Raw genomic sequence first — 65,600 nt, forward strand, 5'->3', positions numbered from 1 at the left:
CACAACACTTTCACCCAGTTCTCCTCTGAATCATTCAGATGTTCATTGGCAAACTTCAGACGGCCATGTATATGTGCTTTCTTGAGCAGGGGGACCTTGCGGGCGCTGCAGGATTTCAGTCCTTCACGGCGTAGTGTGTTACCAATTGTTTTCTTGGTGATCATTGACAAGATCCTCCCGTGTAGTTCTGGGCTGATTCCTCACTGTTCTCATGATCATTGCAACTCCACGAGGTGAGATCTTGCATGGAGCCCCAGGCCAAGGGAGATTGACAGTTATTTTGTGTTTCTTCCATTTGCGAATAATTGCACCAACTGTTGTCACCTTCTCACCAAGCTGCTTGGCGATGGTCTTGTAGCCCATTCCAGCCTTGTGTAGGTCTACAATCTTGTCCCTGACATCCTTGGAGAGCTCTTTGGTCTTGGCCATGGTGGAGAGTTTGGAATGTGGTTGATTGATTGCTTCTGTGGACAGGTGTCTTTTATACAGGTAACAAGCTGAGATTAGGAGCACTCACTTTAAGAGTGTGCTCATAATCTCAGCTCGTTACCTGTATAAAAGACACCTGGGAGCCAGAAATCTTTCTGATTGAGAGGGGGTCAAATACTTATTTCCCTCATTAAAATGCAAATCAATTTATAACATTTTTGACATGCGTTTTTCTGGATTTTGTTGTTGTTATTCTGTCTCTCACTGTTCAAATAAACCTACCATTAAAATTATAGACTGACCATTTCTTTGTCAGTGGGCAAATGTACAAAATCAGCAGGGGATCAAATACTTTTTTCCCTCACTGTATAAGCTACAATATGAGGTCCTAAACCTAGCATGAAAGTGAATCCTTGTAGATGTGTGGGCTAATAGAGTCAAAATGTTTGCCTTGGGTTAAGTTGAGCCAATGGCCGCCATACCCAATACAAATTATGATTATAATTTTGTCCGTTTTATGCATAGTATTTTTGCAGTGTCATGCGTATAAACTCAAGATGTTACAGAGCAGACATCCTCATGCCTTGTGTATACAAACATAAAACAAGCAGGGGTCTAGCCCCCCTTGAGGTTCTTGAGAGAGCAGCCAAGGAAGTGAGAGAAGGGAAGAGGTCCATTTGAGCACCAGCAAGGGATGAAAAAATAGACCATGACACAAGAGGTACATTGACACAAAAAAAAAAAAAAACATGTACTGGTGCGAAAGATAGGCCATAATAGAGTAGCAGAGGCACACAAGGTCTTATCTGATGACATTGGGTCTGAGCTTGCTAAACATATCAAGAATCTTACAGACCAGTTTCATGCTACTTTTTTCCATCTTTACTAACGACATGCCACTGGCTTTGAGTAAAGCCAGTGTGTCTATGAATGCGGATGACTCAACACTATACACGTCAGTTACTACAGCGACTGAAATGACTGCAACACTTAACAGTTAGTTTCAGAATGGGTGGCAAGGAATAAGTGAGTCCTAAATATTTCTAAAACTTAAAGCATTGTATTTGGGACAAATCATTCACTAAACCCTCAACCTCAACTAAATCTTGTAATGAATAATGTGGAAATTGAGCAAGTTGAGGTGACTAAAATGCTTGGAGTAACCCTGGATTGTAGACTGTCATGGTCAAAACATACTGATACAACAGTAGCTAAGATTGGGAGAAGTCTGTTCATAATAAAGCGTCACTCTGCCTAAGGCACTGCTGTGCAGTGCTAGCTGTGCCACTAGAGATCCTGGTTCGAATCCAGGCTCTGTCGTAGCCGGCCGCGACCGGGAGACCCATGGGGCGGCGCACCATTGGCCCAGCGTCGTCCAGGGTAGGGGAGGGAATGGCCGGCAGGGATTTAGCTCAGTTGGTAGAGCATGGCGTTTGCAACGCCAGGGTTATTGGTTCGATTCCCACGGGGGGCCAGTATGAAAACAATTAAAATAATAATGTATGCACTCACTAACTGTAAGTCGCTCTGGATAAGAGCTTCTGCTAAATAACTAAAATGTTAAAATGTTAAAAGCACTATCAACAAGGCAGGTCCTACAGGCCCTAGTTGTGTTGCACCTGGACTACTCTTCAGTCGTGTGGTCAGGTGCCACAAAGAGAGACTTAGGAAAATTGCAATTGGCTCAGAACAAGGCAGCACGGCTGGCCCTTGGATGTACACAGAGAGCTAAAATAAAAAATATGCATGTCAATCTCTCCTGGCTCAAAGTATAGGAGAGATTGACTTTATCACTACTTGTATTTGTTAGAGGTACTGACATGTTGAATGCACCGAGCTGTCTGTTTGAACTACTGGCACACAGCTCAGACACCCATGTATACCCCACAAGACATGCCAGCAGAGGTCTCTTCACAGTCCCCAAGTCCAGAAAATACTATGGGAGGCGCACAGTACTACATAGAGCCATGACTACATGAAACTCTATTCCACATCAAGTAACTCATGCAAGCAGTAAAATTAGATTTAGAAAATTGATAAAAATACACCTTATGGAACAGCGGGGACTGTGAAGAGACACAAACACAGGCACAGACACACGCATACACACACATGATAACATACGCACAATATACACACGTAGACATGGATTTTGTGTTGTAGATATGTGGTAGTAGAGTAGTGGCCTGAGGGCACACACTAAATGTGTTGTGAAATATGTTGTGAATGTATTTGAACTGTTTTACATTTTTTATAACTGCCTTAATTTTGCTGGACCCCAGGAAGACTAGCTACTGCCTTGGCAGGAACTAATGGGGATCCATAATAAATACAACAATTCAAAATACCAATGGGCTTAGTAGCCTCAAATGCAGAGAACTTGCCTACGAATTGGCACATCAGAACATCATTCATGTCCCAAACAACTGGTCAAGAAATGGAAGGGTAAGTGATATTGAACAGAGAGATCTACACTGAGTATACCAAACAATAGGAACAACTTCATTAGGAACACATTCCTAATATTTTGCCCTCGGAACAGCCTCAATTTGTATGGGCATGGACTGACTCTACAAGGTGTCTAAGCATTCCATAGGGATGCTGGCACATGTTGACTCCAATGCTTCCCACAGTTGTGTCAAATTGGCTGGATGTCCTTTGATGGTGGACCATTCTTGATACACACGGGAAACTGTTGAGCATGAAAAATCCAGCAGCGATGCAGTTCTTGACACAAACCAATTCGCCTGGCACTTACTATCATATCCCGTTCAAAGGCACTTAAATATTTTGTCTTGCCCATTCACCCTCTGAATGGCACACATACACAATCCATGTCTCACTTGTCTCAAGGCTTAAAAATCCTTCTTTAACCTGTCTCCTCCCCTTCATCTACACTGATTGAAATGCACTGATTGAAATTGATTTAACAAGTGACATCAATAAGGGATCATAGCTTTCATCTAGATTCACCTGGTCAGTCTATGTCATTGAAAGAGCAGGTGTCCTTAATGTTTTGTGCCAAGAGACCCCTTTTATTGGACAAGCTATGTTTTCAAAACTGTTGTGTTTACATTAATTCTGATTATTTCCAGGCGTACACAACATCCTGAAATATATGTATACTGAACAAAAATATAAACGCAACATGTAAAGTGTTGGTCCCATGTTTCATGAGCTGAAACAAAATAAAATGTCCATATAAACAAAAGCTTATTTCTCTCAAATTTTGTGCACAAATGCATTTACATCCCTGTTAGTGAGCATTTCTCATTTGCTAAGATAATCCATCCACCTGGCAGGTGTAGCATATCAAGAAGCTGATTAAACAGCATGATCATTAAACAGGTGCAACTTGTGCTGGGGACAATAAAAGGCCACTCTAAAAACGTGCCACAGAGGTCTAAGGATTTGAGGGAGCGTGCAGTTGGCATGCTGACTGCAGGAATGTCCACCAGAGCTGTTGCCAAAGAATTTAATGTTCATTTCTCTACCATAAGCCGCCTCCATCGTTTTAGAGAATTTGGCAGTACGTCCAACCGGCCTCACAACTGCAGACCACGTGTAACCACTCCAGCCCAGGACCTCCACATCCGACTTCTTCACCAGCAGGATCATCTGAGACCAGCCACCTGGACAGCTGATGAAACTGTGGGTTTGCACAACCGAATAATTTCTGCACAAACTGTCAGAAACCGTCTCAGGGAAGCTCATCTGCATGCTTGTCGTCCTCACAAGGGTCTTGACCAGTTCGGCGTCGTAAACGACTTCAGTGGACAAATGCTCACCTGCGATGGCCACTGGCACGCTGGAGAAGTGTGCTCTTCATGGCATAAGCTACGGATACCCGGTTCCAACTGTACTGGGCAGATGGCAGATGGCGTCGTGTGGGCGAGCGGTTTGCTGATGTCAACTTTGTGAACAGAGTGCCCTATGGTGGCGGTGGGGTTATGTTATGGGCAGGCAGAAGCTACGGACAACGAACACAATTGCATTTTATCAATGGCGATTTGAATGCACAGAGTTACCATGGCGAGATCCTGAGGCCCGTTGTCGTGTCATTCATCCGCCACCATCACCTCATGTTTCAGCATGATAATGCACGGCCCCATGTTGCAAGGATCTGTTCACAATTTCTGGAAGCTGAAAATGTCCCAGTTCTTCCATGGCCTGAATACTCACCAGACATGTCACCCATTGAGCATGTCTGGGATGCTCTGGATTGATGTGTACGACAGCGTGTTCCAGTTCTCGCCAATATCCAGCAACTTTCCACAGCCATTGAAGAGCAGTGGGACAAGATTCTACAGGCCACAATCAACCGCCTGATTAACTCTATGCAAAAGAGATGTGTCGCGCTGCATGAGGCAAATGGTGGTCACACCAGATACTGACTAGTTTTCTGATCCACACCCCTACCTTTTTTTTAAAGGTATCTGTGACCAACAGATGCATATCTGTTTTCCCAGTCATGTGAAATCCATAGATTAGGGCCTAATTTATTTATTTAAATTGACTGATTTCCTTATATGAACTGTAACTCAGTAAAATCTTTGAAATTGTTGCATGTTGCGTTAATATTTTTGTTCAGTGTGGATATCTTTGTTAGAAAGAATACTGTATTTCCCTTGACGTAGTGATGCTGAATGTAAAAAAATGATAATACTTAACCCACTCTCCCCTATGACAATGCACATTTCACGAGTGATAGTGACACACACACACACACACACACACACACACAGGTTCCACCCACCACACAGATACATTTGGTTGCCAGAGAGAACCTCAGGTATACACTAACCTGTGCTCACCTGAGATATCATTAGCTGTGTGTCGACCCATCCATCGACGTGAATTGGATTCTGTGTATCCAACCTTGTTTTCTGCATCTCCACCCCTCCGAGACACGGCGTAGACCTGACCATCACCATCACCTCCAGAAGCAGGTAGGCTGAGATGTATTTTGTGGTTCTTCGATGATAAGTATTTTTTTTACGATAAGTCAAATGTTATTTTTATGTCATAACTGAAAACAGACAATTACAATGTTTATGTACAATGTGAGGAATCGTTCAAGCAATTAGGAATGAAAAATGAGTGGGTTAAAAGCAATATCATTACCATTAATGTGGTTATATCATAATCAATATAGTATATCCGGTAATTTGTATGTGAAATAAATTATGGATGGCGTGTCTGCTTTTGAAATAATTACTTTATATTCAGCTCTAGAGCTGATGATAAGTTCTTAATAAGAGACTGAACACTGTCAAAGTAACTGCTAAAGTTATCATAGCAGAGAATGTAACTGTGACATGAATTTCCTACGTCATTTGCAATAGATCAGAACACGAACCCTAGAGTTGACCCATTCTGTGAGTACCTAAACCAGTTTACCAACCAAACCACAATTGAACCACAACTTCAGATGTTTTGATTGCTCTGATAGACCAGTTCCCTAGTCTCTGAAATCCCAGACCTAGGGCAACGCATAAGAAACATCACTAGTGCATGCTGGAACATTGTTAATGTGGGAGGCAACTCGTCTGACTAGGTAGACTACCAATTCCTTAGAGATGAATTGAAGGGGAGGAGACGTGCTTCTGTTATTCTGTTTACTGTGAAAAGACCAGACCCACCCCTCTGAGCCGAGTAGACACATACTTCCTGACAACCAGCCTGCTACTAGAGTTGTAGCTCGTCATACCAACCAATAAACACCATTGTATTAGCTACTGACCTAATCCCTTTGGCAGTAGTGAAAGGAGATGTATTCTTTGTGACCTCAGAAGTTTAAAGTCCAGTAGTGATGATGTTGAATCGGTGTTATCTTAGCTGAATAACCTGATAACAAAAAGACAATGTAATAATTGTATATTGAATCAGCATGACTCATGTATACAGTGGGGAAAAAAAGTATTTAGTCAGCCACCAATTGTGCAAGTTCTCCCACTTAAAAAGATGAGAGAGGCCTGCAATTTTCATCATAGATACACGTCAACTATGACAGACAAAATGAGAAAAATCCAGAAAATCACATTGTAGGATTTTTAATGAATTTATTTGCAAATTATGATGGAAAATAAGTATTTGGTCAATAACAAAAGTTTCTCAATACTTTGTTATATACCCTTTGTTGGCAATGACACAGGTCAAACGTTTTCTGTAAGTCTTCACAAGGTTTTCACACACTGTTGCTGGTATTTTGGCCCATTCCTCCATGCAGATCTCATTTAGAGCAGTGATGTTTTGGGGCTGTCGCTGGGCAACACGGACTTTCAACTCCCTCCAAAGATTTTCTTTGGGGTTGAGATCTGGAGACTGGCTAGGCCACTCCAGGACCTTGAAATGCTTCTTACGAAGCCACTCCTTCGTTGCCCGGGCAGTGTGTTTGGGATCATTGTCATGCTGAAAGACCCAGCCACGTTTCATCTTCAATGCCCTTGCTGATGGAAGGAGGTTTTCACTCAAAATCTCACGATACATGGCCCCATTCATTCTTTCCTTTACACGGATCAGTCGTCCTGGTCCCTTTGCAGAAAAACAGCCCCAAAGCATGATGTTTCCACCCCACATGCTTCACAGTAGGTATGGTGTTCTTTGGATGCAACTCAGGATTCTTTGTCCTCCAAACACGATGAGTTGAGTTTTTACCAAAAAGTTATATTTTGGTTCCATCTGACCATATGACATTCTCTTCTGGATCATCCAAATGCACTCTAGCAAACTTCAGACGGGCCTGGACATGTACTGGCTTAAGCAGGGGGACACGTCTTGCACTGCAGGATTTGAGTCCCTGGCGGCGTAGTGTGTTACTGATGGTAGGCTTTGTTACTTTGGTCCCAGCTCTCTGCAGGTCATTCACTAGGTTCCCCCGTGTGGTTCTGGGATTTTTGCTCACCGTTCTTGTGATCATTTTGACCCCACGGGGTGAGATCTTGCGTGGAGCCCCAGATCGAGGGAGATTATCAGTGGTCTTGTATGTCTTCCATTTCCTAATAATTGCTCCCACAGTTGATTTCTTCAAACCAAGCTGCTTACCTATTGCAGATTCAGTCTTCCCAGCCTGGTGCAGGTCTACAATTTTGTTTTGGGTGTCCTTTGACAGCTCTTTGGTCTTGGCCATAGTGGAGTTTGGAGTGTGACTGTTTGAGGTTGTGGACAGGTGTCTTTTATACTGATAACAAGTTCAAACAGGTGCCATTAATACAGGTAATGAGTGGAGGACAGAGGAGCCTCTTAAAGAAGAAGTTACAGGTCTGTGAGAGCCAGAAATCTTGCTTGTTTGTAGGTGACCAAATACTTATTTTCCACCATAATTTGCAAATAAATTCATTAAAAATCCTACAATGTGATTTTCTGGATTTTTTTTCTCTCAATTTGTCTGTCATAGTTGACGTGTACCTATGATGAAAATTACAGGCCTCTCTCATCTTTTTATGTGGGAGAACTTGCACAATTTTTCCCCCACTGTATATATTTATGTATATAATTTTTCAGTTCCTCATTTAACTCAAATCCATATTACCTGGGCAGATCTCTGGCAGTCCCTTTGCATTGTCCTCTGTATATCCATAGTGATGGCAGTCCAGCCCCAGCTGATGCCTGTAGTGAACATACAGCCAGGGATGTTTCGGTCCCCTGCTGACCTAAAGACTGAGGTGTGGAGCAGCAGCATCTTTGACTGTTGTGACGACATGAAGATCTGTGAGTGTATTTAGTGTGTGTCTGTGTGTATCCGTGTGTGTTTGTGTGTGCGTGTGTGTGCATACGTGTGTGAGTAACTTTGTCTGTCTGTCTCTCCTGTCAGGTTGCTTGGGGTTCTGGTGCCCCTGCTGTCTGCGATGTCAGATCAGTACAGACTTTGGGGAGTGTTTCTGTCTCCCCCTGCTGGAAATTTTGTCCTGCTGGTTCCCAACTGCTTCTCTGGCCCTCCGGAGCACCATGAGGGAGAGATAACGCATCCAGGTAGAGTGAAACACCCCTGACATAACTCTTTGCTGATAAGGTGAATGCACCAATTTGTAAGTCGCTCTGGATAAGAGCGTCTGCTAAATGACGTAAATGTAATATCGTAACATCTCCTATAATACAATTAACCAGTGCCTCATACACACAGAGCTGTCAGGTGATGCTAGACAAGATCAATAAACACACAATCATAATGACTGCCATAATAGGGCCAATGACCTATACTGTATCATTGAATAGGGCCAATAGAAGAGATGTGATCATGGGAATGAAAGCCACTGTATTCACATGATCTTACAAACAATAATCTGTTTAATTAATATCAGTCTCATATCCTCCCCACCACCGCCACCGCCTGTAGGGGACCATATGCAACGACTGCCTCATGGTCAACTGCTGCACCCCCTTTGCCTGGTGCCAGATGGCCCGCGAGCTGAAGTTACGTCAGCGCCCTCTCCTCCTCGTCAATGTCCCATCTGTCCAGATCAACATGCATCCCCCTCAATCCTTTTCTCACCCCTCTCACCCCTCTATGCCTCTACAGCCTATGCCTGTAGAAGTCTACTCCTCCGCACCACAATATAGCCAGCAGAAGCAATAAATAAATTAGGGGGTTGTGGATGTCGAGTGCTATCCTAGAATGTGAAACAGGCAGCACAGCCAGCCAACAGTGCATCACATAGATCTGTTTAAAAAAATTATAGGAAAGCAGACACTATTAGACAAATCATAACATTATCAGGAAATCATAACATTATCAGAATGATATTGATTACAATGAATGAATCAAAATATAAAAATCATTTGTGTTTTGTATAGGCTTGTTAGATGCTACCACTTGAAATTACACGATTAACACAACCATGCAACTATAGTATCTGATTCATGTACTGTACCAATTTTGTATTTTAGAGAATATTAATGTAAATAATAAAATATTTTAACTTCAATTGTCTGAAAATGAATTATTTAGGTGTAGGTATACTGGGATGTGTTAGCACTTATTTGCATTGTTTAGCACTGAGCAACACATGGGTTGAAAAAATAAGAGCAAAGTTAAGTCCATTTCCCGGAAGATTCATTTGAAAATCAAATTGTTGTGATCGGGCTAGTTCGTTTTGCATGGGCCGGTACCCCAGGTAGGTAGAGATTTCACTTAAGAACCAATGGAATGTTCTAAAATATGGATACTCCGCCTACCCGGAGCACCGGGCCACGCAAAATGATCTAGCCCACTTTTTTTCTCCTCTGTAAATTCATATATATTTTTTGCCAGTTTGTCCAATCAAACTGCGCATTTGACGGTGAATAATTTACGGGCAAGGCCATTCACCAATCAAACCTATCAGTGGGCGGGACATGTCGCATTTGTTCAGAAAACGGACGTGAGGTATTAAATCGGCGGCAGGCACCTCAAACGTTTGTTTGTGGACCGCCATTATACGCATAGAAGTAGGGTTGATATACGTTATCGTGTGTCGTCGTCCTAGTAGCAGTGAGGTGAGTTTGTGGAATCTTACTACGGCAATGTATTCGTTATTTCGAATTGTTTTATGCCAAATTAACTAGCTCAACTTGCTTTACGATAATTGTATTACATTAATTTTCCATTCTTATTTTGGTCGTTATATTGAACTAGCTATCTATCATAGCTAACGTAGTTAGCTAGCTAACGTTAGCTAAGTTGGCTTGCTAACGTCGTTAGCCACCCAGTCAGTCGACGCTGAGATGGAGGAAGTCTTACCTACTTTCGATATTCCATAGCTAACTAGCTAACCACTCCGCTTTCCACCTTTGCTTACTAGACAACAGCTTGCCAGACTTTAGAAATGTGAACTTTGACATTGAACAAAGTTTGCTGCCTAACTAACATTCAGTAATTGCTGGGCCAGTTTAAATTACATTTCACTAGTTAGCTAGCTAACATTAGCTATATAACATTAACCAGTGCATTTCCTGTCAATGCCGCCCACTCACTTAGCGTCACGACTTCATTTGCAGCCAAACTGGTATATTGACATGCCTATCCTCTGTCACAGGCTCTGAGTTGACATAAAGATGGTGAAAATCTTTATTGGAAACCTCCCTAACGAGGTTGAAAAGGATGAGATCGAGGCTCTGTTTACTCAACATGGCACAGTGACAGAATGTGCAAAGTTCAAAAACTATGCCTTTGTCCACATGGATGACCGCAAGTCTGCCACCAAAGCCATCCGCAGCCTGCACCTCTTCAAGCTTCATGGCAGGCCAATCAATGTGGAGCCGAGCAGGGGGAAGAATCAGGGTCCAGTGAAACTTCACGTGGCCAATGTGGAGAAAGGCAGCGACGATGAGCTCCGCACTCTGTTTGAGGAGTATGGAACAGTGACAGAATGCGCCATCATAAAAAATTTCGCATTCATCCACATGTCCAACTCAGATGAGGCCAAGGATGCCATAAAAGGATTAGACAACACCGACTTCCAAGGTAAGAAAAATACCCTCATTAAGATTTACGATTGAACCATTGGAAAGTCCTGAAGTTAAATATGGACTTTAGTTTTGCATGTCACTGTCTGAGTGTTAATCAAGGTTTTCCTTTTTAGGCAAACGGATTCACGTTCAGATGTCAAAAAGCCGTCCCAGGGGGGAGGAAGAGGATTACGGCCCCCCACCAGATAGGGGTGGATACTGGCCTCCACCCCGTGGCTACCCCGGGGACAGGGGGCTGCCTGAGCCCCCTCATTACAGAGGTCGCATGTCAGGGGGATACCCCGGCCCCCCTCCACCACCACCTCCCCCTAGACGAGCCCCTTACCCCCCAGAGCGTTCTTATGAGCGCGAGAGAGAAAGCTATGGGGTGGTGGATTACTATGAGAAGTACAGAGCTCGGCCTGCCCCTTACGGTGGCCTTTCAGGCTATGGAGATGAAAGGCGCGTTGGCTCCATACCCCCTCCACCACCCCCTTCTGTCATGGTTAGGGAGCGCCTTACGGCCTCCTCCCTCAACCCGTACGAGCGTCGCCCCCTCCCCCCTCCGTCCTCCTACTATGCCCGTGATCGCAGTCCCATCAGAAGACCCCCTCCTCCCCCCATGCCCCCCGCGGGTAACGGCTACTCCTATGAGCGCTCTCGGCTCTCTCCTCTGTCCAGGCCAGCGATGTACAACCTACCACGTACCAGAGACCCCTATGCTGACAGGGTGCCTCTGCCGCCTCCTGCCCGCTACTCTTACTGAACCCACACTGGTGCTTGACTCAAGGTGAGATATCAGAAACAGGGTAGTACACTATGCAATTACACTCCATATCTAGCTCACTTAAAACAATGGGGAGGGGAAGGTTTGAATTAGGAGTTAATCCTCATTGACGTTCAGTGTCTCGCTTAAAATACCAGACTAGAAAAGCTTCAAATGCATTGTTTCACCATATCATTAGCTTTTTACAAACTCTCCAAATCTGCTTCAACTGAACAATGTGAAATCGTAATATGCCTTTAAAGAATGCTGGAAGTTTTTACTGAACCTCAGCGCGTTCCTCCATGAGTAAAATGCGCTTGACTTGTGTGGTTTGCTCTCTTTCCAGGGTTAAATTATCCGACAAGATCGTCGTCTCCTGATGCACGTGGCACTATACCCCCCCCCCCCCTTCGTCTGTGGCGGATTGCGTTGCGTTCACCTGCGACTTACTGGAAGATACTCTATTGATTGCGGGCACCCATACAAAAAAAACGCTTTTATGTCTACGGTTTCGTCCTCTTGCTTGAACTGTTTTACATTTGTTCTGCTTGATTTTATTGTTCGAGGTTCATAAACTGTTTGGGGCATAGGAGGAAGGCACTGTATTTTTGAGGTGTTATTCTATTTTGAAATGACGCAGTACTGCTAAGGGCTCTATATAGGCCTAAGACCTAACGTTAAATTTCTTCCTTTATAACGTCATGTTCATGGATAAAAACCCTCTAAACTGTGATTCATGAAGGGACTATTTGAATGTTAATTAAATAGCAATCTATGTAATTTTGGTAAACATGAATGTTACGAAGATTCTGGAGATGTCTTTTAGATACTTAGAGCTGTATCTAGCTTAAGTTTGATTAATAAACAACACTCATTTGCATAATCAGTCCAACAACGTGTTAGTGTAACATCGCTTTAATTGGTGATCTTGGTTGTGGGTGGTACTTACCAGTATACAAGACGTTTTGCGACGCAACTGTTAGCGTAGTGATTTAACTTAACTACCTATGCAAATTTGATTTGTTAAGACATTGTGTTAAATTATATGCCGATTTACATACCTAGATACCCCAAAGCTGCGTTTATGTATGATTTTCTTTTCTTTACAGATGACATTTTGATTTCAAAGCTTTTTAATAAACAGATTTGAACTATATCGTCACTTTGAACTTCCCCATCTTTCCTCGTTATTATAGGCGCTTCATGACAATGCTCATTGCAGTCAGTGAAAGCCAATATGCACCAGCACTGTAACTTAATCTATGGCATTTCGGTCCATTCTCCTGAAAAATACGCTTTTCAATGTTAACTTATATTTAAAGTAGTGGGGAATTTACCCTCTTTCCATCTTTTTACTTTGCGATGGCAAATGTATATTGTCTTACGATCTCTGAAAGCGCTTAATTTCACAATGTCACAGTTCCTATCTTTCAACCACTGCATACCCTACCATGTTCTTTACAATCATTCTCTCAAATATATGTAATGTTTTGGCTTAATGATCTAACTATGCCCTCTCCCATAATACATAGGACAATAACCCCAGGTATTCTTAGCACTTCTGCTTTTTGTAGGTTGTTAGAACCATGATCTGTGGATAGGTGTTGTGGACACAATCTAGGAGATGGCCGTGCTGTCTTATGCTGTGTCCTACAATGAGGACATGTGGAGGTAATGTTAAATTAAGGTCATTTATACAGAAGTATGATTTATCATACTTTAAAGACGCTACACAGGATTCTGGCATTGTAATTTCAGAATTTCCATAATATCTGCAGTAATAGTGGAATGTTTCACTATTACTTACCCGCCAGTGTTGTGATTGGCTGTGCTATTCGCCTATTGATTTCTCCAGCTGAAGCGGCATCTGTTGTCAAAATGGGAAAGCTGTTCTGACTTTGGCAGTTTACCTAGTGGAAATCGCTCTGTCATTTGATGGTTGCTAAAATTCTACACGTCGCTCAATTTCGGTTTATGTGAGAAAACAAGCACTGAATAGTTAAGCGAATCATTGTACCATCTAAATTGCTGTGAAATATATTTTCAGAAACAAATGTAGTTTTGTTTGAAGCTGGTCTACCAGCTTCAAACAGCTGTAAAAACTATAACTTTTTGTTATTGAAAATATATTTCACAGCCATTTTAGATGGTACAAGTCAAACAGCTTTCCCATTTTGACAACTGATGCCGCTCCGGCAGGAGAAATCGATAGGCGAATGTCACAGCCAATCCTAACACTAGCGGGTAAGTAATACTCTGAAACACTATCATTTCACTATTAGCGCCAGATATATTATGGACATTTTCTGAAATTACAATGCAAAAATTTAAAACAACTAATCCTATGTTTATCACCTTTTAGCACCATTGGATGACATACTTTTCCCATGCTTAGTATCTTTTGAATCCTTTTGTATCCAACTGATCCCCATCTTATTGCTCCCATCCCCCACGTCTAGGCCTCTTATGTTCTTTCCTTGCACAAGAGGTTGGTATGGAAGTGGAATTCTGCTAGAGAAGTATTGCGTTTATTATTTTAGCAGAATAGGGAAACCATGTAGGTGCCAGTAATGAAATGAGAAATGTTGGAATAAGTGTAATGTCGTTCATACTAAATATATAATTTATTTTTGTAATTGAATGGATGACAGACTTTCCCAATGCTTAGCATGTCCTTTTTAATTATACTTGCCTTCTATTCAACTTATCTTCATCCTATTTCTCCCATCTCTTCCCCTCTAGGCCACTGTCTTCTTTCCAGAGGTTGGTACAGAAGTGGACTTCTGCTCCTCTTGATATCCTGACACTTCTCTCCAGGGTTATGGGTGCCACCGCTGCCAGATCAGTCCTTATGCAGGAGCTGCAATGGCCCATCATGGTCAGACATCTCTGTGCCATTTTGTGTGTCTTAGGTTTTATATTTCAATGGGAAAAAGTGAGCATTTTTTTGAAAGAAGTATGTCTTCTTTCTTCAGGAAGGACTTGGGCAGGCCCAGCTTGAAGAAAGAAGACTGTCTGACTGCTGCATAGTCATTTGCATTACTCTTCTTGAGTTGAGTGGCATCAGCGAACTGTCTTCCTCAATGCTCATCATTTCTATGTACTGTCACCATTAAAAAAACATGTCATAAATTGTGTATGACCATTTTTACTGGCACCATCAGTGTTTGATTTTGCTTGTATGCTCAACTGCAAAATGATTACCACTTAAAAGCACTGTATTTCATTTACCAATCCAACTGAAGTAATTATTTTTATGAACAAGTGATTTCCTTATTTCCTTTATAATGATTGAGTATGGACAAAATATCCTCTGTGTCCTTTGAGGCAGAGTTCACAAGATGATTTATATCCCAGCTGTTTGATGAGATCATGGGATGGGAAAGGGCTTCCAAATAGAGCACTGGGAAACTACAGAGGCATTGAAATGCAGAAGATGCCTGAGCAGTAATTTCCAGACATAAAAATACTCCATGCTTGCCCTGGGGGACCATGGATTGTGTTACTGTGAGCTTATTGGTCATGCTCCTGTCTGGGGTGTGGCCTAGTGTCTTGCTGAAGCCCCATTGATTGTGTGGCACTGGGAAGACCTGCACTGTGGCCCTACTCAGCCTCAACCCTGCCACTGGTTTGCCCTGGTGCCTCCCTACACCCTTTGAGACCCGGGTTCATGACTCTGGAATCTATACCTGTCAGGCGGCTGATGTAACCCTGGCTTGTTTGGAGGTGCAGGGAGAACTTGACAGTGAGGTTGGGGAAGGTGTTAGTGGAGGTGTTGCAATCGCTGTTGGGAACTTGGAGAGAGGATTGAGTGAGTCGGTGTATAGTTACATAGATGCTGGTAAGAAAGAAGATGCTATGATATTGATAGTACTTTGTTTCGATTTTGCTAGTCTCCCTGTGACAGAACGAGTTGTAGTGTCATGTTACATCCACTGAGAAGTGCTATTTCCTAGCTTCCTCTATCCTTTACCAAGGTTGTGCTATGCACACTGTGAGCACAGGAGAGGGGAAGCTCTTCCACGTGGGATGGTTCAGAGACATCTAGAGAGGAGGTTGCAAGGTTTCTCCATTGTCCGGTGCCCAGAGCTCATAATGACATATTGGCAGGACTGCCCGACCTCTCGTCGGCATGACGACGATGACATTCCCACTCTACTGCGGATGCTTCATCTGTCACTCCTGAAGCCTGTTGACTTCACTGCCTCCTTGGACATTGCTCATGTGTCCCTCTGTCTCTGTGTACAGGTGAGCTGATGGCCCTTTCCACTTCAGGGGCTCTTTAGTAAGGTCACATTAAGGGAGTGCTGTCAACACACCAATCAATCACAACACATCTATAATGGCTTATTCGAGAACATTATAATGTATAACTGGATATTTCAGAGCCCAGTAGCCACTGGTTATATCTCACTCTTATTTATTTATGTCCACAGCCCTGTATACTGGGAACGAGATGCACAGCCTTCTCCAAAATAACAGAACCCACTCCCTGGATCTCTCACAAGAGGGAAACGGCTACCTCATCCACCGGTCCTCTCCGTCCAACTCTGGGGTTTACCTCTGTTTCCAGGAAGGGTGGCTGAGAGGGGGTTACCTCCTGCGGATAGATGAGCACAAGAGAGCCGACAGGACCAAGTCCAGATGAGCCATACCTGCCTCAGAGCTAGTTGTCCTTTGCCTGGCTACCCAGACTCCTTGCTCCGGCCAAACGGCATGCTACTTCTCTGCAAATTTCTGGATCTACAGTGCAATCGGAAAATATTCAGACCCCTTGACTTTTTCCACATTTTGTTACGTTACAGCCTTATTCTAAAATGGATTAACTTGTTTTTTCCCCTTATCAATCTACACACAATACCCCATAATGACAAAGCAAAAACAGGTTTTTAGAAATGTTTGCAAATTTATAAAAAATACTAATCTGAAATATAACATTTACATAACTATTCAGACCCTTTACTCAGTACTTTGTTGAAGCACCTTTGGCAGAGATTACAGCCTCGAGTCTTCTTGGGTATGACGCTATAAGCTTGGCACCTATATTTGGGGAGTTTCTCCCATTCCTCTCTGCAGATGCTCTCAAGCAATGTAAGGTTGGATGGGGAGCGTTGCTGCACAGCTATTTTCAGGTCTCTCCAGAGATGTTCAATTGGGTTCAAGTCCGGGCTCTGGCTGGGCCACTCATGGACATTCAGAGACTTGTCCCGAAGCCACTCCTGCGTTGTCTTGGCTGTGTGCTTAGGGTCACTGTCCTGTTGGAAGGTGAACCTTCGCCCCCAGTCTGAGGTCCTGAGCGCTCTGGAACAGGTTTTCATCAAGGATCTCTCTGTACTTTGCTCCGTTCATCTGTGCCTCGATCCTGACTAGTCTCCCAGTCCCTGCCGCTGAAAAACATACCCACAGGATGGTGCTGCCTCTACCATGCTTCACCGTAAGGATGGTGCCAGGTTTCCTCCAGATGTGACGCTTGGTATTCAGGCCAAAGAGTTCAATCTTGGTTTCATCACACCAGAGAATCTTGTTTCTCATGGTCTGAGAGTCTTTAGGTGCCTTTTGGCAAACTCCAAGCGGGCTGTCATGTGCCTTTTACTGAGGAGTGGCTTCCGCCTGGCCACTCTACCATAAAGGCCTGATTGGTGGAGTGCTGCAGAGATTGTTGTCCTTCTGGAAGGTTCTCCTATCTCCACAGAGGAACTCTGTCAGAGTGACCATCGGGTTCTTGGTCACCTCCCTGACCAAGGCCCTTCTCCCCCGATTGCTCAGTTTGGCCGGGCGGCCAGCTCTAGGAAGAGTCTTGGTGGTTCCAAACTTCTTCCATTTAAGAATGATGGAGGCACTGTGTTCTTGGGGACCTTCAATGCTGCAGAAATGTTTTGGTACCCTTCCCCAGATCTGTGCCTCGACACAATCCTGTCTCTACGGACAATTCCTTCGACCTCATGGCTTGGTTTTTGCTCTGACATGCACTGTCAACTGTGGGACCTTATATAGACAGATGTGTGCCTTTCCAAATCATGTCCAATCAATTACATTTACCACAGGTGGACTCCAATCAAGTTGTAGAAACATCTCAAGGATGATCAATGGAAACAGGATGCACCTGAGCTCAATTTCAAGTCTCATAGCAAAGGGTCTGAATACTTATATAAATAAGGTATTTCTCTTTTTGATTTTTAATACATATGCAAACATTTCTAAAAACCTGTTTTTGCTTTGTCATTATGGGGTATTGTGTGTAGATTTCTGAGGATTTGTATTTATTTAATCAATTTTAGAATAAGGCTGTAAATTAACAAAATGTGGAAAAAGTCAAGGGGTCTGAATACTTTCCGAAGGCACTGTATGTACCTCCCTGACCCTTCACCGAATGTGAACACATTCAGGGCCGTCTGATTGGTCCAGAAACCTTGGTGCCTTGCAAGTAAAAGTTGAATTACTTCTTAAAGGCTTTGGCAAGTATATGACGTGTAACACAAGAATACAATTAAAACAGTTTTATTATTTTAGTCAACATTTACAAAACAGTATGATCCTTCCCCATCTTTCATTGAACACTGATACTTGAACTACATGAAAAAGGGCAATATTCAGAAGCTTTAGTTTCACATTTTATATAACGTAACAGTCTTAATAACACTTGTGGAGTGATATGAAAAACTACACTTGAGGTCCCAATGCCTTAGCGCTACATACAGTCAACACTATGATTAAGTTTACAGAATGTTTAATCTCGGTTACCCAGAAGTAAAATTATTGCGAAAGTTTGTCACTTCCTGTCTACGAGAGATTACAGAATGTTTAACATCAATATTTTTTCAAGAAAACTGCTACTAGGTAAAGAGAAAAGTATTGTCTATGAGAGAAACATGCTGCATGATTGGTACATTATTGTCTCATCCATCTCTATTGGCCCATGGCTCATGAGTGGTGGGATGCCATTGGTTGAATGGTCTGAGCCTGTATCCATGACGGGAACCATAATTGGCACGCCCACCTCTCTGGAAGGGGGCACTGCCAGCACCCCAAACTCCACCTCGAAGCTCCCCTTCGCCTCTCCATTCTCACGACGTATCAGCACCTCGTACTCCCCGAACCGGACCAGGGCCTTATTCGGCAGCTCTGCCCTCTCCAGGTACCCCAACTCAGAACCGTTGACCGTCATGCGTCCCTTCTGGCTCAGGTTCTGCACAGAGAACAGCATGTCGGGACTGTTGGAGGTGAGGTAGGCCTGCAAGGCCAGCTGCTTGCGGGAGACCCGTGGGTCGGCCAGGGCGAAGGTGCAGCCGTGGGCGTCCCGGCCCAGCCTCAGGGGGTCCTCGGCTGGGTGCTTGTGCCTGGCGTCCAGGGGCAGCAGGCGATACAGAGCCTTAGAGGCCTGCTGGGGGTGGTAGAGCTGGATCTGGAGACATGTCATCAGCTCCTCTGTTTCCATGGTGCGAGACTCCTCCATGATGGGTGTTATGATGGCTTATGCAATTGAAAGGATGCTGTCTTTCAGTTTCACTTGGTCTGAGAGAAAAACAGAGATAATGATTAAATTGACTACTTTTTGTTATTCTGGCATGAATAAGTCTTATTACTAGAAATAGAATAACAGCTCAGACAGAAGGTACTGAAATTAAAAACATTTAATTCTATTGCACAACTCCATAGGGAGAATTTACAGGGTATTTCCAAAATCTCATCTCAATCTCTTTTGACATTTGTTTTGTTAACACTTTTAGTTCTCATTTTAAGGAAGACACACCCAGCCTCAGTCAGCATTTCCTCTCTAAAACTTTCACTGGCTGAAAGTCATTTCACTGTGCTATGAATGTAGCCTATTTATACGGGTCTTCCACAAATTGAGTGCCTTTTGCCCCTTTGATATTTTAAGTAGACACTGTGCACCAATTGTGCACCAATGTTGAAGTTTAAAAGCCTGTTATAATGGGCTCCCGAGTAGCGCAGCGGTCTAAGGCACTGCATCTCAGTGCTTGAGGCGTCACTACAGACCCCCTGGTTTGATTGGGAGTCCCATAGGGCAGCGCACAATTGGCCCAGCGTTGTCCAGGTTTGGCCGGTGTAGGCCGTCATTGTAAATAAGAATTTGTTCTTATCTGACTTGACTAGTTAAATAAAGGTAAATAAATAAAACATTATAAATGAAGTGCCCTTTACTATAGACCACATGGAAAATGCAACAAATCAGATTTTTTATATGAATATAGACTTGCTAAAGTGCCAAAATTCAGCATTTTGACATGTCCCTCTGTGCATCCTCTACACTGTTAGGAACTTGTTTTCTATCTAGAACCTTAAAGGGTTCTTCGGCTGTCCCCATAGGAGAACCCTTTGTAGACCCCCTTTTGGTTCCAGGTAGAACCCTTTACACAGAGAGTTCTACATGGAACCCAAAAGAGTTATACCTGGAACCAAAAAGGCTTCTACCGGAAGCTTCTACCGAAGAACCCTTTTGGAACCTTTTTTTTCCAAGAGTGTAGGAAGATGTTAACCTACTTAACCCCAACATTTATACAAGTTTTCACCATTATTAGCTAGGTTTCCATCCAATTGGTGACAGATTTTCATGCAAATATTCTAAAATCCGCATAAAGAAAATATAGTATGTGAATTTTCCCACCAGTGCCGTGTTTCCACCAAAAGGACTTATTGCAGATAAAAATCAGTGCGTGAACACAAAATGTACTTTTTAGCTTTTTTCATGTTCCGAATGAAACTCTAAAGTTCATCACATTTCCATCACATTTTTAACTCTACCGATAGTTTTATCACAAAAACGGTTATGTTAAATTAAATGTGCATACTCTGGTCTTGGCATGTGCGCCCTAGCCAACAGCTCGCAGATACAGTGTGACCCATAGATAGACAGGCTAGAAATGTTTTAAAAATGCATTCAATTGCCTGTCCCTGTTGCACACAACAAGCTCATATTCAAGCAAAAACTAAAGCAGTAAGTACCAGTGACTCGCTCAAAACAGAAGTGATCAGATGACGCAGATGCTAAGCTACAGGACTGTTTTGCTAGCACAGACTGGAATATGTTCCGGCATTCTTCCGATGGCATTGAGGAGTCCACCACATCAGTCATTGGCTTCATCAATAAGTGCATCGATGATGTCGTCCCCACAGTGACCGTACGTACATACCCCAACCAGAAGCCATGGATTACAGGCAACATCCTTACTGAGCTAAAGGGTAGAGCTGCCGCTTTCAAGGAGCGGGACTCTAACCCGGACGATTATAAGAAATCCCGCTATGCCCTCCGACGAACCATCAAACAGGCAAAGCATCAATACAGGACTAAGATTGAATCGTACTACACCGGCTCCGACGCTAGTCGTGGCAGGGCTTGCAAACTATTACGGACTACAAAGGGAAGCACAGCCGCGAGCTGCCCAGTGACACGAGCCTACCAGACGAGCTAAATTACTTCTATGCTCGCTTCGAGGCAAGCAACACTGAAGCATGCATGAGAGCATCAGCTGTTCCGGACGACTGTGTGATCACGCTCTCCGTAGCCGATGTGAGTAAGACCTTTAAACAGGTCAACATTCACAAGGCCGCAGGGCCAGACGGATTATCAGGACGTGTACTCTGAGCATGCGCTGACCAACTGGCAAGTGTCTTCACTGACATTTTCAACCTGTCCCTGACTGAGTCTGTAATACCAACATGTTTCAAGCAGACCACCATAGTCCATGTCCCCAAGAACACTAAGGTAACCTGCCTAAATGACTACCGACCTGTAGCACTCACGTCTGTAGCCATGAAGTGCTTTGAAAGGCTGGTCATGGCTCACATCAACACCATTACCCAGAAACCCTAGACCCACTCCAATTTGCATACCGCCCCAACAGAACCACAGATGATACAATCTCTATTGCACTCCACACTGACCTTTCCCACCTGGACAAAATAAACACCTATGTGAGAATGCGATTAATTGACTACAGCTCAGCGTTCAACACCATAGTGCCTTCAAAGCTCATCACTAAGCTAAGGACCCTGGGACTAAACACCTCCCTCTGCAACTGGATCCTGGACTTTCTGACGGGTCGCCCCCTGGTGGTAAGGGTAGGTAACAACACATCCGCCACCCTCAGGGGTGCGTGCTCAGTCCCCTCCTGTACTCGATGTTCACCCATGACTGCATGGCCAGACGCAACTCCAACATCATCATTAAGTTTGCCAACGACACAACAGTGGTAGGCCTGATCACCGACAACGATGAGATAGCCTATAGGGAGGAGGTCAGAGACCTGGCCGTGTGGTGCCAGGATAACAACCTCACCGTCAATGTGATCAAGACAAAGGAGATGATTGTGGACTATAGGAAAAAGAGGACCGAGCACGCCCCCATTCTCATCGACGGGGCTGTAGTGGAGTAGGTTGAGAGCTTCAAGTTCCTTGGTGTCCACATCACCAACAAACTATCATGGTCCAAACACACCAAGACAGTCGTGAAGAGGGCACGACAAAGCCTATTCCCCCTCAGGAGACTGATAAGATTTGGCATGGGTCCTCAGATCCTCAAAAAGTTATACAGCTGCACCATCGAGAGCATCCTGACTGGTTGCATCACCGCCTGGTATGGCAACTGCTCTGCCTCCGACCGCAAGGCACTACAGAGGGTAGTGTGTACGGCCCAGTACATCACTGGGGCCAAGCTTCCTGCCATCCAGGACCTCTATACCAGGCGGTGTCAGAGGAAGGCCCTAAAAATTGCCAAAGACTCCAGCCACCCTTGTCATAGACTGTTCTCTCTGCTACCGCACGGCAAGCGGTGTCAGAGCACCATGTCTATGTCCAAAAGGCTTCTTAACTGCTTATACCCCCAAGCCATAAGACTCCTGAACAGCTAATCAAATTTGCATTTTTACGCTGCTGCTACTCTGTTTATTATCTGCATAGTCACTTTACCTCTACCCACATGTACATATTACCTCAATTACCTCGACTAACCTGTGCCCCTGCACATTGACTCTGTACCGGTACCCCCTGTATATAGCCTCGCTACTGTTATTTTACTGCTGCTCTTGAATTATTTGTAATTTTTCTTCTTTATTCATTTTTACTTATCTATTTTTTACCTAACACTTTTTTTCTTAAAACTGCATTGTTGGTTAAGGGCTTGTAAGTAACCATTTCACCTGTTGTATTAGGCGCATGTGACAAATAAAATTTGATATGATTTGATATTCCCCCTGTCACAAGGGGATTTATGGGTGTCTTCAACTCTGTTACTTTATTTGGCACTTAATAGGCACTTCCCACTCAGCACGTGACTGTCGAATTATGGGCTATATCAGGTCCATCCATTGTCACCATTATTTTGGCCAAAAATAGTCGTCCCAAATCGGCCAAATTGGTCCGTCCATTTAGCCGAAGATCAGCCTGACCATATTATAGTCATTATTTATTTTTTATTTTTTTAAACCTCTTTAGATGGGAAAACATGTTTTTTTTTTTTTTTTTTAAGAACATGTGCTTTTGATGACATAATACAATTTGGTGATTTAAAACGTTATTGTTTATATATATATATAAAGTCAGTCTACTATATTGTCAGAAGTGAAGAACATGTTAGATCTGCAACATTCTTGCACACGTTTTTCTTAAGTGCTAATAACATGACTAGACTAGTCTAAGATTTTACTGATAATTAAATGTCATGACATTCACTCAAACAACAAAACCATTCTGAATGTTCACTTCCAAACTTGCTAGGCTATATCTTACCTGTAAAATTCGGTAGGCTGTAGCAATTATACACGCAGCGTCTGCAAAGATCACGCTACATACAGTAAGTATGCTGTCTCTTCACTGTTGACTTGCTTACTTCAACGGGTACAACAACTATTGCCTGCCTACTGGCGCACCAACTTTTGTGCCACCTATAATGGGTGTCGGAGGTAGTACCAAAGACATGTTCTATCTATGATAGTAAAACAGTTTCTAAACCATACTGTAATGTGATAGTACTGCGAAGAGCAAAACAACAGGAAGGGGATGACCGTTACGTCAGCAAGCACGAGCGCCACCGTTTATGGTTTTGACAAGATGGAATACAGTTTTTGTCAGATCTGACTTTTGTAGGTTAGGAGAACTTATGCAGCAGGTTAGGAGAATTAACGTAGCAGGTTAGAATAATTAGGTTAAGGTTAGGAAAAGGGTTCGCGTTAGCTACAATGCCAAAAATGTCAACTTTTGACGTTCATTTGACAAAAGCTGTATCCCTTCTAGCCTTAACCACCACACATCGCACAACGTTTGCAGTGAATTGTTGCTTGCCTTGGGGAATTCCAGAATTCCCCAATATTCCCCAATCGCGCAATCTCTTTAGGCAACGTCTGTTTATGCTTTCAATTTTGCAGGCTCCATGCAACTTCTTTACGACTTTCAGTAACCCATACGGAAAAGTAATATATGGCCTTCTATATCAAAGAACGTGACATATATTTTAATAACATACATAAATCCCACAACATCTCATACAAAAAATTATAATATGGATATCTATTTTCATCATTCAAAATGTACTCAAAACATTATTATTATAAATGTTTAATGCATTTATTGCTTTGAATTTTTTACATGGCATTTATTTAAAAACTATACATAAATCTCACAAGTAGGATGCATTATTTTATTTTGCATTTGGCGTTAGGCAACATTATGACTACTTTATTGTTTCATGTAGGTACTGTAGATGATACTTGCCATCTCGTTTTGAGATTAGATTGAGATGGTGTAGACAACTATTGTAGGTTTATGTACTCTCTAGTTTATTTTCGTACTCTATAGTTGTGGCTGCCCATAAGGTTATGGCATCACATTGTATTCATAAAACATGGTTTAGATATTATGGTTGTAATAGCAGTTGTTAAATTGACTCAAATGATGTCAATTAGCCTATCAGAAGCTTCTAAAGCCATTACATCATTTACTGGAATTTCCCGAGCTGTTTAAAGGCACAGTCAACTTCTGACCCACTGGAATTGTGATACAGTGAATTATAAGTGAAATAATCTGTCTGTAAACAATTGTTGGAAAAATTACTTGTGTCATTCACAAAGAAGATGGCCTAACCGACTTGCCAAAACTATAGTTTGTTTATAAGACATTTGTGTGTATTTAAACTCCCGACTTCAACTGTACAATACTTGTTTTTTACATCTGTTTGGAATCCTATCTTGTGTCATGCCTATAATTTTGTGAGATTGAAATGCATCCACGATCATAATCATAAGTTATTTCAACCCTCGTCAATTATGTTACATAGCTAGCTAATACAATTATTTACATTTGCTGATGTTACACATTTTCTAACAAGTTACAAACTCGAGGCGTGGCGCATAACAAGTTACCAGGCGCCAGGCTAACTAGCTAGCCAACTCCAGTCATGTGCTAACATTTGCTGGTAAACCTAGCTTTAGGTGGCTGGTTGTAATATTGTAGCTTGCTGTTTAGTAGCCATATCTACGACTAAAAAGAGAAACGTTTTTACAATCGAGATTGTTGGGATTTGTTTTCTCATAATTTGATCTGTATGTGATGAATAGCTTAGAAGGAATGCATTAATGATAAGCATAGGTTTGTACTATACTGATATAAATTGTTTCACATAACAGGCTGTGATTCATGTGAGGAACGTTAGGGGCTAGGATGAGATAAAACTTGTATTTCTTATAGATACGAACACTGCCTCTTTGTTGTCTGTGAACCGTCCTTGAACGTAGTACAGTGGAATGGTGTCTTTTGGGTGCTAACTCCACAGGTTATTATGATAGCAACTTATGCCTGGCAACAGGGATGCGCCAAGAGGCTGGGACCAGCCCGTGTGCCAACGGATTGGCTGAGTAAGTCTAAACCACGCTCAGTCTCTACTCTGATTGGCCAGCAGAGAGTGGGAACTATCTCTGTCAGAGTATTTGAAGAAGAACCTGTAACAATGGATTAGTTCTCTGTCTGCCCTGCGTGGTATTTCAGTGAGCCCGTATACGAACCATCATACTTATCATACATACATTTTGCATATAATAAATTTAGCTTGGATTGAATATCTCTTGATTATGTTTTCTCTTATTCCAATACCAGATTTGAATTATGCAATTTCTAACAAGATACAAAAGATCTCAGATTGTAAAACCTCTTCTATCTTTAGCTACCGGTAGTTGTTTAGCTAACTTAGCTTGCTAGCTAGGCTAGCTACCTACCTTGCTAAATTAGCAAACAGAAAAATAATTTGATTTCCCCCACTGTAACACAGTAGGATGTTAGCCAGCAATATACAATATGGGTTTCAGTAGATAAACTATAGTTAGTTAGCTAGCTAGGTCGCTTGCAGAAAAAATAACCTACTTAGCTAAGCACCATATTTGTTATCTGCCCTCTTGGTGCTTGCATTGGCTGTGAGCTCCTAACAATAGCTAAATCCAACTCTTAGTTTCGAATCCTCTTCGCTATATTCCAGTTGAAACGAATGGTTGAATGTCACCATGTAGCTAATAGAACATAAAACAATTCTACATAAAAAAAATTAGTGTTGATGAGTGGGATCACTTGAAGCCATTGCTTCTGGTCAGTACTTTGTGGTACAGTATGTATAGGTATGTGTTATTTGTAGCTTTGTACTGCTAAGCCAGAGTCATTATCTTCAGACCTAACTCAAATTAAAATATCTGTCTGTGTCGTTATGACTTTGGAGAATGATTTATGACAAATTTAACTTATTTAATTTGAACAATTCTAGGTGGCAAAGCTAAAAGGGGACAAGATGGGGAGAAAGAAGACAGATTGGATCCTGAAAAGAGACCACAATAACTGGTAAGTAGGTTTTTGTTCATCAATTGCAAATAAGCATTTGACAGTGTGCGGGTATCGTCATGATATTGTTTTAAAAAGAATATGACTTATAAATGACTCATGGCAGAAAGAATGGTGAATATTTTTTCAGACACTGACATGGCTTAAAGGGATACTGCGAGATTTTGAGATGTTTTTCTACTTACCTAGAGTCATATAAATCATGAAAACCATTTATATGTCTCTGCGTGCAGTTTGGAGATTATTGAAGTTAGCATATTGTTAGTTTAGAGCAATTACTGGAAGTCTCCCACAGTAGCCAGCTTCTCTCAAAAACAGGGAAATAGATCTAACTACTCCAAAGCTGGGTGGTTGGTCATTTTATAGTCTTACAAAGTCAACACTACTTTTTAAAATAACTAAGTGATTGACCCTCGGGCACCTCAGAAATTGATCCAAGTATTCACTAACACATACAACTTGGGGAGTATCAAAAAAACTATTTCAAATCTTTACCTGGGTATTTTTATTTATTTGTAATTTTTACCCCCCTTTTCATGATTACAATCTTGTCTCATCGCTGCAACTCGGGAAAGGCGAAGGTCGAGTAATGCGTCCTCCGCCAAACAGCGCTTCTTAACACCTGCTCGCTTAACCCAATGTGTCGGAGGAAACACTGTTCAACTGACGACCGAAGTCAGCTTGCAGGCGCCCGGCCCGGCACAAGGAGTCGCTAGAGCGCGATGAGCCAAGTAAAGCCCCCCCGGCCAAACCCTCCCCTAACCCGGACGGTGCTGGGCCAATTGTGCGCCGCCCTATGGGACTCCTGGTCAAGGCCGGTAATGACACAGCCTGGGATCGAACCTCAGGCTGTAGTGATGCCACAATACTGCGATGCAGTGCCTTAGACCGCTGCGCCACTCGGGAGGCCCTTTACCTGGGTATTCTATCCTGAAAGAAACACTCTACAAACTATATTTAACAGAAATGGGAGGAGGAAGTTAATATTGAAATAACTGATGAAACATGGTTGACATATTTACGACTCAATTAAGCTCTACCTACTCAAGGTCTTGGAGAGAATTGTGTTGGAAGAATGTTATATGTTTCTTCATAACACCAAAACTGAAATCAAAACAGACTGGCTCCCAACACCCTTGTTGGAGAGAATGTGGGCTATCAAGGGCGGATCACTCTCACATTTTTGCTTAATTCTAATATGTACATGTTGTAATATTTAAACACACCGCTCCTGAATCCTGAGGACATTGTCCCGGACAGAGGTTCCCCCAATTGAGGACAGCTTGGCAGTCTTAAAAAAAGAAAGCTAAATGCAAAAATGTAAGTATGTGTAGAGGCAATAAAGAGACAATAAAATATTATCTTGTTCAAAAGTTATTCTGTCATATCATTCCTGTAACATTTAATTTTAAAATTTTATTGATGTAATTGTCAAATCTCGTCCTCTTCTCTGCAACTGCACATGTGTGTGAGTTTGAGTGAGCAACAGGAAGAATGAGCAAGAAAGAAATGGGAGAAACGTTACATGACTCACCAAGGGCAGTGTCTGTTGAATCAGGACATGAGTTAAAATAGGATTTTATTTGCTTTGCAAACATATATCATTACAAGCGGTGCTATTTCAGTTGGATTTTCTTACACTACACTCTTAGAAAAAAGGGTTCCAAAAGTGTTATTTTGCTGTCCCCACAGGAGAATACCTTTTTGTTCCAGGTAGAACCATTTTTGGTTCCAGGTAGAACCCTTTTGGCTAGAACCCAAAATAGTTTTACCTGGTGATGCCTCTCTTCCGTCTAATCATGTTCTTTTGCATTTCTCTCTATTAGGGAAACATATCCATGTCCATATATCAAAGAGCCATCCCAGGAGGAGGAAGAAGACTACCCGCCACTCCCACCTGAGAGGGGGGGATAAAGGCCCCTCGTGGCTACCCTGGGGAGAGGCATGAGCTCCCACCCCTAGCTATCTAAGAGGTCGCCACGCACACCCTCATCAAAAGGCGGAGTAGTACCTATCCTCTATGGAGGTTCCAACGGCACTTTAGGCCCTCTTTAGACATGTTTCATGCCTCAGCTCTGTGTAAGGAATGGTCTGACAATTGCCCTCCGCTAAACCTCCAGATTAAGTGTGAAATGCTTGAACTGGGAGAAAAAGCATGCATAGAGAGAGCTCTGCCACAAATAGTAATTCTTACGCCTCGATCACACCAACAGTGTTGTTGCGTTTTGGTACACCACAAGTACGTTCATTTCCAGCATTGAGTTACAGAGCCAGTTGCAGTGCATTCTGTGTGGTGCATATGTTGGATAAATTAAACGTATGAAATTGTATGCGTAGATGGCTTGACAGAAATGGTAGCAGAAGGTGAACATTGAACATTTGTTGCACACATATCCAGATGATGATGCGTACCATTTTGCTCAATAACACTGTAGGTGTGTTCGAAGCGTTAATCCTCTCGTCGGCACTGCTGGTGTGTACGGGCACGGATGGAGCTAAACAGAAATCACGTATTGTTAATGTGAGGAACTGATATAGAGTATTAATTTCACCATTCAGATAGAAAAAATTAACTAAAGCTGCTGATGATAATGAAACAATTAATGTAGATCATTTATAAATAGAAACAGGTGTTCGCTGAGGTTGTAACGGCACTAGCTCTCTTTCCAGGTTTAAATATTTCAACAAGATCTGCGTCCTCCGTGGTCTCCTGATGCACGCGGCGCTATACCTCCCTCTCGTCTAGCTAAGCATATTTCGTTCTCCTACAACTGCAACACTCTCACATGCTGACAACACCACTCGTGTTAAGTTGCAAAGTAAATGTACACATACAGTTGAAGTCGGAAGTTTACATACACTTAGGTTGGAGTCATTAAAACTCGTTTTTCAACCACTCCACAAATTTCTTTTTAACAAACTATAGTTTTGGCAAGTTGGTTAGGACATCTACTTTGTGCATGACACAAGTAATTTTTCCAACAATTGTTTACAGACAGATTATTTCACTTATAATTCACTGTACCACAATTCCAGTGGGTCAGAAGTTTACATACACTAACTTGACTGTGCCTTTAAACAGCTTAGAACATTTCAGAAAATGATGTCATGGCTTTAGAAGCTTCTGATAGACTAATTGACATAATTTGAGTCAATTGGAGGTTTACCTGTGGATGTATTTCAATATCTACCTTCAAACTCAGTGCCTCTTTGCTTGACATCATAGGAAAATCAAAAGAAATCAGCCAAGACCTCAGAAAAATAATTGTAGACCTCCACAACTCTGGTTCATCCTTGGGAGCAATTTCCAAACGCCTGAAGGTACCATGTTCATCTGTACAAACAATAGTATGCAAGTATAAACACCTTGGGACCCCGCAGCCGTCATACCACTCAGGAAGGAGACGCGCTCTGTCTTCTAGAGATGAGCGTACTTTGGTGCGAAAAGTGCAAATCAATCCCAGAACAACAGCAAAGGACCTTGTGAAGATGCTGGAGGAAACAGGTACAAAAGTATCTATATCCACAGTAAAACGAGTCCTATATCGACATAACTTGAAAGGCCGCTCAGCAAGGAAGAAGCCACTGCTCCAAAACCGCCGTAAAAAAGCCAGACTACGGTTTGCAACTGCACATGGGGACAAAGATCGTACTTTTTGGAGAAATGTCCTCTGGTCTGATGAAACAAAAATAGAACTGTTTGGCCATAATGACCATCGTTATGTTTGGAGGAAAAAGGGGGTAGCTTGCAAGCCGAAGAACACCATCACAACCGTGAAGCAAGGGGGTGGCAGCATCATGCTGTAAGGGTGCTTTGCTGCAGGAGGGACTGGTGCACTTCACAAAATAGATGGCATCATGAGGAAGGAAAATTATGTGGATATATTGAAGCAACATCTGAAGACATCAGTCAGGAAGTTAAAGCTTGGTCGCAAATGGGTCTTCCAAATGGAGAATGACCGCAAGCATACTTCCAAAGTTGTGGCAAAATGGCTTAAGGACAACAAAGTCAACGTATTGGAGTGGCCATCACAAAGCCCTGACCTCAATCCTATAGAAAATGTGTGGGCAGAACTGAAAAAGTGTGTGCGATCAAGGAGGCCTACAAACCTGACTCAGTTACACCAGCTCTGTCAGTAGGAATGGGCCAAAATTCACCCAATTTATTGTGAGAAGCTTGTGGAAGGCTACCCGAAATGTTTGACCCAAGTTAAACAATTGAAAGGCAATGCTACCAAATACTAATTGAGTGTATGTAAACTTCTGACCCACTGGGAATGTGATGAAAGAAATAAAAGCTGAAATAAATAATTCTCTCTACTATTATTCTGACATTCTTAAAATAAAGTGGTGATCCTAACTGACCTAACACAGGGAATTTTTACTACGATTAAATGTCAGGAATTGTGAAAACCTGAGTTTAAATATATTTGGCTAAGGTGTATGTAAACTTCCGACTTCAACTGTACATGTTATTCAATCTTTTCATCCAAACTGCCCGGTCTAGTCAGCATGTCAGGAGTAATTGTAATGCACGACCTCTCGTCAGCTACAACACATTTATTACACTCATATTGTTTTGCCCTTTTTTGTTTTGCATTGTTTTAGCTACCATTTAATCTGAGGCTAGCTTTTTGTCAGGCATTTTTATTTTATCTTCCAATATTTTGTCCTCTTGATATACTATAACATGTGACATGATTTAAAGACATTTAAACAGGTCAGCATTCACAAGGCCAGATGGATTACCAGGACGTGTGCTTAGAGCATGCACGTACCAACTGGCAAGTGTCTTCACTGACATTTTCAGTCTGTAATACCTACAGGTTTCAAGCAGACCACCATAGTCCCTGTGCCCAAGAAAGCAAAGGTAATCTGCCTAAATGAATACCGCCCCGTAGCACTCACATCAGTAGCCATGAAGTGCTTTGAAAGGCTGGTCATGGCTCACATCAACACCATCATCCCGGAAACCCGAGACCCACTCCAATTCGCATACCGCCCCAACAGATCCACAGATGACGCAATCCCAATCGCACTCCACACTGCCCTTTCCCACCTGGACAAAAGGAACACCTATGTGAGAATGCTGTTCATTGACTACAGCTCAGCGTTTAACACCATAGTGCCCACAAAGCTCATCACTAAGCTAAGGACCCTGGGACTAAACACCTCCCTTTGCAACTGGATCCTGGACTTCCTGACGGGCTGCCCCAAGGTGGTAAGGGTAGGCAACAACACATCTGCCACGCTGATCCTCAACACGGGGCCCCTCAGGGGTGTGTGCTTGTCCCGTCCTGTACGCCCTGTTCACCCATGACTGTGTGGCCAAGCACGACTCCAACACCATCATTAAGTTTGCTGACGACACAACAGTGGTAGGCCTGATCACCGACAATGATGAGACAGCCTATAGGGAGGAGGTCAGAGACCTGGCAGTGTGGTGCCAGGACAACAACCTCTCTCTCAATGTGAGCAAGACAAAGGAGCTGATCGTGGACTACAGGAAAATGAGGGCCGAACAGGCCCCCATTCACATCGACAGGGCTGTAGTGGAGGGGGTCGAGAGTTTCAAGTTCCTTGGTGTCTACATCACCAACAAACTATCATGGTCCAAACACACCAAGACAGTCGTGAAGAGGGCACAACAACGCCTATTCCCCCTCTGACTGAAAAGATTTGGCATGGCATGGGTCCCCAGATCCTCAGAAAGTTCTACAGCTGCACCATCGAGAGCATCCTGACCAGTTGCATCACCGCCTGGTATGGCAACTGCTCGGCACCCGACCGTAAGGCGCTACAGAGGGTAGTGCGTACGGACCAGTATATCACTGGGGCCAAGCTTCCTGCCATCCAGGACCTATATACTAGGCGGTGTCAGAGGAAAGCCAAAAAAATTGTCAAAGACTCCAGTCACCCAAGTCATAGACTGTTCTCTCTGCTACCGCACAGCAAGTGGTACCAGAGAATACATCCAAAAGGCTCCTTAACAGCTTCTACCCCAAGTCATAAGACTGCTGAACTATTTACATTTGTTTTTACACTGCTGCTACTGGCTGTTTATTTTTACCCCTACCTACATGTACAAATTACCTCGACTAACCTGTACTCCCGCACATTGACTCGGTACCGGTACCCCCTGTATATAGCCCCGTTATTGTTATTGTGTTACTTAAAAATTTATTTTTGACTTTAGTTTTTTACTATTTATTGAGCTGCATTGTTGGTTAAGGGCTTGTAATTAAGCATTTCACGGTAAGGTCTACACCTGTTGTATTCGGCGCATGTGACATATAAAATGTGATTTGATTTGAGACAAACCTTTGCTGTTAAATACATTTTACAAATCTGACATTTGATGGATGGAAGCTGCAACACGATATTACGAAGAGGATGTTATTAATATCAAATAATCGTGACTGCATATCAACTTGAATACAAACCATGTGTTTCCTTTGCAGTGGCGACCTGTTTTGCATGTTATTTTGGCATTAATTTGTGTCACATATCAGTTTGCAAACGATTCCTTGAGTATAGGCGTTGGTAATCTTCTATAGTTGCGTGGTGATTGGCTCAGTGTTTTGTCACTCATGGTGACACTATGTCACCGCAGAATCTACAGGGAGAGCTAGGATTTACATTAGAAGTGCCCGTCCAAGAAGGCTCAAGGTCATTGGCCACAGATAAAATGACATCAAATCACGTTATATCTACAGTAGCTTTGATTGGACTGATCATGTCAACATCATACTTTCACAATCTTAGATAGCAAGCTAGACAAGCAGTCATCATCATGAATCACGTCGATTATCTACTGGCAAATCCTTTTCAATCCTTGATATGAAGAGAAATGTGACCCGTTTCTGGAAGCTAGGCGTATGTCACACCTCACTACTTCACAGGAGAGGCATTTCAAAAAAATTACTTAATGCGTTTTTTGGCAGAAATGCCTTCTGGAACATGTGAACTTTCATGTGCCTTAATAACAAACTTGTATTCCATCTGTAAATATGAATAGAAATGTTATATTACGAGCCTAGTTGGTTTAGCCATGGAAAAAGACAGGAACCTTCCCGCTAGCCATGATTGGCTGAGATAATGGATGGGCTGGACATGCCAGGGGAGATTAGTTTTTATTTGGTCTGCCATGTAGCATGCTTCTGTCTATAACATGACCTGCTCAGTATGTGTTGACAATCCTTTCTACCGCAGCTTTATTTAAAGATGTAACTTTAGCCATCGAGAACTACAAAGGTTTTGCTACTTTTCTCAACAACATTAATTCATTATTTTTTATTTTTTTGTCATTTAGCAGACGCTCTTATCCAGAGCGACTTACAGTTAGTGAGTTCATACATTTTTCATACTGGCCCCCCGTGGGAAATGAACCCAGAACCCTGGCGTTGCAAGCGCCATGCTCTACCAACTGAGCTACACAGGGCCATTGATGCCCTGAATTTAGCAGGCACTATTGACAGATCAGTTTGAAAAAGTGATGGGCTACTTTCTGCACACGCCACCGTCAGTGTGAACCGGAGTGACTTGACACAACACTGGCCAAACAAGATGTAGCTACAAACAAAAAGGAGTTAAATGGTTCCAGTCTGCCGGGAAGCGTTTATCCATGTATACGGGTAAGAGTCTAGCTACATGTTCAGATATTATGAGTTTCTAATTTAGTCAGAAAGTCGTTTTCATTGCAAGTTAAAGCGTACTGTTAGCTAGTTAGTGAACGTTAGCTTTCTGGCTCACTAGCCAATGTTACGTATATGATCTGTGTAGTAATATTATTTGAATCAGAAACCATTTGCATTGCTAGTTATAGCCTAATATTAGCTAGCTAGCTAACATTGAACCTAGTTGGTTAGCTTTAGCTACCTGCAGATTCATACTACAGCTATGACATACTACTAGGGCTAAACAAAAGACTCCACTTCGCCAGATGATTACATGACCCATCAAGTTAGCCAGGTGTGTCTGGAGGTGATTACGGCCATCTATTGTCTATACAATAGTGACCCACCCATCCATTTAGCTAGATGTGGCTGGGGGGTGGTTATAGCAATTATTTCACATGACACATCAATTTAGACAAGTGTGTTTGGGTAAGCATCATCTAATAATTATAAAATATTTATAAAATATTTGTATCTGGACACATTCTGTTTTTGATATTGCAAGTTACCATTTCACTGTACCGTTTACATCTTCTGTATCCTGTGCATGTAACAAATAAACATAGATTGTATTTGATATAGTGTGTGTTTACCAGAGATGTTAATGTAAAGAACAACATGACCTGCACCAATGTCAGATTAAGATATAGGCCAAGGACTAGATAAAGTGTATTTTTACCTGAAGTTTTTCCTTATTGTAGGCTACTACTTTTACCTCTTTTGGTCTTGAAATCTTTGGTTGTTTACTACACTATTCACTCTGTTTAGCACATGGCCTCACAAGTGAATCCTTAAAGAGATGGGTGGGGCTAAGGCTTAAGAGGGTGTTAACAATGCTGGATGGGTGTAGACAAAGAAGAGCTCTCCAGTAGATGTACCAAAACATTCAATGGCCATTTTCTCAAAAGTGGGGTTACAAGTTTATCAACTTTCAAAGCAGAATTACTTTCCCATTGTTCATCAACTGTAGTGTATGATATCCCATTTTCTAGCTCTGAGTCTCTACTTTTATCCAATGTAAAAAAACATAATTTCTAACTTTGCTACATAGGACTGAATCCAGGTGGTGGGTCACAAATTATAGATAAAAAGTATCGGTGCTCATCGGCCATTGGACATAAACATTGCACAACAAGTCAGAAAAATCGCAAATTCAAGAATGAGTGGTTTGGAAGGAATCAGTGGCTAACTGCAAGGTTGCAAAGCAATCACTATTTTGCTTCCCCTGCCTGCTATTCAGTGGAGAGGGTGTGTGGTCCAAGTCTGGGTTTAAGGATTTAAAACATATGTCTGAAAGGGTCTCTTTTCCAAGCTTAAAAGGATCAACATTCACACACAACACCATGGGCCAGAAAAGGTTGAACACATTGGCCATGTTGTCAATCCAGCATGACTTCTGCTGCATTCAAAACAACTGGAAACTCGGAACTGGGAAATCTCAGACCTCAGTGAGTTCAAGACAACTTGGAACTCTGGAAAAAAAACAAGCTCAGACTGGGTAAATAAGTTTTGAAAGGTCAAAAAAATCAAATCAATCACCACTTAATTTATAGCCTAACTTATGAGAACAGTACTAAAGAGACAAGAGGGATATCAAACCTCATTTGTCACTTTCCATGGAAGCAAAAGTTTTAAATGTTAAGTTTTTTTTGTCAAAGCTAGCTAATCTTCCTCCAACATCGGACACCCCCTAACTTCGGACACTCTCTAGCGGTTGGAGGACTAAATCACCTCGAGCTCAACATTTAAATGGACTTTAAAATATTGGTAAGTTTTGCGACTAACGACACCCTTCTAGCTAGCTGACCACCGATTTTCAGTGGAATTTATGTAAGTTAACTTAGGTTTTGAGAGTTTTCAAAAAAGTTATATATGTACACATTTTGTGGAACATGCTGCATATTGTAAAATTCGACTGCGCGACAGACCACAGATAATTTAATATCCAACTTGTTACCTCTGAAATATAGCTAACAGATTTTCTAATGTTGCTAGCTTAGTTGCTAAATGTTGATAGAACTGCTAAAACAGCAAAAAGGAAAGAAATTGTAAGCGTTAGATAATACATATCACGAAAACAGCTGCCTGTTGTCAAGCTTTACCGTATCAAAATTGGAGTCCTCTGACGGAGGCGTTTTGCACAATCTGCAAAAATGTATTTGGAACTTTGAACCATGAACTTTTTGACACCTATCACTGTTGGCTATGTTTTATCTTACAACAGCTACATAGAGGCAGTATTTAGTCAAATGTTACAACGTATGCATCAATATTAAACTAATTGGGACACTAATTTTCATTAAAGATAACATCAAACAAAAAACGTGGGTACACTTTCAGTTATTGTGAACACTTTCATCACCTTTCAATGCCTTAGCTTTGAAATGTAAATGTTTATACATATTCAGATTGAGTTATCTTTCTAAAATGTGTATAGTATGCCAAGTTATTTAGCTACATGTATTTACCACTACAGCATGGAGAAAGTCAAGAGGAAGCAGTGGAGTGAGGTGGACATGTTCCATGCCATGGAGGACTGTGGGGCAGGGATGGCTATCTGCCAGGCTGCCAAGGTTAGGCATCTTTTGTTTTTAGGAGATTACCATGTGTATGTGAATTTTATCCGCTAGTAACAGTTTTATTTTCTTATCTACCAAGGTGCATGGTGTACCTCGGCAGACCCTGGTGGACAGGCTGAGCGGCCGGGTGACCCATGGTTGTCGCAGTGGACCACCCACATTGCTTGCACCAGAGGATGAAAAGTCTCTGGTGCAGTACTGTATCTACTGCGCCAGCCATGGGTTCCCCTTCACCAGACAGAGGCTGATGAAATATGCTGACAAAATACGCAGGTGTTTATGTATGTAGGTTGGTGGACTGACTGTTCTCAATGTGTGTGATGTAAATGTGGTAATGCCAAAACAAACATTTTCATCCTGGATGGACAATTATATATTCTATTCTATTGTAGGTTTCGGCACCCAGGGGAAACAATCCCACCATGGGGGAAGAGGTGGTGGGAAATGTTCAGGAGGAGGCGCAAGAACCTGAGCTTGAGGAGGCCGGACACCCTGGACAGGGGGAGAGCTGAGTGTGCCACACATCCGACGATGGACACCTTCTTCACTTCTTATGAAAAGCACTTGGAGGAGAGTGGGTTGAGGGAGAAACCCAAATCTATAACTGCGATGAGTCTGGGTTTCGTAGCGACCTGAGCAGGCACAAAGTGCTGGCTCCCCGGGGCGCAAAACACGTGTACCAGCAGGCTCCGGGGACCAAGGAGCACATCACAGTGCTGGCCTGCTTTAACGCAGCTGGGGAGGACGTCCCCCCCGTTTATCATCTACCCCAAGTGTTTCCCCGGTGGCCACTACACACTGGGAGGCCACCCCAAGCCTTGTATGGACGGTCAAGCAGTGGCTACATTGACGGGGACCTGTTCAGGAAGTGGTTTCAGCACTTCATTAAGCATGCAGTGAAAGAGCGCCCCCTCCTTCTTCTCTTCGATGGGCACAAGAGCCACATGGACCCGGAGGTGCTCGCGGCGGCACTAAGGGAAGGGGTTATACTTATTTTTCTTCCACCACACTGCACCCATGTCCTGCAGCTGCTGGACGTGGCATACTTTGGCCCTTTAAAGGCTGAGTTCTCTAAGGTAGCTGGAGACCTTAGCCATTTTGACCACTCCTACATGGTAAACAAATCAGAATTTGCCAGAGTATTCCGCTACCCGTACCAGCGACCATTGACGCTATCGCCTCTGCTGGACCCCCTGCTGGAACCACTCCGGACAGCTGCATCACCACTGCCAGTGCCTCCCAGTGTGCAACACCTGTAGGAGCCGCCGGAGTCCCCAGCTGCAGAAGAAGGCCACGTGCCTACTCTCCCGGCCACACCATCGTCGGCCCCTCAACCCCACCATTACAAACACCAGCTCCTCCAAGCCATCGTCGGCGGTTTTGTCCACCACCACCACGATGCACACCACCCCCCATGTCTGTCACCACCAACACGGCCTCCTCTGGACCAACTGCCTCCTCCGTCTCCCCTGGTCACACCACCATAGCAGCCTCGTCTGGTGTCCCTGCCCCCTGCAATTTGAATACCGCCACCTCCACAGGTAAACACATGTTAAATTACAAAAAATGACTGTTTGTTATCTGTTTTATAAAACAGCAATGTAAAAAAAAAATCTCTCTTTACATATCTACAGTCCATAGCACCAGCCCTCAAGTCATCTCCACCTCCTCCAAAACCTCTGCAGCTTCCTCCAGAGGTATTGATGTAAAAAAAGTTGAAAAGGGTTTTCATGCAACATGCTCTGTCTAACACTAATTTTTCTCAAACTGCAGCACGGAAAAGAAAGAGAAAAGCTCCACCGGTCACGTTTGTCACGCCACCCATGGCACCACTCTCAGGTACTTCATAATCTGTTTTTCTCTCTCTCAGTTGTATCAATTACTATTGTTGTTGAAGAACTTCTACATTTTGCAAAACCATATTAATCAATTTTTATTATTATTTAATTTTTTACAAAAGAAGACACCACCTGCTGTGCTTGCTGCGGGGAGCATGATCCGCCTGCAAGCTCCCCTAAGGAGTGTAGATCCGAGGTGCCATGGGTGTGCTGTGACTTCTGCCAGCACTGGTTCCATTGCAGGTGTGTGCAGTGGGATCCAGAGGTAGCGGTGGAGCTGGATTTCTATTGTGATTTTTGTGACAATATAGGGATGGAGGTCGAGATTTAATTGTTTGTGTTCATATTAAATTATTTATTTGTACAAAAAAATAAATGTCTAAAATATGTTATATATATATTTATTCAACCCATCTTGTGTATTTCTTCCTTTACTTTCCAAGTGCACATCTGCAACACAAACTCCAACAGTGTTTTCATTGTTTATGTCAATGCACATAACTGAAATTAATGTTTTATTTGATGTAAATTATGAACTCATATTTTAGTATTCAACTGTTATCTACTTTCTCAAAACATAAGATTCATCTGTAAAACAAATTATGAGACATTATTTGGTTACAACACTGAATATGTTGGTGAAGAACCATTTCTTAAGAGTCCACATGAGGGCGCACCGGGATACGCAATGAAAAGTTGACAGGCAAGTCATTTTTTTTTACCGGAAGGCTAGCCAACTAGTCAACTATATAGTAAACACTTCGATTACGAGGTTGGTGTCTCTTTTTTCAACAAAATTAAACTGATATATCTTGTAATTGAACAAATTGTAAGGTGGCCAATAACTGGGGGCCGTATGCCGATAATACGGGACGTATTTTTTTGCAAAACCGCTTATCAAAAAGCTGATAACAGTAGTATATCCATTGAAATGTCAAACATGCTAATTGCTAACCCGTTAGCTAACATTTTTAACACACCAATATTGACAAAACATTGATGGCTTGATCACAAGATAACACTGTTGAAGGTAATATATTTCTTAAACGCTGTTGAATATGCCGATAATACGGGGTTCCATGCCCCCAGTTATTATTTATTTTTCATTTTAGTTATGCAGTAGCAGCCAGTAGTAGAGAACATGCTAGCTAACTTACTCATAACAAATATTATGCAAACACATCAAAAATAGCTATGCTACCCCCTAACATGTTCATATAAACATTTGTTGTAGATTTAGTATGTGTCTCTGACTCCTTACCTGTAAAAATAAATAAATAATATTAGCAGTACTTGAACTAGCTAGCTAAACTGCCTGGCAGTCATTTCCTCAACTGCCAACTGTTGCTATGGTGACCAAGATGTCACATGACCGTTCGTCTTCTTGTTGTAAATTGTAAAGGAGAGTTTAAAATAAGTTTCTTTTTTTTATAAAAAACTAGCTAGCTATATACAAAATTATTTGCACTCACCTCCACACACACTTTATCTCCTCCAGCAGTTTGACTATCTGATATGGCTTTAGGAATATCTAAATCCTGCAGGATTCATGCTATAATTGGTCCTGCAGGATTCGTGCTGGGATTTACTTGGTCCTGCAGGAATTGCTAGATCCGGCAGGAATTGCCATATCCTGCAGGTTTCGGTCCTGTCACGTTTGTGCAGAACGTGATTTTCAACATTTTGTTAATCCTACACGATTCCTGCAGTTCACCTGCATAATTCCTTCACAAAAGGTTGAATTCCTGCAGGATTCCTGTAGGACTTTTTTGTAAGGGTCGAAATTACGGCTTGCCTCTTATCCGCTTATCGTTCCCTTATGCCATAGTTTGTACATCTCAATTGTTATATTGCTTATATACAATAGGTCTATCTCAGTATCTTATTCATAATTTTAGGCAATGTTTGAATGATTTCATTGTTTTGCTTAGTTTGTGTATTATAATTAGCTCATGTGCTTTTCTTCACGAGGAGGGTATACTATATGATGTTGTTGGGTCTGTAACCATGTTTGCCAGTGACAGTCTCTTCCCATTCCCCCAAAAAAATTTCAACAAAAAGTTCAGTAATAGACCCAAGTAATTCCAGTTGATATTGCGAGGGTTGTTTTGTTTGCGCAATGCGCTGTCTGTAAATCGGTATATTGTCTATAAAATGTTCCTTTGAAATTAAACCAGCAGGTCTGAAATTATGCCACATAATGGATTATGAAAAGGTTGCGTTCTGCCACAATGTGCAACAGTGTAGTAAAACCACTACGACGGACAACACGATGATCTAGTTGGTTAAGTTGTTATTTGGACAAATATTTGCTGATAGTAGCTAGTTACCACCAAGTCAGATAGCGTTCTTATTTGTCATCACAAAGGACATGATTTTAATAAAATAAAATAAAACATAGTAATTTAGAACTTTTTGATCTATTCTCGTTAAATCATAATATATCGCATATTCTTATATCACTCTTTCAGTGATTCAATGGCGGAGGACCAGTTGCTTCTCAATACATTTTAACTATTGCATCTTGATTACGTGAAGAGGATATATGCCTGATAATGATAAATGAAGAATCGTCCTCTACTCTAGCGATGTAAAATCACGTGATCATCTCTTAAGTAACTCTCGACTTCAAGCACTCAATTGCAATTGAACTATACCAATCTGCCACTTCATAACCCCCTTCACTGCCCATCAATTTATTTTGGTGTCATGGGTTGGATTGATAGGGCTTTAATATTATGTCCCTAGTTCTCAGCATATTACACTTGGAATGATGATGGTGTTCTGAGCACCCTTACTCTGAAAGCATCTCTGGAGAGATATTCTTGGCACAGCCTGCAGGAACCTAACCATGTAAGACAGGAATCAGGATCAGTTGTGGGTTGTATGAAACTCCAGGATAAAGATGTGATCAATTTAGGTAGCTACACAGTATAGGAAAATATATCTTGATGCGTGTCCTTAGTTTAGGCTGGGCATGGACAGGTAATACAGTTTTATATAATTCATTTCCAAACTTACAAGCAATATGTCAACCAAATGTCTAAAGTGTTTTTATTACAGGGGCAATCTGGGATTCGTACATCATCTTGGGACTTTAAAATCAACAATATATAGCCATTGATTCTTAAAGATTATAACTTATAAATGTGTCATTAGCATAGTTCAACTGTCTTACCCCATCAGAACCCAAAATATAAGCTTGTTTTACTTTATTGTTTGTAGACAATGTAATTGGAAACGACCACTGTTGTCTATAGCTTCTAAACTTGGTTAAAACCAATGTTGTGTATAAACCCTGGATGACTAAAGGGGCGCTTTATTGAAGCCACCGCGCAGCCATTTTGGTACTCCTCCATTGTAAAAATGATTTTGGAAGCCATACATTTATTGATGTCTTTATTCTATTACAGACACCTTAATGTGTACTTTTAAATTATATTATGTGAGCTAAACATAAAATTTATACAAACATTTTCCTTAAAGGAAAACTCCAACCAAAAACGATCTGTTGGTATTTGTTTCATTAGTCCATTGCTGACATAGTCCCCAAATGTTTTGCTTGTCAGCAATCAAGTTTTCAAGATATGTAACTTTCAAAATACATAAATCATCCCCGTATGATGCATTTTGCATCATTTGATGCTGAGTTTTGCATCATATGATGCAAAATGCATCATACAGAGACAAGCAAAACATTTTGGGACTATGTCAACAATGGACTAATGAAACAAATATCAAAACATAGTTTTTGGGTGGATATTTTATTTATTTTTACTAATGTTACTGGCCCCACTTGTAATAAATGCTATTTTTATAAACAGCTTATTGCTATTAAATTGCTATAACTAATTCCTTTTTCCAAGACAAGTTTTGACCACACACACACTCTTGCCACAAATGCACTCACACACACAGACTCACTCAAGACAAGATAATTAAACGCACACACCAAATCTTTACTCTGCTGAAACATTCGGAACAAAGAGCCTGAGTTACAGTGTGTAGATCTCCTAGACCCAATCACAGAGGACGACGCCCGAGCAGCATGGACCAACCAGAAGACCAGATTTGCCAGACTCAACCTACTTTACAGACAGTATAAAACATATGTGAACTGTTTTTTGGCTCTTTTTCTGGAGGTTCCCTATGAGCTGAAAGAACGAGACCGTGCACGTTTTGTACCAGACATTTTTACTCTGAATAAACTGCCGCTTGTCATACAATTTACCACCTAGTCTGAATCGATCCTTGAACGGCTCGTCCTTCTCCATATCCCGTTATCAACAGAAACTTGGTAGCAGAGGATGGTTCTCTAGATACACGGTCCAGAGTAGTTGATGTGGATGTGAGGGGGCGAGTTGGTAAAAGGACGATTCACGGAAAGACTGGTGTAATTATTCGGAGGGAGGACAACAATTCAACTCAGCTCGGGAAACTGATCCTAAAGTCGACTATAAAAAAAGGTAAGCAAAACCTGTTAAATCAAACTTTGCATATTGTCGAATAGTCTATCCAAATTTTGATCAGTATTACCGAGTGTGAGTATGAATTATTGATAAAATTTATGCATAGATGACAAACTGAAAGGCAGTGTAGTAAACATGTCTCGGAATAATTAATAATTCGAGAGTCGGCTAAGAGAGTTGGTTCACTAAAAAAGGACCAAGAGAGTTAGACCGGGAGGGACTTTGTGATAAAATGTATTAAACCGTCTGGGAGAGTTGGTTCACAGAGACGGACCAAGAGAGTCAGATCGGGGAATGTGTGATAATATGTACAGTTTAAGCCGGCTGGGAGAGTGGGTTCACTAGAGAAGGATCCAGAGAGTCAGATCGGGGGGGAACTGTGTGGCTAGGAGAGATAGAAATGTGTATTACTTAATGACAAACGCTCCATGTACCAATAGGGTCGGATGTGTAAATGTCAACTGATTAATGTGTATTACTTAATGACAAACGTTCCATGTACCAATAGGGTCGGATGTGTAAATGTCAATTGTTTAATGGATATTGTTTAATGATGAACATTGCTAGTAAAAAAAAAAAAAAAAAAATAGGATTCCGATAGTCTTAAAGTGTATAAGCCTCATCCAAAAGCTCGAATATTCGTTCGGTGAAGGATGTAGTTAAAGTGAACAGTGGTAAATGATAAAGTGGGAAGTAATAGTGAGACTTATGAAACTGAATAAGGTTTGTGCAGGGACAAAATTGACATGGGTTGAAGCCCTGCCACTGGCTTTGATGGCTATGAGAGCATCACCAGGGGCAGGGACCCATCTCTCTCCTCATGAGATAATGTAAGGGAGAGAAATGCAGAGTCCACCAAGGGAGGGAGGTCATATGCCCGCCCTTGATGTACAACAGATAGAAATGACTGATTATGTGATGAAATTGACGGAATTTTCTGCAGCACTCTCTTCTCAGGTGTAGAAGGCCCAAGAGGGGGAGCTGACGGGAAACACGCCACCACTAAAGGTAAAAGTGGGAGACTGGGTGAGGGTGAAAGTCCACAAAAGAAAGTGGCTGGAACCCAGGTGGACTGGACCGTACGAAGTGAAGGAGGTTACTTCACACTCAGTCCAGGTCAGAGGTAAATCAGGAGCACCCTGGCACCATCTAACACACTGCACACCAGCCCCCACTCCTTCTAGATCACTGACAGAAGTCAGGGCTGATTTGAGCAGCGAGAACCAATCCTGACAACAAAATGAAGAAACCCTTATGGGAACAACAATCTCACTCAGGGAGAAGGATAACTTTTTCCCCCTGGGAGAGATTGGGAGTGTCTTAATGTTTGTATGTATGTTTTCTGATAGGAATTGGACTCCTGCTGGGCACTCCTTATGAGGTGTTGTTGTGTGAAGCTATTTTGAATTACTTGTTAAATTGACTTGTAATATAGAAGAGGTGGCTAAGGGATTTTTAACAGTCCCAACCATGGGGGGGGAAAATCCTCACAAGAGGTCCCAGAATTTACTGGGGACGAGAAATGCTTGATGTAATTAAAATGGAATCCAGGGATAGAAGAAATCTCCATTATATAACCAGGTGGAGGGAGAGGTATGGTTTTGAGGGACGTCTGGACGCAGATAAACTCGAATCCATGCTTAAAACAGATACATAAGGTGTGTAAAGGGGAAATAAGCAGTGAGAGAGGAGAGAGAGAGAGAAGTCCATCCCCCAGCTTTTAGTGTGAGAAAGAGGAAGATAAGGCGTGACTAGTCCTTGAGGGAGAAATAGTAGACTCTAGTGAGGGGAAGACTAAGGAACCCTTTGATCCAAATTGTGAGGTGTTTGAATTGGCTACTATTGATTTAGCACTTCAACAGGAACAGAGAAACCTAATTTGGCATTGACAGTAATGGGTATGAAAATTGATTGGATGATGGGGGTTTTATGTTGAATTAGAGACAGTGAGACTATTAGTCAATACCTAGGAGAGAAGAGAGGTTACGGTAGCAAAGACAGACAATAAGGAAATAGTAATAGTGGAGACAGGAGTGAGTGGAAGTGTTACAATTGTGACAAAACGGGACATTTTGCTAGAGAATGTGAGGAACCGTGTAGTTACTGCAAGGAAAGGGCACCAGTTAAGAAACTGTAGGCAGAAGGGGAAGAGAGAAATCAGGAGTCCTCATGACCTGGCTGTTTGGTTGTTGGTTTTAATTGGGGTTTTCAAATAAAGAACAACACACCTAGTATGATGTTTATAAAGGGTTGTTGTTTCAATTTTGGAGGGTTTTCAGCAGGTCAAGGGTGATAGGTCTTAGAGGAGCACACAGTGAATTTTATGGAGTTTTTTAGCTTTTGGCTGAGTTTGGGGTATATATGATTTCTTATGAGAATGAATGTCATGAGGACTTAATGAACACTTGGGATAACTAACATTTATGAAATATTTAGAATAATGGTAATGTTTAGTATACTATGGGATTAAACAGTTCGTTAAATGATTTCAATTGCCTCTGAACTCTGTTTTAACATTCTGGTGTTAATTAATCATCCACACTAGTAAATTCTAAAGGCATGAGACGGGACTTTAAGATAGTTTATTTTACTAAGTTGAGGGTAATTTGTAATACTGTGCAAATTGTGAAGAAGATTATAGTTTGGTAATAGTATATTTGATTTGAACCATAAAATAACAGAAGAGAGAGTGGAGGAATGGCAATTGGATAATGAATTACCAATATTACCAAAGTGATTGTTTAGGTAGGTGGTAATATTGACACATGGCCAAATCATGTGTCAAAAAGGGGGATGGATGGATTAAATATTAAATATATACGAAGGAGAGGACAAAATACTTTTAAAAAACAAAACAGAAAAACATGTATGATAGTTTATTAACCACACCTGTATGTCAGAGGTTTTGTGCCCCACAGGTGAACTAAAGGAGAAGGTGACCCACTCTATCACACCAGGAGACTGGGTGTGGAACCAGTCCCTAAAAGAAGAAAAACTGGAAGCAGGCCTGTTGGGAAGGGCCCTATCAAGTCCTATTAGATCAATCTGGGTGCATGTCACACACTGTAAAAAGGTAAACCCAGTTACACCTGATGAACAAACACAGAGTTAGGAGAAAGATCCGATCACCATTAGGGCTCGGTGGTTGGCTCCTTAACGAAGATTCCCTTACCCTGTCTGATCATCCCTGTGTGAGTTTGGTAGAAGGTGAAGTAATGGGTTGGCGTCTGACATGTTCTCAGGGCAAGGGTGGGGATTCACAGGTCTCCTGACGGTAGGTAGCTGTCTGATTGTGGGGGCCATATTCCTAACACACTCAAACCCTTCTGATCAGCCGAAAGTAGTAGTTAACCTAAAACAAGTTGATAAAATGATACCTGAGCATAGTCTATGAAGGCATAGGAGACAGCTAGACGTAGGGAAAGGGGAAGATTAGGGACTTTAGGGGAGGACATCACTATATGTGTGTCGCCGTGTACATCCTGGGACTATGTAGTTTCTCATATTGAGAGCGTGGGGGATATGTAAATCTCCATACACAGTTTGGGGACAGGTGTAGTGTTGTGAGGGTAGGGAATTACCAGAAATGGCAGTGCGACCCATAGAAGGGTAGGTACTGTCTGAAAGTCTGAAGTACGCAAAAACAGGTTTATCCCCATGCAAACCACCTGGGAATGTGGTGAAAGAGTCTTGTAGTAACTTGAACTATCAGTATCCCCCGATAACAAACTCATTCCGACCTAGGTTGCCTACGTTTGAAGTCTCAGGGGATTCTAATCGTTTTTCTAGGACTAGTAAGATAGGATACAGAGTAGGGCATCTTAGCACTGCTCCTACACAGAGAATATCACAACTGAAAGAGAACATGACTAATCTCTCCTCTTTGTTGCAGACAGAGGATTGTAGGACCCAAAACCAGGCCTGTGCTGACATCTGATGGTTGTGTGATGATAACTGATTGTGAACTCAACTACATATGTAAACAATCAAACGTGTCAGAGACTGGTGAGTTGTCAAATAGAAAGTAGGACCTCCTCCCGGGATCCTTTGATGAAAGGATCCTTTGATGGGATAGGAGTAACTCGAGAGGTTCCAGAAAAACTCAAAGCTAGGAATCAGATCGCAGTTGAGTTTGAATCAAGTATTTTTTGTTGGTCAACAATTAATAAAAACTTAGATTGGATAAATTATATTTAATATAACCAGCAAAATATTTATAACCCACACTCGTGATGCAATAAAGGGATTAGCTGAGCAGACAGCGGCAACTAGCTTAATGGCATGGCAGAATAGAATAGCTTTAGATATGCTTTTGGCTGAGCAGGACGGGGTTTGTGTTCTGTTTGGATATATGTGCTGTATTTTCATCTCCAACAATATAGCACCGGATGGGCCCGTGACAAAAGCGCTTGAGTGACCATCACCACGCTGGCGAACGAACTGGTTAAGAACTCTGGTATAGATAGCTCCATAAACGGTTGGTTTGATAACATATTTGGTAAATGGAAAACTATTGTTGTGACAATTCTGGGTGAAGTTATGGCTTCTATGGGTATACTTGTTCTTTGTGGATGTTGCCTTGTATCCGCTTTTGGGAACTAATGATTTGGAACTGGACGATTTTGAAAGTGACTATCCTCCCTTATATAATATTAAAGGTGGATGGGCCTGTCATGATTACAAACCTGAACAACGACAATTGGAGGTTAGCAATTTCGAAGACCAACTCTGATTGTTGTGTTCACTCACTAGAGGGGGACTAACATTGTTTAATTAACTGCCCATATAATTAGTATGCTAGAGGGGGAATGGTTAAACATTTTTACAAATTGCATTATGCGTTATCATGTGTTGTTTTTCTTTTCTACATTATTGTTTTTCGTTTAAGACTCATTCAACTATGCTTCATGTACCATAAATAATGGATCACGTCTGGGAGACGTGAAGAGGGGGACTCAAAACTTTCTCTCTGAGAAAGTTTCCCTTTTCTTTTTTACTTAGTATATGACACGTCTTAAGAGACGTGTAGAGGGGGATTTGTAATAAATGCTATTTTTATAAACAGCTTATTGCTATTAAATTGCTATAACTAATTCCTTTTTCCAAGACAAGTTTTGACCACACACACACTCTTGCCACAAATGCACTCACACACACAGACTCACTCAAGACAAGATAATTAAACGCACACACCAAATCTTTACTCTGCTGAAACATTCGGAACAAAGAGCCTGAGTTACAGTGTGTAGATCTCCTAGACCCAATCACAGAGGACGACGCCCGAGCAGCATGGACCAACCAGAAGACCAGATTTGCCAGACTCAACCTACTTTACAGACAGTATAAAACATATGTGAACTGTTTTTTGGCTCTTTTTCTGGAGGTTCCCTATGAGCTGAAAGAACGAGACCGTGCACGTTTTGTACCAGACATTTTTACTCTGAATAAACTGCCGCTTGTCATACAATTTACCACCTAGTCTGAATCGATCCTTGACCGGCTCGTCCTTCTCCATATCCCGTTATCAACACACTACAACAGCAAATACTTAAATACATGTGATTTCTGTCCTTAAAACATTTAATTGAAATATTGTAGAATTCCATTCATTTCTATGGAGGACTGCTCCTACTGAAGAGTGCCAATATGGCCGACCAGGGTGTGTCAAGGCCTCTCAATGGCCAATGCATAGCATCAGCAATCCAGGGTTTATATACATCATTGGTTAAAACCCTCATGGAGGGTCAGTCTTTTCATCTGTAGGTCCATCTGAATTTGAGCGGTTACATTTCTCCTGCCCCATCCCTCAGCTGTAAACCAAAAAATATGTCTGGGTTTTAGTTTTTGAATCCCAGAGTCTTTTTAGGTCATCAGGTTCATTTTGATCTGGGTTCAATGTTTGTAAGAAATCTGCCCCCTGGTGAGTTATAAGAGTATAATTCATTAATGTGTACTGAAGCCTATACTGTAAATAGTTGTAGTGGTTTGTACAGCTGTACTACTTGAATACTTGGTTTTAAAAGTGTAGAGTCCTAATAAACTTTTTCCCCTGAATGTGTCATGTCCTCATAATAAAATAATTGAAACCATAATCTTGTTTCTTCACTCTGGTTTGATAGTGTCCTTTCCAAACGAGGGTCCTGTGCAAATAATGTTGGAAGGCTAACCAGGCTAAACTACAGATAATGTGGTTACAGATAATCTATCCTTTTCTATAAACCAACATATAGCCATCATCATATGACTGGTGATGAAAAAGTATGAAAATGTATGCACTCACTACTGTAAATCGCTCTGGATAAGAGCGTCTGCTAAATGACTAAATGATGAGATCCTTTGTGTGCCTGTGGTCTGTTCCCTTTGTGGAAGCTTACTGCCCCCTGCTGGATAGGTGGTGTACATACAGATCAATGAAGTCAAGACATCACCACAGAGCAGGGTTTCCCAAACTCGGTCCTGGCTAGCCCAGATTCCCAATCTCCCAACCTCATAACTAGCTACCAAGAAGCCATTTCAGGCTATCAATCAAGTTAGAGTAGCTAGCTTGTCTAACGATCTTAGCTCGCGTGGCTGCTGGCAATGTTGGTAGACTTTAGAAAAGCAAGCAATAACTAATTGTACTGAATAAGACTCACATTATTTTCAATCTTTTACCCAGATTTTAACAGAGATGCAGAGAAGCATATTTCGTTTATTGAAAAAAATACCACTTGTCAGGAGGATACAGACAGCTCAAGTGGTATGCTTAGATATGCAGAAAAATATACATATATATATATATTTTTTTTTTTACATAGAATTAAGCATAATGATTCTGGCTCTAGATTGCAGGAAATAACTGTTTAAGGTGTTTGAAAAATTCTCAAATTTACGGACCGGGGCCTAGCTCCTCTACCGACCACCACGCAGACATTCTCACATACTTTGTGCCCCCTCTGATTTTTTGGGGTGCATGACGCCCCTAGTCACATGTGAATGACCACACAAAATGGCAGGAGCCATTTAAGTAGAAACACCAATCATTACCCTGAAATGATACAGAACCTTTCTTCCTTCTCATACAGATGAGGAGGACAACGATGGCGATCAAACTCAAGATGTTGGACACAATTAAAGCCAGGAGCTTGTGGTTTAAAGGAAGTTGTTGATATTCCTTCTTAGAAACACAGGTATACATGTTACATTTTGTAAGCTTCATCTTCGACCCTTTTACAGTTCAGAGTTGCATCAGCAAATTTATTTTAGAGTTTGATTGGTCTTGAAATATGACAGATCATTGATGAATTATAACAGAATAAAATCTAAATTTAGAGGTTCAAAACAAAATACCTTCAACGTCCAGCTTGGTCCCGTTCCCAGTATCTCCCCACGAGGCCACAGCACAGTGGTATGTCCCAGCACAAGGAGGCTGAGGCTGATCTTGGGGAGGTTGTAGACACGTTGATCACTCCTATTTTCATGGGTGTAAATTATTCTGGATGGGATTCTCCTGAGCCATGTCTGAACCAATAGACACTGTGTTCTCCTACACAGGTCTCAGTGTGTATTGTACAGTTCAGAGTCACAGAGTCTCCTGTCTGGACCGACTCAGATACAGGCTGATGAATAAGATGCTGGTTCCTGGAATCTGCACCTTTTATAACACAGTAAAACCAAGGTTCTCATAATTTTGTTTGTTTTGATATAACCACTTAAAGAGCTTGATAGTCACATGATAATACACACCCTTTCCAAAGATCATGGCATCATAATCTCGTGTGGCACAGTAATACATCCCCATATCTGATGGTCTGGCATCTTCAATAGTCAGCACAAAACTAGCTCCACTCTTCCTTGCTACAAACCGGGTGCTGTTGTTAAACTCCCCATAGAATGTTGGATTGTTGGAGTGAATGTAAAGCGATAGTATGCAGACTGAAGCTTGTTTCACTGTCATCTTGAACCAGTTTTAGTAACTTCCTTCGGTTTCTGAGATGAAACATTCCAAATCAACTGGGTATCCAGAGATTAGACTGTCTGATGGTAGTAGACCACCCTTTAAAAAGGATAAAAACAAGGACTGACATTACTTGAATATCTTGACGTTTTTTAGTCTCTTCTCACCCCTCTATTCTGTCAGCATTTTCGAATGCAGTTCGTTTTAATACATATGGATTCCTTAAACCTACATGTACTAAATGTCAGAAGATGTTTTAAACATAGTTGCGTCATTGTATAATTCCACCTCTGATGACAGCATCTCCTCATGCGTAGACTAGTCGTCCTTTGTGTCAGATGGGAGTGAGAGTCAGGAGGTTATGGGTGTCTGTTTCTACAGAAGTGGAGTGAGGGTGCACAGGCCTGATTGGCTGCTGTGACGTCAGTAAACACATAGAACAGGACAGCCGTACCCTCCCCTCTGATGCTACATGAGAACAGTTTCTATTGTCTTCAAAAAGCTATCGAGAGATAAGCACACCCCATGGAACATATGCAAATATGCATGCCCTCATTTTAGATCTTGAATTTGAATATTTATGGTAATATGTCATGATTATTATTGGCAAGCTCCAATTTACACACTCATAAACAGCGATGGAAAAAGTACCCAATTGTCATACTTGAGTAAAAGTAAAGATACCTTAATAGAAAATGACTCAAGTAAAAGTGAGTCACCCAGTAAAACACTACTTGAGTAAAAGTAAAAAAGTATTTGGTTTGAGATATACTTAAGTATCAAAAGTAAATGTAATTGCTAAAATATACTTAAGTATCAAAAGTAAAAGTAAACGTATAAATCATTTAAAATTCCTTATATTAAGCAAACCAGATGGCATCATTTTAAAATTTACAGATAGCCAGGGGCACACTCCAACACTCAGACATAATTTACAAACGAAGCATTTGTGGTTAGTGAGTCCGCCAGATCAGAGGCAGTAGGGACGACCAGGGATGTTCTCTTGATAAGTGCGTGAATTGGACCATTTTCCTGTCAAAATGTAACTAGTACTTTTGGGTGTCAGGGAAAATGTATAGAGTAAAAAGTACATTATTTTCTTTAGGAATGTAGTGAAGTAAAAGTAAAAGTAGTCAAAAATATAAATAGTAAAGTAAAGTACAGATACCACAAAAAACTACTTAAGTAGTACTTTCAAGTATTTTTACTTAAGTACTTTACACCACTGCTCATAAAGGTATTAGTAGCATTTACATTATCATTAACATTATTCATTAGTATTACAACTGCTTTCTCCAGCAATTTAATTCAATAAACTTGGACATTGTGGCAAATAATTTTACATCAGACAGAAAGAATACTATTGGTGCACTTAAAAAATATATGTATTAGACTGTTGAATATATACACTGAAAAGTGCTTTGACATTTACATATTGTCTCATTCTGATCTAAAAATTACCAATATAGGCCCTGACCAGCAGGGGGAAGCTTGCGCTGTACTTCCTCATACCTACTTTCACTACATCTCTATAGGGCTCACACAAAGATATTGTATCTATATAATTTTTATATCCTCAATACTTTCTCAAGTTATTGAAAGCATTCTGATTGATGTCAGGCATCAAATGTGATATAAACTATTTTGTTTCCTTTGTCAGATATCGTGACAACAACAGGTTGTGGTCTGCATAAAAGCATGTGGTATGAGTGTGGTTCAGAAAGAGGGTTTGGTGAAGGTGGGGCTGAGACCTTGGTTGCATCCAAAATGGCACCGTATTCCCTATATAGTGCACATACCTTTGACCAGAGGCACTTTTATTGACCAGGGCCCATAGGGTGCAATTTCAGAAGCACACTTGTAATTTGGTTGATGCTGTAGGTAGATAACAGTTTTGTAAAAGTAAACTGAGCCTTGATGAGTGATGCCTTGATGGCCCACCCTCCTGCCTCCCTGAAAAGTAACAATATGAAAACTATGGGCTGAAAGTGTTGGACCTGAGGGTTGGTTATCAACCTCCTCAGAATCCCTCTGTCCAGCAGAAATAGTGAAATCGAGTACATGTTGAACAAAGACACCACAAGGCTTGTCAAAGGCCTAACAAGCCTAACATCACCATGCGCAATGCCAAGCGTTGGCTGGAGTGGTGTAAAGCTCGCTGCCATTGGGCTCTGGAGCAGTGGAAACACGTTCTCTGGAGTGATGAATCACACTTCACCATCTGGCAGTCCGACGGACGCAACTGGGTTTGGCGGATGCCAGGAGAACTCTACCTGCTCGAATGCATAATGCCAACTGTAAAGTTTGGTAGAGGAGGAATAATGGTCTGGGGCTGTTTTTCATGGTTCGGGCTAGGCCCGTTAGTTCCAGTGAAGGGAAATCTTAACACTACAGCATACAATGACATTCTAGACGATTCTGTGCTTCCAACTTTGTGGCAACAGTTTGGGGAAGGCCCTTTTCTGTTTCAGCATGACAATGCCCAGTGCTTAATTTGTAAATCGGGAGGTCCCGGAACACATAGTAAGCGCGAGAAGGGGGTGGTTATCCGAGGGGCTCTAAAGGTACCGGAACACATTGAGAAAAAAGTGTTAAACACAACATAGCAGCGCAGCAGACAGAGTAAACATCCAAGTAGCCTACTATCTATAGTGGTGAAACGGACAGCACTCTCCAAGGTGCTGATTAATTCAAAGCCTTTTAGACGTCACTGCAGTATGCCCACATACTTGAGTATAGCTGCGGGGCTTACACAAGTCCCAATTTCGTATAGCCTCATTTTCTAGACATCAATGTACAGCAAAATGTTTAGACGGCACTGCAGAACACTGGCCATATGCATATGCACACATACTCATCTGTTGGGCTTACAAGACCCGAATTTTATAAAATGTTAAGGCATCACCGTAGCAGTAGAACAAATATCACAATATTGGAATATAACTTCAAATAAAAGACATCAATGTAGGCTACAACAGAACACATAAATGAGAAAATATAGGCTTCCTGCCTATGTGATAACATGAAGCACATATTCAGATTACCTTCACAGTACAGAACATGTTTGTAAAGAAAAAAATAATGTCCTACCTTTGTTTTTAAAACTTCCCACAATAACTCTCCCCATGTCAAGTCCATTTAACTCCTGAGAGTCCATTTCTTGCTCAAAGCCATGAGCGGGCCTGTGGCTGTGACGTTTAGCCTCCTTCTAAGGCTGTTCTGAAGACTCCAGCTGTAGTGTCTATTTTTTCATTTTGAGTGTTAACTATAACCTGGGTGTCCTCTTTAGCATTGTCTACAAGGTGTCCTGCCACCAAATGCGCCTTGGTTCGGACATGTTCAAAACCTTTTTTCTGAGGGCTCTTTGTTGTTGTTGATTTTTTGCATTATCTCTTGCTGCTGTCATTCAGTCTGATGTTTGGAAGACCTTCATTCTTGGAAAAACGGTTAATTTGGAACGCTTCATTTCTGGTACTGGTACAAGCTCACGGTACAAGCTCACAGTTGAACAAGCTCCATTGTTAATGCTAAGTCTTTATGCTTCCTCCAAAAGGTTACATTCTATTGGGAGTTTAATAGCCTCGGTTTGCTGCGGAGAGGAGTGGGAACTGTTTTGTGCGGACCATTTCAGATGCCATGGTGTCAGACGTGGGGATATATTACTGTGGTGAACGCGATTATGACACCACAACTTTCGGGAATGGCATATTTCTGACTGTAATAAAGAAGTTCAATAACGTGGCCTTGTCAGGATCTTTGTTTATGATAATCTTATAATGAATATTCAATTATATATTTTTATTCAGTAGAACCTTTCTGTTTTTATGTGCATTCATTGGAACCCTGGTTTTACTATGTAAAAGGTGCAGATACCAGGACCCAGCATGTTGTTCAGCAGCCTGTGTCTGAGTCAGTCCAGCCAGGAGACTCTGTGACTCTGAACTGTACAATACACACTGAGACCTGTGTAGCAGAATATAGTGTCTATTGGTTCAGACATGGCTCAGGAGAATCCCATCCAGGAATAATTTCTACCCATGGAGACAGGAGTGATCAGTGTGAGAAGAGCCCTGAGACTGGGTCTCCTACACAGAGCTGTGTCTACAACCTCCCCAAGAGGAACCTCAGCCTCTCTGATGCTGGGACTTACTACTGTGCTGTGGCCTCATGTGGGGAGATACTGTTTGGGAACGGGACCAAGATGGACTTTGAGGGTGGTGACTTTGCTGCCCAGATGGGAATCCTGACCCTTCTCTCCATCATAAGAACTGGAGTTCTCCTCTGCTGCCTCATCATTTGCATCCTCCTCTACAACACAAATAAATAGATAAAGCAAAGGAAAAGTTAATAGAGGGGGATATGTCTACCTAGCATATATTACCTAGCATATTGCATGTTATATGCTTTCCCCAAATCCCTGTGTATGCACCTATTGTAAGCATGAATAAATACCATTGTGAACTGAAGTCGTTTTATGTATTGAGTTCATGGGTCAGAGGTGTGCTTTGTACACTTGTTGAATGCTTGAGAATGGCCTTGTTTGTTTTCTTTACACACTAATCTTATTGAGCTGCAGGGGTCTGGTGTGTCGACCAGATGAACAGATGAAGAGAGGTGTGAAAAGAGAGTGTGTGGTCTTGATACACTGAGTGGTGTGGTGAGAGCTGAATTCCAGTCCTCCTGTGGCGCAGGTTACTCATCTTCAATAGAGAGAGAATGACACACAGTGGGAAGTTACTGTTGGTGTCCCTCATCCCCCCAAGTGCTTCACCATCCATAGCATCTATTGGCAGGCACATTACAACTCTGGTGAAACATACTGTATGCCTACTATTACTGGGACTAGACTAATCATTACTGAAAAAGAGAAAACAATAAGTAAATTGATAGTAAACATAAACTCATACACTACCAGTCAAAAGTTTGGACACACCTACTCATTCAAAGGATTTTCTTTATTTTTACTATTTTCTACATTGTAGAATAATAGTGAAGACATCAAAACTATGAAATAACACATATGGAATCATGTAGTAACCAAAAAAGTGTATATATTTTATATTTGAGATTCTTCAAATATCCACCCTTTGCCGTGATGACAGCTTTGCACACTCTTGGCATTCTCTCAACCAGCTTCACCTGGAATGCTTTTCCAACAGTCTTGAAGGAGTTCCCACATATGTTGAGCACTTGTTGGCTGTTTTTCCTTCACGCTGCCCACCCGAGTGAAGCTGGTTCAGAGAATGGGGCGTGACCACCACTCTCTCCCTCGCCCTCGTGGTCTGGCCCTGCTGGCCGGAGCTGGACTGAACACCGGTGGAGCGGATTGCTCTGGCTCCGGCATGGAGCAGCTGACCGGTGCCGGACCAGGCACAGGTGGAACAGGCACGTACCGTGCCGGACTGACGACGCGCACCACTGGCTTGGTGCGGGGAGTGGGAACGGGCCGGACCGGGCTGATGACGCGCACTACTGGCTTGGTGCGGGGAGCAGGAACGGGCCGGACCGGGCTGGCGACGCGCACCACTGGCTTGGTGCGGGGAGCAGGAACGGGCCGGACCGGGCTGACGACGCGCACCATTGGCTTGGTGCGGGGAGCAGGAACGGGCCGGACCGGGCTGACGACGCACACCATTGGCTTGGTGCGGGAAGCAGGAACAGGCCGGACAGGGCTGACGACGCGCACCATTGTCTTGGTGCGGGGAGCAGGAACAGGCCGGACCGGGCTGGCGACGCGCACCATTGGCTTGGTGCGGGGAACAGGAACAGGCCGGACCGGGCTGGCGACGCGCACCATTGGCTTGGTGCGGGGAACAGGAACAGGCCGGACCGGGCTGACGACGCGCACCATTGACTTATATTCGAAAACATAATGTTAACTTTCACTGCTATGCGGATGACACACAGCTGTACATTTCAATGAAGCATGGTGAAGCCCCAAAATTGCCCTCGCTAGAAGCCTGTGTTTCAGACATAAGGAAGTGGATGGCTGAAAACTTTTTACTTTTAAACTCGGACAAAACAGAGATGCTTGTACTAGGTCCCAAGAAACAAAGAGATCTTCTGTTAAATCTGACAATTCATCTTGATGGTTGTAAAGTCGTCTCAAATAAAACTGTGAAGGACCTAGGCGTTACTCTTGACCCTGATCTCTCTTTTGACGAACATATCAAGACTGTTTCAAGGACAGCTTTTTTCCATCTACGTAACATTGCAAAAATCAGAAATTTTCTGTCCAAAAATGATGCAGAAAAATTAATCCATGCATTTGTTACTTCTAGATTAGACTACTGCAATGCTCTATTTTCCGGCTACCCGGATAAAGCACTAAATAAACTTCAGTTAGTGCTAAATACGGCTGCTAGAATCCTGACTAGAACCAAGAAATTTGATCATATTACTCCAGTGCTAGCTTCCCTACACTGGCTTCCTGTTAAGGCAAGGGCTGATTTCAAGGTTTTACTGTTAACCTATAAAGCGTTACATGGGCTTGCTCCTACCTATCTTTCCGAGTTGGTCCTGCCGTACATACCAATACGTACGCTACGGTCACAAGACGCAGGCCTCCTAATTGTCCCTAGAATTTCTAAGCAAACAGCGGGAGGCAGGGCTTTCTCCTATAGATCTCCATTTTTATGGAACAGTCTGCCTACCCATGTGAGAGACGCAGACTCGGTCTCAACCTTTAAGTCTTTACTGAAGACTTATCTCTTCAGTAGGTCATATGATTGAGTGTAGTCTGGCCCAGGAGTGTGAAGGTGAACGGAAAGGCTGGAGCAACGAACAGCCCTTGCTGTCTCTGCCGGGCCGGTTCCCCTCTCCACTGGGGTTCTCTGCCTCTAACCCTGTTGCAGGGGCTGAGTCACTGGCTTGCTGGTGCTCTTTCATGCCGTCCCTGGGAGGGGTGCGTCACTTGAGTGGGTTGAGTTACTGACGTGATCTTCCTGTCTGGGTTGGCGCCCCCCCTTGGTTTGTGCTGTGGTGGAGACCTCTGTGGGCTATACTCGGCCTTGTCTCAGGATTGTAAGTTGGTGGTTGGGGATATCCCTCTAGTGGTGCGGGGGCTGTGCTTTGGCGGAGTGGGTGGGGTTATATCCTTCCTGTTTGGCCCTGTCCGGGGTTTCTTCGGATGGGGCCACAGTGTCTCCGGACCGCTCCTGTCTCAGCCTCCAGTATTTATGCTGCAGTAGTTTATGTGTCGGGGGGCTGGGGTTAGTTGGTTATACCTGGAGTACTTCTCCTGTCTTATCCAGTGTCCTGTGTGAATTTAAGTATGCTCTCTCTAATTCTCTCATTCTCTCTTTCTCTCTGAGAACCTGAGCCCTAGGACCATACGTCAGGACTACCGGGCATGATGACACCTTGCTGTCCCCAGTCCGCCTGGCCTTGCTGCTATTCCAGTTTCAACTGTTCTGCCTGCGGCTCACGAAACCCCTACCTGTCCCAGACCTGCTGTTTTCAACTCTAAATGATCGGCTATGAAAAGCCAACTGAGAGACCTGAGCCCTAGGACCATACGTCGGGACTACCGGCCGTGGTGACTCCTTGCTGTCCCCAGTCCGCCTGGCCTTGCTGCTATTCCAGTTTAAACTGTTCTGCCTGCGGTTATGGAACCCCTACCTGTCCCAGACCTGCTGTTTTAAACTCTAATGATCGGCTATGAAAAGCCAACTGAGATTTATTCCTGATTATTATTTGACCATGCTTGTCACTTATGAACATTTTTGAACATCTTGGCATGGTTCTGTTATAATCTCCACCCGGCACAGCCAGAAGAGGACTGGCCACCCCTCATAGCCTGGTTCCTCTCTAGGTTTCTTCCTAGGTTTTGCCTTTCTAGGGAGTTTTTCCTAGCCACCGTGCTTCTACACCTGCATTACTAGCTGTTTGGGGTTTTAGGCTGGGTTTCTGTACAGCACTTCGAGATATTAGCTGATGTAAGAAGGGCTATATAAAATAAAATTGATTGATTGATTGATTGACTTGGTGCGGGGAACAGGAACGGGCCGGACTGGGCTGACGACGCGCACCATTGGCTTGGTGCGGGGAGCAGGAACAGGCCGGACCTGGCTGACGATGCGAACCATTGGCTTGGTGCAGGGAGCAGGAACAGGCCGGACCGGGCTGGCGACGCGCACCACAGGCTTGGTGCGGGGAGCAGGAACAGGCCGGACCGGGCTGACGACGCGCACCATTGGCTTGGTGCGGGGAGCAGGAACGGGCCGGACCGGGCTGGCGACGCGCACCACTGGCTTGGTGCGGGGAGCAGGAACGGGCCGGACCGGGCTGACGACGCGCACCATTGGCTTGGTGCGGGGAGCAGGAACGGGCCGGACTGGGCTGACGACGCGCACCATTGGCTTGGTGCGGGAAGCAGGAACAGGCCGGACAGGGCTGGTGACGCGCACCATTGGCTTGGTGCGGGGAGCAGTAACAGGCCGGACCGGGCTGACGACGCGCACCATTGGCTTGGTGCGGGGAGCAGGAACAGGCCGGACCGGGCTGGCGACGCGCACCATTGGCTTGGTGCGGGGAACAGGAACAGGCCGGACCGGGCTGACGACGCGCACCATTGGCTTGGTGCGGGGAGCAGGAACAGGCCGGACCGGGCTGGCGACGCGCACTACAGGCTTGGTGCGAGGGACAGGAACAGGCCGGACCGGGCTGGCGACGCGCACCATTGGCTTGGTGCGGGGAACAGGAACAGGCCAGACCGGGCTGATGACTCGCACCATTGGCTTGGTGCGGGGAGCAGGAACAGGCCGGACCGGGCTGGCGACGCGCACCACAGGCTTGGTGCGAGGGACAGGAACAGGCCGGACCGTACTGGGAACACACACCACTGGCCTTGTGCGGGGATCAGGAACAGGCCGGACCGGCCTGACGACGCGCACCATTGGCTTGGTGCGGGGAGCAGGAACAGGCCGGACCGGGCTGGCGACGTGCACCATTGGCTTGGTGCGGGGAACAGGAAATGGCCGGACCGGGCTGACGACGCGCACCATTGGCTTGGTGCGGGGAGCAGGAACAGGCCGGACCGGGCTGGTGACGCGCACCACAGGCTTGGTGCGAGGGACAGGAACAGGCCGGACCGTACTGGGAACACACACCACTGGCCTTGTGCGGGGATCAGGAACGGGCCGGACCGGACTGTTAACACACCCCAGTACCTCTCGCCGTGCCTCTACACTCTCCTTCCCCCTCATGACCAATGGCCCCCGTAACCTGGTGGCCTCCTCTCCTAGTCCGCAAACTCGCCTTGTAGCTGCCTCCAGCAGCCCCGTCGTCCATGCCGTGTGCCCCCCCCAAAAAAATTACTTGGGGTTGCCTCTCGCCTGTCCGACGACGGCCCGGTTGGCGCCGCTTCTCCTCTCCTGCCTGGGCATCCTCCCTCATCGCCCTCCAGTAGCGGACGGCCTCCTCCACCCGGCGTTTGCTCCTGCACACGCTGCTTGGTCCTATTCCGGTGGGATCTTCTGTCACGCTGCGCCTTGGTCTGCCTCTAATAACGATCGTGACAGATGCTTACAAGTGACCTTCTGTTCACCATACTCAACAGAATTTGGACATACATTTCAAATTTGTAAATGTATTAAAAATGACTTATTTAAACCAGGCTGTGTATGCTGGAACCGTTGTAACATTAGAACACTGCAGGGTAAAAAAATTAGCAAAATGAAATGTACATTTAGCAAATTAGCTAAATGTGCTAAGCATTCTGTTGGCGTACACTGATTGTACAAACCATTAGGAACACTTACTTTTCCATGACATAGACTGACCAGGTGAATCCAGGTGAATGCTATGATCCCTTATTGATGTCACTTGTTAAATCCACTTCAATCAGTGTAGATGAAGGGGAGGAGACAGTTTTAAGAATGATTGTGTGTATGTGAGCCATTCAGAGGGTTATTGGGCAAGACAAAATATTTAATTGCTTATGAACGGGGTATGGTAGTAGGTGCCAGGCGCACCGGTTTGAGTGTGTCAAGATCTGCAATGCTGCTGGGTTTTTCACGCTAAACAGTTTCCCGTGTGTATCAAGAATGGTCCACCACCCAAAGGACATCCAGCCAACTTGACACAACTGTGGGAAGCATTGGAGTCAACATGGGCCAGCATCCCTGTGGAACGCTTTTGACAATTTTTAGAGTCCATTCCCCGACGAATTAAGGCTGTTCTGTGTGCAAAAGGGGGTGCAACTCAATATTAGGAAGGTGTTCCTAAGGTTTATACACTTAGTGTATACTCTGTCCTCATTTTAGATTCTAGGACGGATGATGCAGTCAATCATATTCTCCATGTTAGATTGAGCAGTTTCCTACTTACTCAATCCATAGAGCAGTAGAGCTTGTAGGAAGGTTCTCACCATTCTTTGTTTAGATCTATTCTACTCTGTCTGGTTGTGAATCAGAGAACACCTCTTCATTCACTCTGAGATCACAATGAGATCAAAGGGGATTTAATTGGTAGGGGGCGTGGTAGTTTGTGTGTCACGATCGTCGGGAACAGAGGACCAAGGCGCAGCGTGGAAGGTGAACATATTTTTATTATATGAGTAATCACACGAACAAAACAACAAACGATAACGTGACGTCCTCGGTTCAAACACAAACCTAATTGGAACAAGATCCCACAAACACTGTGGGAACACAGCCTGTCTAAATATGGTTCCCAATCAGAGACTACCAGCAACAGCTGACACTCGTTGCCTCTGATTGAGAATCACTCTGGCCAACATAGACATACATGAACTAGAAAAACAAAGAACACTCACACCCTGGCTCAACATACAAGCCTCCCCAGAGCCAGGGCGTGACAGTACCCCCCCCCCAAAGGTGCGGACTCCGACCGCGCCAACCAAATACCACAGGGGAGGGACCGGGTGGGCACTCCGCCTTGGCGGCGGATCCGGCTCGGGCATGATCCCCACTCCCTCTCTAACCCCCAAAGTACCCCTGGTCCGGTCTGGCCCTGCTGACCGGAGCTGGACTGCACACTGGTGGAGCGGATTGCTCTAGCTCCGGCGTGAAGCAGCTGACCCGTGCCGAACCAGGCACCGGTGGAACAGGCACGGGCTGTGCCGGACTGACGATGCACACCACTGGCTTGGTGTGGGGAGCAGGAACGGGCCGAGCCGGGCTGACGAAACGCACCCCTGACTTGGTGCGGGGAGCAGGAGCGGGCCGGAACGGGCTGACGAAGCGCACCACTGACTTGGTGCGGGGAGCAGGAGCGGGCCGAGCTGGGCTGACGAAACGCACCACTGACTTGGTGCGGGGAGCAGGAGCGGGCCGGACCGTACTGGTAACACACCCCAGTACCTCTCGCCGTGCCTCTACATCCTCTTTCCCCCTGGTGACCAGTGACTCCCGTAACCTGGCGGCCTCCTGCTGCCCCGTCGTCCACGGCGTGAGCCCCCCCCCTAAAAATTTTCTGGCCGTCTCTCCTACCCGTGGACCAGGTCTCCATGTCTCTCGCCAGACTTTCGCCCTTCTGCTTCCAGGTCCAGCCTCTCTCTTCCTCACATGGCTTGACCCAGTCGAGGAGGCGAAGGAGATCCGCTAGAGATCTCCCTGGCGATGGCTCCTGAACACGCTGCTTGGTCCAGTCTTGGTGGGATCTTCTGTCATGATCGTCGGGAACAGAGGACCAAGGCGCAGCGTGGAAGGTGAACATATTTTTATTATATGAGTAATCACACGAACAAAACAACAAACGATAACGTGACGTCCTCGGTTCAAACACAAACCTAATTAGAACAAGATCCCACAAACACTGTGGGAACACAGCCTGTCTAAATATGGTTCCCAATCAGAGACAACCAGCAACAGCTGACACTCGTTGCCTCTGATTGAGAACCACTCTGGCCAACATAGACATACAGTGGGGAAAAAAAGTATTTAGTCAGCCACCAATTGTGCAAGTTCTCCCACTTAAAAAGATGAGAGAGGCCTGTAATTTTCATCATAGGTACACATCAACTATGACAGACAAAATGAGGGAAAAAATCCAGAAAATCACATTGTAGGATTTTTAATGAATTTATTTGCAAATTATGGTGGAAAATAAGTATTTGGTCACCTACAAACAAGCAAGATTTCTGGCTCTCACAGACCTGTAACTTCTTCTTAAAGAGGCTCCTCTGTCCTCCACTCGTTACCTGTATTAATGGCACCAGTTTGAACTTGTTATCAGTATAAAAGACACCTGTCCACAACCTCAAACAGTCACACTCCAAACTCCACTATGGCCAAGACCAAAGAGCTGTCAAAGGACACCAGAAACATAATTGTAGACCTGCACCAGGCTGGGAAGACTGAATCTGCAATAGGTAAGCAGCTTGGTTTGAAGAAATCAACTGTGGGAGCAATTATTAGGAAATGGAAGACATACAAGACCACTGATAATCTCCCTCGATCTGGGGCTCCACGCAAGATCTCACCCCGTGGGGTCAAAATGATCACAAGAACGGTGAGCAAAAATCCCAGAACCACACAGGGGGACCTAGTGAATGACCTGCAGAGAGCTGGGACCAAAGTAACAAAGCCTACCATCAGTAACACACTACGCCGCCAGGGACTCAAATCCTGCAGTGCCAGACGTGTCCCCCTGCTTAAGCCAGTACATGTCCAGTCCCGTCTGAAGTTTGCTAGAGTTTATTTGGATGATCCAGAAGAGGATTGGGAGAATGTCATATGGTCAGATGAAACCAAAATAGAACTTTTTGGTAAAAACTCAACTCGTCGTGTTTGGAGGACAAAGAATGCTGAGTTGCATCCAAAGAACACCATACCTACTGTGAAGCATGGGGGGTGGAAACATCATGCTTTGGGGCTGTTTTTCTGCAAAGGGACCAGGACGACTGATCCGTGTAAAGGAAAGAATGAATGGGGCCATGTATCGTGAGATTTTGAGTGAAAACCTCCTTCCATCAGCAAGGGCATTGAAGATGAAACGTGGCTGGGTCTTTCAGCATGACAATGATCCCAAACACACCGCCCGGGCAACGAAGGAGTGGCTTCGTAAGAAGCATTTCAAGGTCCTGGAGTGGCCTAGCCACTCTCCAGATCTCAACCCCATAGAAAATCTTTGGAGGGAGTTGAAAGTCCGTGTTGCCCAGCGATAGCCCCAAAACATCACTGCTCTAGAGGAGATCTGCATGGAGGAATGGGCCAAAATACCAGCAACAGTGTGCGAAAACCTTGTGAAGACTTACAGAAAACTTTTGACCTGTGTCATTGCCAACAAAGGGTATATAACAAAGTATTGAGAAACTTTTGTTATTGACCAAATACGTATTTTCCACCATAATTTGCAAATAAATTCATAGAAAATCCTACAATGTGATTTTCTGGATTTTTTCTTCTAATTTTGTCTGTCATAGTTGACGTGTACCTATGATGAAAATTACAGGCCTCTCTCATCTTTTTAAGTGGGAGAACTTGCACAATTGGTGGCTGACTAAATACTTTTTTCCCCCACTGTACATGAACTAGAAAAACAAAGAACACTCACACCCTGGCTCAACATACAAGCCTCCCCAGAGCCAGGGCGTGACATTGTGTCTGACCACAATGTCTATTTACGGAAAGCAGAAGTGACACTCTTAAAGGCGTTTTAAGAGATAGGTGACTTACAGTAAAACACACCACAGTGTTTAACATGTTTGGGGGGGGGGTATTTGAATTAATGGGTGACCACAAGGCTTCACCCGATCAGGATTAGTGCTGCTGGTAATGCTTTATTTGGATAGTCCCCTATGTATGGTCCATAGATGATCAACTAACTATCAACTAACCCTAACCGTAGCCCTAGCCCTAACCCTAGGCTAACTCTAACTCTAACCCTACCCTGGCTGAAGCTACAGATGTAAGATCTTAACCCCCCCCCCAAAAAAAAAAAAACCCCAGCAGGAACAGGAAATGTGAATTATTGTGTGGATGGATATTTTTGATACATTTTTAGTTAGAGCAAACCAAGTCTGACATTTCAAAGTGGGAATTGCAAACTTTAGTCAAAGCCTTTTTCAACCTCGAATACACTACACGTTTGCATTGACTGTAACAATAGGGTGATCAAATTAATATCCTACATCTGCGCAGCTACAATGGTATACAGGCCTTTTTGCTCTGATCAACGCAAGCAGGTCTGTCTGGGAGTCAGAGCTACTAACCTATGATGTCAGGTCATCTCTGGCCCCAACCTTGTAATTTAGTTCCTGTCACCTCAAACTGTGGTTGATGCACTTGTCACCTTTCTAATATTAGTTAGTCCATGAAGACAAACTGCAAGAATGGGGCATTAGCTGACACCTATAGAGGACCTTTTTCCACGTTTGAGCCAAGCTCTGATACAGCAACATACAGCAGTTGAAGAACAATCACACAGTCATGTTGTTCAAGATGGACTTTGGAGGAAAAGGTACAGTAATTATTACTATTCTATTTAATTTAAGTTGAAAAGATGGTTGATTCATATACATATAATCATTGTAGGTAAAAAGTGTACAAATTACAAACAGATTAGAATGTTTTTCACCTCGTGATTATTCATGACTTTATTTCATTATTCATAACTTCAGAGTTCACTGTTAGAAGCAGGACTGATGATACAGTAGGTTGTCCTCTTCCTTCTCTCTGCTGGTCTC

General features: G+C 43.1%; 2 protein-coding genes and 1 pseudogene across 7 annotated transcripts; 2 read left to right on the forward strand and 1 right to left on the reverse strand.

Moving 5' to 3' along the window:
* The first annotated feature begins 9,813 nt into the window (after positions 1–9,813).
* On the forward strand, positions 9,814–14,752 carry LOC121572154 (RNA-binding protein 4.1-like). Of its 5 annotated transcripts, none has more exons than XR_006661838.1 (6): positions 9,814–9,903; positions 10,443–10,870; positions 10,989–11,644; positions 13,195–13,291; positions 14,080–14,498; positions 14,596–14,752. XR_006661838.1 is itself a non-coding variant. In XM_045225592.1 (4 exons), exons 2-3 carry the CDS (start codon positions 10,462–10,464, stop codon positions 11,618–11,620), a joined length of 1,041 nt encoding a protein of 346 aa, XP_045081527.1. In that variant the 5' UTR covers positions 9,814–9,903; positions 10,443–10,461; the 3' UTR covers positions 11,621–11,644; positions 13,195–14,752. The 5 variants fall into 5 exon arrangements, 2 of the variants coding, with proteins under 2 accessions (XP_045081527.1, XP_045081525.1); XR_006661839.1 differs by having other exon boundaries at positions 14,363–14,498; XR_006661837.1 differs by having other exon boundaries at positions 13,195–14,498.
* A 3,350-nt stretch (positions 14,753–18,102) lies between these two features.
* LOC121572153 (TRAF-interacting protein with FHA domain-containing protein A) lies at positions 18,103–51,281 on the reverse strand. Of its 2 annotated transcripts, XM_041884083.2 has the most exons (3): positions 50,740–51,281; positions 50,344–50,647; positions 18,103–19,132 (listed from the first exon to the last, which is right to left on the reverse strand). In XM_041884083.2, the coding sequence occupies exon 3, from the start codon at positions 19,071–19,073 to the stop codon at positions 18,477–18,479; it is 597 nt and encodes a 198-aa protein (XP_041740017.2). In that variant the 5' UTR covers positions 19,074–19,132; positions 50,344–50,647; positions 50,740–51,281; the 3' UTR covers positions 18,103–18,476. The 2 variants fall into 2 exon arrangements, with proteins under 2 accessions (XP_041740017.2, XP_041740015.2); XM_041884081.2 differs by lacking the exons at positions 50,344–50,647; positions 50,740–51,281 and adding an exon at positions 23,366–23,646.
* Positions 51,282–54,342: 3,061 nt separating this feature from the next.
* LOC121572602 lies at positions 54,343–55,277 on the forward strand (annotated as a pseudogene).
* The last annotated feature ends 10,323 nt before the right edge of the window (positions 55,278–65,600 follow it).

Source organism: Coregonus clupeaformis, chromosome 16, assembly GCF_020615455.1.
Source record: "Coregonus clupeaformis isolate EN_2021a chromosome 16, ASM2061545v1, whole genome shotgun sequence".
Taxonomy (NCBI): Eukaryota; Metazoa; Chordata; class Actinopteri; order Salmoniformes; family Salmonidae; genus Coregonus; species Coregonus clupeaformis.

Excerpts from the sequence above, each read along its gene's own strand:
- LOC121572153 (XM_041884083.2), bottom strand. The coding sequence starts at position 19,073 with ATGGAGGAGTCTCGCACCATGGAAACAGAGGAGCTGATGACATGTCTC.
- LOC121572154 (XM_045225592.1), top strand. The coding sequence starts at position 10,462 with ATGGTGAAAATCTTTATTGGAAACCTCCCTAACGAGGTTGAAAAGGAT. Across the intron at positions 10,871-10,988 it reads AGACAACACCGACTTCCAAG|GCAAACGGATTCACGTTCAG; the intron begins GTAAGAAAAATA and ends TTTCCTTTTTAG.